The sequence below is a fragment of the Capra hircus genome, chromosome 15 (assembly GCF_001704415.2).
Source record: "Capra hircus breed San Clemente chromosome 15, ASM170441v1, whole genome shotgun sequence".
In the NCBI taxonomy this organism is placed as follows: Eukaryota; Metazoa; Chordata; class Mammalia; order Artiodactyla; family Bovidae; genus Capra; species Capra hircus.
In genome coordinates this window covers 3542476-3614564 of record NC_030822.1, presented here as the reverse complement: position 1 = coordinate 3614564, position 72089 = coordinate 3542476, and the positions used below count along the sequence as shown (strand labels likewise).

Genomic DNA, 72089 nt, shown 5'->3' with positions numbered 1-72089 from the left:
CTTTCAGTCTGTATGTGTCCCTTGTTTTGAGGTGGGTCTCTTGTAAGCAGCATATAGAGGGGTCTTCTTTTTGTATCCATTCGGCCAGTCTTTGCCTTTTGGTTGGGGCGTTCAACCCATTTACGTTTAAGGTAATTATTGATAAGTATGATCCTGTTACCATTTACTTTATTGTTTTGGGTTCGGGTTTATACACCCTTTTCCTGTTTCCTGTCTAGAGAATATCCTTTAGTATTTGTTGGAGAGCTGGTTTGGTGGTGCTGAATTCTCTCAGCTTTTGCTTGTCTGTAAAGCTTTTGATTTCTCCTTCATATTTGAATGAGATCCTTTTTGGGTACCGTAATCTGGGCTGTAGGTTATTGTCTTTCATCACTTTAAGTATGTCTTGCCATTCCCTCCTGGCCTGAAGAGTTTCTATTGAAAGATCAGCTGTTCTCCTTATGGGAATCCCCTTGTGTGTTATTTGTTGTTTTTCCCTTGCTGCTTTTAATATTTGTTCTTTGTTTTTGGTCTTTGTTAATTTGATTAATATGTGTCTTTGGGTGTTTCGCCTTGAGTTTATCCTATTTGGAACTCTCTGGGTTTCTTGGCCTTGGGTGATTATTTCCTTCCCCATTTTAGGGAAGTTTTCAACTATTATCTCCTCAAGGATTTTCTCATGATCTTTCTTTCTGTCTTCTTCTTCTGGGATTCCTATAATTCGAATGTTGGAGCGTTTCATATTGTCCTGGAGGTCTCTGAGATTGTCCTCATTTCTTTTAACTCGTTTTTCTTGTTTCCTCTCTGATTCATTTATTTCTACCATTCTATCTTCTATTTCACTAATCCTATCTTCTGCCTCCGTTATTCTACTATTTGTTGCCTTCAGAGTGTTTCTGATCTCATTTATTGCATTATTCATTATATTTTGACTCTTTTTTAATTTCTTCTAGGTCCTTGTTAAACCTTTCTTGCATCTTCTCAATCCTTGTCTCTAGGCTATTTATCTGTGATTCCATTTTGATTTCAAGATTTTGGATCATTTTCACTATCAATATTCGGAATTCCTTCTCCGGTAGATTCCCTACTTCTTCCTCTTTTGTTTGGTTTGGTGGGAAACTCTCCTGTTCCTTTACCTGCTGAGTATTCCTCTGTCTCTTCATCTTGGTTATATTGCTGTGTTTGGGGTGGCCTTTTTATATTCTGGTAATTTGTGGAGTTCTCTTTATTATGGAGCTTCCTCACTGTGGGTGGTGTTGTATCAGTGGCTTGTCAAGGTTTCCTGGTTAGGGAGGCTTGTGTTGGAGTTCTGGTGGGTGGAGCTGGGTTTCTTCTCTCTGGAGTGCAGTGGAGTGACCAGTAATGGGTTATGAGACATCAAAGGTTTTGGAATAATTTTGAGCTGCCTGTATATTGAAGCTCAGGGGAGTGTTCCTGTGTTGCTGGAGAATTTGAGTGGTATGTCTTGTCTTGGAACTTGTTGGCCCTTGGGTGGAGCTTGGTTTCAGTGTAGGTATGAAGGCATTTGATGAGCTCCTATTGCTTAATGTTCCCTGAATTCAAGAGTTCTCTAATGTTTTCAGGCTTTGGATTTAAGCCTCCTGCTTCTGGTTTTCAGTTTTATTTTTATAGTTGCCTCTAGACTTCTCCATCTATATAGCACTGATGATAAAACATCTAGGTTAAAGATGAAAAGTTTCTCCACATTGAGGGACACTCAGAGAGGGTCACTGAGTTACCTGGAGAAGAGAAGATCGAGGGGGTAGTTAGAGGTGACTGGAATGAGATGCAGTGAGATCAAAAGAGGAGAGAGCAAGCTAGCCAGTAGTCACTTCCTTATGTGCACTCTATAGTCTGGACCGCTCAGAGGTATTTACGGAGTTATACAGGGAAGAGGAGAGGGAGGAAGTAGACAGAGGTGACAAGGAGGATAAGAGAGAGGAATGAGAAGGAGAGAGACAAATCCTGTCAGTAACTAGTTCCTTAGGTGTTCTCCACCGTCTGGAACACACAGAGATTCACAGAGTTGGATAGAGAAGAGATGGGGGAGAAAAGAGACAGAGGCCACCTGGTGGAGAAAAAGGAGAGTCCAAAGGAGGAGAGAGTTGTCAAGCCAGTAATCTCACTCTCAGGTAGACTTGGGTAGTGAAGTTTGGGTTTTTACATGTACAAAATTGACAACAAAAACCTAAGAGCAAAGATTAAAAATCTAGAGTAGAGGTTGGATTTTCAAAAATACAATATTAAAGAAAAGAAGCAGAAGGAAAAAGGAAGAAAGAAAAAAAACAAGAATTATTAAAAACAAACAAACAAAAAAAACCCACCAACAACCATCCAAAGACTATATATGGTATTTGCCTTAAAAAAAAAAAAAGTCTTTTTTTTTAAATAGTAATAGTAGGTTATAGAAATAAAAATTAGAGGAGAAATAGAAGACTTAACAATTTAAAAAAAAAGTTAGAAAAAAGGAAAAAATAAAACAAACAAACAAAAAAAAGAAATGATTTTAAAAATAGTAAAAATATATCTAGCCCTTCTCTGATGTTGTGGGCCATGTGCGATCACTTCCAAGGTGGTTCCCTCTGTTTAACTTCTTCTGTTTGCTGGTTTTTTAGGCTCACTAATTCAGTCACGCTGTGGGGAGGGTGGATGCTGCAAACAAATAGCACTGTCGTGTGCACACAGTGTCTCAGCCCCGCTTGACCTGTCCCTTCTCGTGGCGCACAAACCGCTTCGGCTCTACGATGCTCAGCCGGGAACCGTCTGGGGCCGGCCTTAGGCTGCATGCACTTCCCCGGTCCAAGCCGCTCAGGTTCGGTGCTCAGGCAGCCCTCAGAGGCACAGATTCAGCTGGGACTGTGCTTTGTGCCCTTCCCAGGTCTGAGTGGCTCAGGAGTTTGGCGAGCGCGATTGCCGCAGCTTGTCACCTTTTCTGCCGCTGCTGCTCAGCTTTCTGGGTGGACCGCTGGCGCCCCCCGTGAGGCAGATTGTGACTGTCCAGCACCCCCAGAAGTCTTAGCAAAGAAGCCTGCTTGCAGTTAGGTAAATAAAGTCTCTCCGGGTCTGCAATTGCCCCTTTCCAGTCCTTACGGCTCTGGCTGCCTGTCCCCGGCGGGGGATGGTCTGCAGCCGGCTTTTTCCACTCCGTCCTTTGTTCTGTGCTCGGTCCTAGCGGTGTCTTATGTTTGAGCTTTTCTCGTGGTAGCTATCCCACAGTCTGGTTTGCTAGCCCAAGTTAGATCGTTCTGGTTGCGCGTGGGGCGTTCCTGCCCGATTCTTACAAAGCTCTGCAGCCCGCGCCTCCCGCGCGTCCCTGCCCTGCCCCCACTTCCCAATGGCGGATGCAGGCGTCTGTGCTGCTTTTCCGCTGGGGGAGTTACTGGTGGGCTTGTAATCTCTTGGTTTTAATTATTTCTTTATTTGTCCTTTCTGTCCTGTTGCCCTCTGTGTTTCCAAGGCTCGCCACAGACTCGGCAGGGAGAGTGTTTCCTGGTGTTTGGAAACCTCTCTTCTTAAAATTCCCTTCCCCGGACGGGCTTCCCTTCCCAGGATGGAGCTCCCTCCCCACCTCCTTTGTCTCCTTTTTTATCTTTTATATTTTTTCCTACCTGTTTTTGAAGACAATGGTCTGCTTTTCTGGTTGCCTGATGTCCTCTGCCAGCCTACAGAAGTTGTTTTGTGGAGTTTGCTTGGCGTTGAAATGTTCTTTTGAGGAATTTGTGAGGGAGAAAGTGGTCTTCCCGTCCTATTCCTCCGCCATCTTTACAGTTCTCCTAAAGTGATTTTCAAACCCCCCAAAATAAAGTCCGCCACTGTTTCCCCATCTATTTGCCAATAAAAATACTAGAGTAACTAGAAAAATACATTAAAATTTTATATGTGAATATTAACATAAATATGAGCTATATGTTAAAGGAATGTAAAGACAAGATAGGAAATGCTGACAGATAATTGTTTGGGGTTGCAAACTAGCCCGCATGCATGGAGTGCAAATAGACAGCAGAAAGAGTCTGACCACTCCAGATGGAAGGTGGCAGGTTTAATAAACAAGGGAAATTAACAAATGAGCTTGTCTTGGGAGACCAAATTTTTGTAAATTGCAACCCCTGTCTGCCAGAATCTTAAAATTTTATGGAGAGACCTTAACTGGATTCAGTCATATATTCAGTCCAGATTATCTCAACAGCATCTTAATCTCTCAGGGGAGTGTCCCTAAACAATGCCTGTTATAGGAATGCTGGGCAGAACATATATTCCCAGGATGGGGGGGTGGTGAGGAACATCTGCTATCTGGGTCCAGCTCACTGTCAACGCACAATCATATCTTCTGGAATGACTCCTCAAACAAGCTGGAACCTATAAACATCTCTTTAAATGAAATTTCTGCTTCTGTATAGGTAAAGATAAGTTAGTGTCTTTATGGTAGAAAGGTAGAAAATGCTAAATTGTTATGGGGCAATTGTCCAACTAACAAACTTCAATGTTATGTAATTTTTAGAATCTTAATTTAAGGCTTCTGTGACTATAAAAAAAACTTATTTTTATATGAACTCTAATTTCTACTGGAGATTTTTTTTTTTCAAAACAATTGAGAAACTCCAGTCATTTCCCCCACCACCACCCCCCCGGGGAGTATTTGCCTAATCTGACATATATTACAGGGTCAATCTATCCCAATTGGGAATCTCTGATGGGAAAGTGAAAAACTGTAAAGAATGTGTTGACCAACACTAATATGAAAAATGTGAAATTAAAAGAAATTCAAAACTGCGTCAGATTCTTTCCATGAAGCATTTTTGATACTGTAAATGGTTTAGAGGCATAGAGTAAACCTGTGAAAGACAAAGTTATTATATTTCAGTTGTATCTGTGCCTTAGAAATAAAAGAATTCCATCAATATGTATTGATTATAAAACTTAAATGAAAAGTATAAAGAGTCAGTCAAGAGTAGCTAAATCCTTCTGAAAAAGAAGACCAAGGTACATGTTCCAGTTCACACAGATACTAAGACACAGTGGCTAGAGTGTTTGATAAACTGTAATATTGGCACAGGAATAGATCAATAGAATACCGGAGTAACACTGAATGAGAATTGTTTTCCAGATATGTATGAATCCCTAAAACTAGGAAGAATTGATACAAAACAGAAAATAGCTGCTCTTTTTGATATATGGTGCTGAATATTTGTGTATTTGTATATAAACACAAGGTAAAACACAACATTTTTAGATGATAATATATCTCATTAGACTCAGGGTAGAAAATTCTAATGGTAAAATATATAAATATTTATATATATATATATTTATATATAAATATATAAAAATATAAATTTATCCTATGCTGAAAGTCTACATGTTTTTTGTTGTCAAAATGGGCTTCCCTCATAGCTCAGTTGGTAAAGAATCCTTCTTCAGTGCAAGAGACCCTGGTTCCATTCCTGGGTCAGGAAAATCCCCTGGAGAAGGGAAAGTCTACGCAGTCCAGTATTCTGGCCTGGAGAACTCCATGGACTGTATCGTCCATGGGATCGCAAAGAGTCAGACACAACTGAGCGATTGTGCAACTTTCACCGGTTGTCAGAAGAGGAAATTAAGACAAGACAAACCTTGATAGGAGAATATATTTCTGATAGATGCAACTAACAAGAAGTTGGGGTCCGATAACATCACTCCATGGCAAATAGATTTGGCAAAAAGTAGAAACAATGGCAGATTTGTTTTTCTTGGGCTCCAAAATCACTGTGGTATGGGACTGCAGCCACCAAATTAAAAGACACTTGACCCTTGAAAGAAAATCTGTGACAAACCTAGACAGCATATGAACAAGCATGTAGTTGTATCGCAAAACCAATACAATATTGTAAAGTAATTAGCCTCCAATTAAAATAAGTAAATTTATATTAAAAATTTAAATATGAAAAAAATAAAAAAGGAAAAGCAGAGATATTACTTTGCCAACAAACGTCCATATAGTCAAAGTTACAGTTTTTCCAGTAGTCATGTACAGATGTGAGAGTTGGACCATAAAGAAGGCTGGGTGCTGAATAACTGACCCTTTCGAAATGTGGTGCTGGAAAAGACTCTTGAGTGTTCCTTGGATAGCAAGGAGATCAAACCAGTGAATCCTAAAAGAAATCAATCCAGATGTGAAGTGCTGACTCATTTTAAAAGACCCTGATATTGGAAGGATGGCATGCGCCTTGCAAAATGTATGTGCAAAGACAACCACTTTTACAATATTTTGTTATTATTTTTCATAGGAAAGGTAAAAATTGCTTTTCCTGCTTTAAATCCTGTCATTCTTGCTAGCACATTGACAATGTCTTCATTGTCAAATATGAACTAGTGAATGTAAGCTTGTTTAACTATTTTAAACATTTTCTCATTTGTTTTAAAAATCCCAATCTGTATCTTTCTGGTATCAGTAGTTAATAAAGACTCTAAAAATACAGAAAACTGTCCATAGTATAACTAATTTTTATTTTAAAAATTTATTACAATATTATTCACAGGAACTTTGGTAACAGATAACATTTCTAAAATGATGGGGAGTTTTGAAGTTACATAATCAAGTAAACCATCATTACAGAATAGAAACTCTCATCCAGCAGTAACACCCATCATGTGATTTTTAAATTGCTAGAGATTTTTGTTTGTTTGTTTTTTCTTTCTTTTTTTTTAATCTTGGAAGAATATGAAGTAGATTCTAAGAATCAGAGTTGAATGGGAAGGGTGCTGAAAGGGTGCTGAATTATATTTACTCTCAAATTCCAAATAAGTATCTATCTTTATACTAGGCTTTTTTTTTTTTTTTTTTTAGGAAGAGAACATTACTGCAAACTGAAAATTACAACAGTGTCATTTTCCAACAACTCAACTTTTTTGTTGAGGTCATGGATGTCCAAGAACAGGAAGAAAAGTAAGAAAATCACTACTAGTTAGAAAATCTCATTTGGAATCATAGTCTCCTTTTTTGCTAATATAGGGATTTACCAATATTTAAAATTTAAATACAAGCTTTAAGAGGAAAATAAAGTGCCATGTATAAAATTATCTTAATTTTCTGAGTCAATACATTTAAGTATTTTATAAAAATATTTAATTCTTTATATCTCCAATAGTATACACACATCCGCAAACTTTATTTTCTGAATTTCAGAGAAGATGCATGTAATTCTATGAATTGATAAAATAAATTTATTAAAATCATTTTATTAAAAATGATTAATACAGATATTAATAATCTGAGTTTTTAGTTTGACTTTTTAAAAATTGACTTATGCATAAAATTACTTCTGATTTCTAGTCTCAGCTTCTCATGTGAAAAGGACTATCTAGAATGAAATAATTCGCCCTATACTTAGAAGCTCTAGAATTCATTGAATTCGTGTGGATGTTGGTAAGGGAAGAGCTGACCAACTGACTGCTATAGGGCTAAATGCTGTGAAGTTAGCATGACAAATGTTCTATCCTATGGCCCTTCTCACAGCGCCCTTTACCTCTTTGTTTCTCAGACTGTGAATCAGTGGGTTCAACACGGGAATCACCAGCATACAGAACACTGAAACCACCTTTTCTTGTTTTACAGAATACTGGGAACTTGGCTGAATGTAATTAAAACTCAAGGTGCTGTAGAATATGGTCACAGTGGTCAGGTGAGAGGCACAGGTGGAGAAGGCTGTCTGTCTGCCTGCTGCTGAGCGGACCCTCAGGATAGCAACAGCAACGAAGGTGTAGGAAATGGTCACAATCGAGAAGGTGGCCAAGGCAATGACTCCAGAGAAGGTTAGGAGCAATAGCTCGTTCATGGAGGTATCAGAACATGACAACTTCAGCAGTGGAGGGACATCACAGAAGAAGTGACTGATGACATTGGACCTGCAGAAAGACAATCTCCCAAAGCTTATGGTGTGGGTCAGTGAGTTGATCATTCCACCAACGAGTGATCCAGTGACCAGTCCCACAGACTTCCTCTTAGACATGGCTGCAGCGTAAGGCAAAGGGTTGACAATGGCCACATTACGGTCATAAGCCATTACGGACAGCAAGAAGCCTTCTGTGGTGATGAACACCCCGAAAAACAAATGCTGCACTATGCAGGCAGAGAAGGAGATGGTTTGCCTCACAACTAGGAAGCTGATCAGCAATTTTGGTGCAATAACAGATGAATAACAGGCATCCACAAGTGAAAGGCAGCTGAGGAAAAAGTACATGGGTGTGTGGAGCTTGGGGGTGATTTGGATTAAGAAGATCATGCCCAGACTCCCCACCAAAGTAATAACATAAATCACCAGAAACAATACAAAAAGAATAACTTTCAGCTCAGCATTGTCTGTCAGTCCCAAAAGAATAAATTCAGTAACAACCGTAAAATTCTTTGCAGCCATTTAATTCCTTAATCTTGAAATCTGTAAGTAAAACAGATGTGGGGATTAGAATGTACACAGGAGAATCTGGTGTTTAATATTAAAGACTCAGAGAAATATATGTAGGCTTCTGTCCTTGGAAAAATAAATTATTTTGCCAAACCAAGCTTGATTAGACTGTTATTTATTTATTTTTTTCATTTAGTGCTAATTATAATTCTACTCCATAAACAAATATATGAAAATTCATTTTGGCTCTCAAAAATCTAATTCTGTCTCCAAGTGTCTGCCTCTATGAGAAAGTGATACTAGCTTGAGGGATACTGATGGAAAATATAAGGAATTCACAAAATTAAACTTAATCCTTCTTTAAAAGTCTTCATTTTTAAAGGAGTAAATTACAAGAAGATCTTTAGTCGGCTGTACTATTATCTCCATTGTTAACCTATAAAAGCACTATGATATAGCCAGATAAAAGCAAAGCTGTGAGATGGAGTCCTGACCTCCAAAGATGCCATGATGCTCTTTAAGGTGCATAAATCTCTGGCCTTTTATGACACTTCCTTATAAGCATCACAGAGAGAGACCTTCAGTGAAATCACACAAGAGTGAGACTCAGAACATAGAAAATGAGGCCTTGTCTAAATGGAGCAGTTAAAAGATGTTATATATTACATGGGGCTTTTTAGCTACACCTGTTGTTATATAAATTTCTATACAGAATATTTAACTATTTATTATAAACATTCACATATAAACTTATAAATATATATATGCATAGAAAAGATAAAATGTAAAATGTGGAATAACACAATCATTTATTGTTCTGGAATGTTTTTTGTTCATTTGATGTTCTGGAATGCCTTTATATAAGTCTATATATAAAATTGAAGTGTGGCTCAGTTGTGCCTGACTCTTTGCGACCCCATGGACTGTAGCCTACCATGTTCTTCCATCCATGGGATTTTTCCAGGCAAGAGTACTGGAGTGGGTTGCCATTTTCTTCTCCAGAGGATCTTCCCGACTCAGGGATCGAACCTGGGTCTCCCACATTGTAGGCAGATGTATGTATTTATATTTATATATGTGTATGTTGTGCTGTTTTTAGTCTTTCAGTTGTACCCAACTCTTTGAGAGCTCAGGGACTGTTGCCCACCAGTCTCCTCTGTTCTTGGCATTCTCCGAGCAAGAATACTTGAGTGGGTAGCCATTCTCTTCTCAACCCAGGGATTGAATCCGGGTCTCTCTCTCTCTCTCTCTCTCTCTCTATATATATATATATATATATATGTATATATATATATATATATATATATATATATATATTAGTAAAACAGCGCTTTGAAATGAAAGTCACTCAGTCAAGCCTGACTCTTTGCAAGCCCAGGGAATGTATCCTGCCAGTCTCCTCTGTCCTTGGAATTCTCCAGGCAGGAATACTGGGGGAGGGGGTACCCCATTTTCTTCTTGACCAGGGATTGAATCCGGGTCTCCTGCACTGCAGGCAGAGTCTTCACAGTTTGAGCCACTAGGGAACACTGTGGTTTTCTCAATAAAGTTTCTGTTTTTTAGGTAATTTGGTTACTTAGGCTTTTTAGTCTATTGTGCCAGGCTTCTATGCTATGTGAGTGCTCTGCCATTTCTGACACTTTTCAACCCCATGGACCCACCCAGGCTTCTCTGTCCATGGAATTTTCCAGACAAGAATACTGGAGGGAGTTGTCATTTCCTCCTCCAAGGACTCTTATGGATTCAGGGATGGAACCTGTGTTTCTTTTGCCTTCTATAGTGACAGGCAGATTCTTTACCACTGTACCACCTAGGAAGCCCAACTATGCTTATATAAGAATCAATACATCCATAAAAGCGTAGGGCTCTCCATATATTTTTAGATATAAAGAAATAAATACAATGATAAAATTTGGTTTATCTATATCAATTCTATTAATTTATTTTAATAAATATTTCAACTGCCACAAAAGCGAAATAGTTGGCATCAGCCCAACCTACAATTAAAATATGTTGCTATCATTTATTGATTTATTGACTTTGGGAAAGTCATTTATCTTCTTTTATACTAGTATAATCACACCTACATCACATGATTACTGAAAATAAGAGATACTATGGGAAAAATGCTAGGTTTTGCTTTGAGTTAATAATAAGTGCACAAATTATAAGATAGATAAATAGGAAGGTGGGGAGATAAGTTAGTAGATAAGCAATATATTGACAGAGAATTGTAATGTGAACAAATTTAATGGTCATGCAGATGAGTATAAATCATGAAAAAAGGTACAACACTGAATCTATTAACATTTCCCAAATTTGAAATCTTTAGTTCATTCTGTTTAAAAACACAATGAAATAGAAATGGATGTTTTAATATTTTCTTTCATAAATATGTAGCCTAGAAGTTTTCACAATTGCTAATACATTACTCAGAAACTATCAAAACATTTGCCAAAATGCATGAGTTCTTCAAACTGTAATGTTAAATCTAGACATTTCAAAACAAAATATAACATTAGTTCATCACATCTGAGCTATCTAATTCAGTAATTAGTAACTTCATGTGAATGTTTAAATAGAAATTAAACATAACAAAAATAGGTAAAATTCTACAGTCTGATTTAGTCTCAAGCGCTCAATAGTCATACATGACTATATAGCCACTATATTGATCAGTGCTAATTACAGAACATTTCAGTCACTGCAGAAAGACTTGTATTGATTAGAGCTCTCATCTAACTCTCTAACTCATCTTTCTAAAGTATCTATTAAGTAGCATTGTCTCAAGGAAAGATACTTTACAGATAGTTTTCATTGTAAGCATAATTAAAAAGGATTTTAAATGGAATTTAGAAATTAAATTATATTACTCATCAGGCATGCCTATCCCTGTAAAACATAAGACAATATTGTGAATAAAACTAGATGATACAGGTGGAGTGGATAGAGTGAAGTTGGTTTAAATGACCTCTAATATTCTTAACATTCATGATTCTATCAGATTTAAAACAATCTAAGTGATCTATTAAAATATGGGAAAAATTTAAAAACAAAAGAGTCAATTATTGTAAAATAAATTCAACTTACCGAAAGAAAATATTTTAAAATTTCAGCTTTAGAAACTTCATGTTGTTTTCCATGTTTTCTTTTTTACAAAACTTTATTAAAAACAATAATTAAAAGTATATGATGAAGATGATATCTCCAAGTAAAACAATGGAAGGCAAATCATTAATACACAATAAATAAAGTAACAAAGTAACAAATTTTTAACATTTTTTATTTTTGCTCTAAAGGAACAAATTTGAATAGAAGGTACAACTAAATATATATATACAGGCACTTTTTACATCAGCTTCTAATGAGTTCTATTACAGCTTAAATGTTACAAAGTTAACAAATGAAACCTTGGGAAACACAGTTCTTAAGGGACTTTACATTTTCCCCTGATTCATAGATGTCCCTAAAGTGTGTAATTAACTAAAACACTATAAAGAATTTTTAAATCATCAAGCTTGGAGGATTCTTAAATTCAGTAAAATTTGAAAAGAAAAATAATGGAAAGAATTTGCTCCACAGAACAGAGATTTACCTAAATGATAAATGGTCAGGTGTCACTAGGCTTGTTATGCAGATACGCAAGATAAGGAAATTGAAAACACAGTTAATTTTAAAGAATCTTTAAAAGCGTCATACACAGAGAGAGAATAAAAAAGTGAATTTTTGGTGGTTAGATTGCCAATCTCTATTTTCAGTTTAACTTGGAAACTGAATTCAAAAGAATCCTTCTAGAACTCTGGTGAAAATTCAAGGCTTACAGTCATCAAACTATTTACTGAAGAACAACATATTCTAGGCATCACTTACAAACAGAGATAAATGGGTTATCAAAAATGGTTCAGTCTTCATTTTTAGAAAGATTGGAGAATAAATATACTCCCAAAGACACTTAGATTATATAAAAATATATAATTAAAATAGAACGTTGAGTTTAAAATCGATAATTTAAATAAAGAAATGGATAATCACCATGGGGAGAAATGAGAGAATACTCAAATTAGACAAGTAGGAAAATTGGTAGGATGCATTTCCCAAGGGCTTTTATCAATCTCTGTAACAAGAATATTGGATTTTAATAAATCTGTTGCTAAAAATAACTGGAAAATTAGAGGCAGACATGTAACAAAAGTTTTCAGATATTTGACAACTGGTGGCCCATGACAGAAGGATCGTGATTACTGGCCCCTGGTATGGAATGATGGTGCGGCACAGGAAGAACATAACAGCCGTGTAGAGAGGAAGACACTGAGTCAGGTCAGGAAGGCTACAGTGCCTGGAATATGCAGGGCTGAGCACTGGAGTGGAGACACCGAAGCAAAATGATTTCACATCAGCATGAAGTTGGCTGGCGACATTTCCAATGGCTTCTAAATTGCAGCTATTGAGACTGTATAAAGCCAAGCCAAGAATGGGCTTCCCTCATAGCGCAGTTGGTAAAGAATTGGCCTACAATGCAGGAGACCCAGGTTCGATTCCTGGGTAGGGAAGATCCCCTGAAGAAGAAAACAGCAACCCACTCCAGTATTCTTGCCTGGAGAATCCCATGGGCAGAGGAGCTTGATGGGCTACAGTCCATGGGGTCACAAGAGTAGGATATGATTTAGCGGCTAAAGAGAAATCTAGAACAGCTGCTAAGAAAAAAAGGAACTGCAAGGAATTTGTACCTTGAAAACTACCAGTTCTCATGGGGTTAGGATACATTCAAATTTGTCAAATCTTATTGAAGAATGTCATTGACCATCTAGGGCTTTCCATAAAGACAGCTGAAGAGAGAACTTGCCCCAAAGGAAATAATCCACTAAATTCCATCTAACAGAACTCAACATTAAATCTCAAAAGGATTATGCAGTTGAGCAAGCAAATAAACTGACTGGCAAAACAAATCCCAACACTTTGAAGATTAAAAAAAAAAAAAAAAAAAAACAACTATGGACTCACCTGAAAAATGTACTCAATGTCCAGCATCCAAAGAAATATCTGCAAGTTGAAGAGAAAATGTTATCCATAACCATGAGAAATATGTCATCATTTCTAGATCCTGTAATAACAGATGAGAGAATAAGTGGTGAAAGGGTTAGTCACTCAGTCGTGTCCAACTCTTTGCAAGCCCATAGACTGTAGCCCTCCAGGCTCCTCTGTCCATGGAAGTTTTCAGGCAAGAATACTGGAGTGGGTGGCCATTTCCTTCTTCAGGAGACCTTCCCAGCCCAGGGATCATGTGTCTCCTGCGCTGCAGGGAGATTCTTTACTATCCGAGCCACCAGGGAAGCCCCAGAATAGGTAAAAAAGGACTTTAAAAGCAGTAGCAAATATTTTAAGAATTTGAAGGCAAATATAAATATGAAAATTAGAACTGAGAGTTATAATAGAAAAACAAATTGAGTCACTAGGATTCAGTAGAGTATCAAGAATGAACATTTTACTCTGTATTTGTTAAAAGCAGATTAGACATCGAAGAAATAACTTAGTGAAAAAGACACAAAACAACAGAACTCTCTACATTTAAGTACCAAGAGATAAATGGAAATCGCTAAAAAGTTAGACACTTGACAAGCCCAAGTAAAATACATTATATATATTAAAAAAAGAATAATAAACACTGACTTTGTGAAAAATAATGCACACTAAAAGAAAATGAACAAACATTTAACAACACTGGAAAAATAGCAAACAATAATTTTATATCAGACAAAAACATAACCTAGAAATTTAAAGAAAGACACATTTTCCCTATCTGCTTCTGGCAATCACCAGGTAAAATTTGATAAGATATCACATCACAGTTAAAAACTTTGAGAAAAAAAGAAATAGCCAACCTTGAAAGTACTGGAGACAGAAAATTAAGCAAGTTACGAAAGGCATTAGACATTCATTAATGGAACAAGTGATGTTCTCCTTTTACAAATTATATTTTGAGAAGGGCTTGATCTTGCAACAAATGATTACCTTGTAAATAGCCCACAGTCTTTCTGAGCTGAACAACAAAAGAGACAGAATTGGGACAAACAATAGTCAAAGGGAAGAAATGAGAGAGAGATGAAATCTAGGAAGGAGAAAGCCAGGGAAGGGGAGATTAATATCCTGTGTAAAAACATCGTCCAGTTCACTGATCCTGAGCCAAGAACATGTGGTGCAGACTCCATATGCTAGACAGAGCTAAAAATATGAAGTAATATTTGTATTACAACCCATGAGACAGAGTTTGAGTTAAAGCCTGTCAGTTTTCTGCTAAAAGAAAAAGGAACAAATAAAATCAACTCTCTTAAGATAAGGACAACAATATTCAGACACAGCAGGATATTACAATATCCAAGATAAAGTCAAAAATTTCTTGACACGCAAATGTGCAAGAAAATTAGGACAAGCCTTGAAAGGGCAGCAGAAATTGGTTCTTTGCTCTTTTTCTCCCTTCTCAGTCTTTAGATAGTTCTGTATAGTTTGAGTGGTGGCTTTCACTTTCCCATCTCCCCTTCCCATTTCATTCCCAAATCTCTTTTATATCTGAGTGGCTTCCCTGGTAGCTCAGGGGTAAGGAATCTCACCTGCAAGGCAGAAGACACAGGAAATTCAGGGCTTTGGGAAGATCCCCTGGAGGAGGGCATGGCCGGCCCACTCCAGTATTCTTGCCTGGAGAATCCCATGAACAGAGGAGGCTGGCCACTACAGTCCATGGGTTGCAAAGAGTCCGAGAGGGATGAAGCCACTGAGCACACAGGAGCAAAGGTGGGAGAGGGTTTTCTGCCCTCCCTGGTGGGAGCACAGTTCTTCTTTGTGTCACTGCAGGACCCTGGCCAAATAACTAATAAAACAGTAAAACATATAGAGGAAAACCTGAATAAGCAGTTTTATTTAGCACAGATATAAAAGTTCAAAAAAATGTATTGATCAGAAAGAAAAACAACCAAATTAAAATGAACCAAAGGGTAGATGCTTCAAAAGGAAGTGTATGAAAGACTCATATTTTATACAGAAAAGTGTTTATTATTATTAGTCTTCAAGCAAAAAAGATCACAATGAAATAATTTTCACTAATTTCTATTTCAAAAATTTAAAACTTCTACATGAAATATTGGCACAGATTCTCAGAAAATGGGACTCTCATGGATATTTGTTGGTAACGTAAAAGGCTGCAATAAGCTTGGAAGGCTTCAAATTTCTTATAAGCTTAAATATTCATTTATCCTGTGATCCAGTAATTTCACCCTTAGATCTAACCATGAGAAATTAACTCATCCATCCACAAACATATTTAAATGGAAATGTTTATACTAAGCTTTTTATAATAACCCAAATCACTAATATTCATCAATGACTAAAGAATGGTGGCACATGCATGTACTGGTATATAATCTAGCTATAAAAATCACAACATAGATAAATGTCAAAATCACTATATGAAGTGAAAGATACCATATTAACAGTATGTATTGCATTACTCTACTTACATGAAACTCAGGAACAGGGAAAATAAGTTTATGGAAACAAGCCAGAGCAGCAGTTGCTGGAGGTGGGAGGATTTTGTTCGAGGTGTAAAGGGGAGAGGAACATTTCTACATTGGAAATGGTCTAGATAAAGGATATAAAGCATCATAAAAATTTATTTGGGACTGAAAGTGTTCTTTGTATTGTTTTAGGTATTAGGAACAAATAAAACAGTTTTCAGAACTTATCCATTTGTACAATTTAGATCCATCTTTAACTGTATATGAGTTTCCCTCAATTATTGTATGTACAGAAGTCATAGAGGAAGATGGCATGGGTAAAATATTATGAGAGGGAATATAATATTTTATGCTAGATTTTATTCTTAATGAGGTTGTCCTGAACATTATCCAAGCATGGTTGAATCTCAGCTCATGCAACACTATGGTTGAGATGATCATCACAGTAAGATACTGCATCTCAGTTTGTTATTGTTGGTCATATGGAAGGACAAGACAAGAATATATTATCCACTTAAAGATGAGGGTTTAATTTCAAATCGTCTAGTTATCAATTATATGGCCTTGGTCTAATTATCTGGTTCTCCAAAACTTGATGTCCTCTGAATATGAAAATAATATCTATCTAAAATAGATTAAATGATATATTTTTAACCCAGTGTTCACTGCATATTTTTACTTGACTAACACATTTAAAGAAAAACAAAGTATGTGACGATGATAATGCATTTAGAATTTATCATGGGCTTTGTAATTGTACCAGTTTTACTGGAATAAAGCTGATTGAAGAATCTTTCGTTGCTACTTCAATCATTGACTCTGTGTGAGGGGATACGTATTTTTACAGAGCTCTCCGAGAACTGTACAGATCCTTTATGCTGTTTGCTTTCTTTCCTTGAATTATCCCTTACACTTTTGTTTTTCTTTCAATTGGGAATATGCAGAACATTCTGAATAATTAGCAGTCACCACAGGCAGTTTTTAATAAATGCTCAGATGATTTAGGTGTAATCATCTGAATAAATCATACTATTTCCTCTGGGATCATCACAGAGGAAGAGAAAAGTCATATATTCTCCTTACCCAAACAAAAAGTAATTTTGGAGAAGAAAATCCAATTCTTCATTAAAGGTAAGTGGATAGAAGTGGTCGATTTTGCTTAGCACCTGGGTGTTGGTCATTTCCTAAGTTTTCTGGCCTCTGACCATGGACTCTTAGGACTCTTAATGGTCACTGAGCGCTAATTCTTTACATGACAAAAACATTATTATCTCCCTTTTTATCTGGAGTAGTATGAAATTTTTAGAGTATTAGATCCTATGAATTGACTAGAAGTAATATATCCACTGATTTCTGAAATGTGAAGGTGCATTTGGATAGTTCATGGGATGAAAAAGTTAGAAATATCTGAAAAAATCATCACTGATTGAATCTCTTAATAGATTCTTGTTAGAATCTGTTAAGATTAAGATTTATCTAGATAAGATATAGGATGCCCAGTTACATCTGATTTTTAGATAAAATATTTTTTAGTAGATGTCTTTTGTACTATTTGATCATTATTATTCATATAAACATATACAATGCAATATTTAAAAAGAATATATTAAATTATGTATTATATATTATAATATATATTTTTAAAATTTGTAATATTTTAAGTGAAAACAATGTTAATATAATGATATAAGTCTTTACGGCACTTCCCTGGTGGTTCATATGGTAAAGAATCTGCCTACAATGCAGGAGGGTTTGATCTCAGAGTTGGGAAGATCCTCTGGAGAAGGGAATGGCTACCCACTCCAGTATTCTTTCCTGGAGAATTCCACAGACAAAGGAGCCTGGCAGCCTATAGTCCTTGGGCTTGCAAAAAATCGGACACAACTAAGTGACTAAGAGTTTCAAGTCTTTATATATAAAGATAAAACATAAGTATCTTACATTTTTTAGTTGTCTGCTTTTTCCCCCTACTGGTTGCTTACTACTTGATTTGTGTTTTTTGTTTGCTTCTTTGTTTTCAGGAAAGGCTTTACAAACTGGAAAAAAAAAAAAAAAAGACTGGCAAATAAATAGAACGATTTAAGAGTTACTGAGAAAGCCCTGACCCTCAGATAGCTCCTAACTTCTATCATTATGTCTGAAGATTGAAAAGTCAGTTATTCTTTTGCATAATTTTTGCATTTTGTATGCCTTAATTCCCTAAATGGAAGTGTATGAAATGCTGCATCAAAATGACTGGAGATATTCTTTCCTGAAATAGAAGAATGGACAGGTTATCAAAGCCTCTTTAAGATTCTAGCAACTGCTATTTCTATAGAAGTGAGGTTGTTGGATCATATGGGGAACTTTTAATCAACAAGTATAAAATTACAATTTTGCAAGATGAATAGGATAAAGATATGCTGTACACCATTGTGTACACAGTTAATAATACTGTATTGTACACTTCAAAGTATTTTAATGGGGTAAATTCTAATACTAGAATGAGCAGGGTAAAAGAATCAAGACATCTTCAGAGGGAGGTAATCGCTGACTCTGAAAACGGAGATCAACTCAGTAAACACTAAAATAATTTTTGGCAAACACTGAAGACTTCAAAGCAGTACTGGAATTTTGGATTGTCTTAACTTAGTTATGACCAACCTAGACAGCATATTAAAAACCAGAGATATTTTGCCAACAAAGGTCCATCTAGTCAAGGCTATGGTTTTTCAAGTAGTCATGTATGGATGTGAGAGTTGGACTATAAAGAAAGCTGAACACCGAAGAGTTGATGCTTTTGAACTGTGGTGTTGGAGAAGACTCTTGAGAGTCCCTTGGACTGCAAGGAGATCCAACCAGTCCATCCTAAAGGAGACCAGTCCTAAGTGTTCATTGGAAGGACTGATGCTGAAGCTGAAACTCCAATACTTTGGCCACCTGTTGTGAAGAGCTGACTCATTTGAAAAGACCCTGATGCTGGGAAAGATAGAAGGCAGGAGGAGAAAGGGTTGACAGAGGATGAGATGGTTGGATGGCATTCACCGACTCAATGGACATGAGTTTGAGTAAACTCCGGGAGTTGGTAATGTACAGGGAGGCCTGGTGAGCTGCAGTCCATGGTATCACAGAGTTGGACAAGACTGAGCGACAGAACTGAACTGAACTCAATGTGTCTCCCATTCTGCAGGAAAGCCTTGAGAGTAGAGTCTGAAATATTGGGTTCTTACTTGTAAAATGAGAAGGGGCCTGAAAGCAGAATGGGATTCAATGGGGAATCCACAGACGACAATCTAGGATAAAGGGATAGAAATGGCTCAGCAATCTCCAGTATGCCGTCCCTAGTCTTTGAATCAAATTGGCTAAATCAATACTAAAAACTACAAAGTGCCACTGAGTGGCTTCAGACTCCAGCTAACCTTCTGGTCAGCTTTGTAGGGGAGCAATATTTAACCCCCCAGCCCCCCAGAATGTCTCTTTGGCATGTGGATTATTTCCAGCTGAAAACAATCAAGATCCAGAAGACTCCAGAATAATTTTTAATCTTCCTCCTGATTGTCTAAAAAATACTAGATAAAGGGCTTGTTGATATCTGCAGAGAAAGTCGGCTAGGTGTAGTCAGGGAAATGCAGGCAGAGCCTAGAGATCCAAGTCCATTCTGTACCACTCTCTCTATCAGACCCAGCAGATATCAGTTTATCAAGCATTTGTTTTTCCATCTCCATACGAATTCCCGCCTGCTCCTTGGAAGTCCCAAACCACTACCCTCAACATCCTCTTTTGTCTCTAGCTGAAGACAGTATTTAAGGTAAAGACTTTGGCCATTTTGAAGAGCTACTCAGTTTTCCCGAGTTGCTTCCATGTATACACGTTATACAACTTGTATTTGATTTCTTCCTGCAAATGTGTCTGATGGCAATTTAATTCTCAGACTCACCAACCAGCCAAAGGGACTTAGGAAGATGGTAGAAGAGAATTCATTCCTCTCCGACAGCTCTGATGAAATAAAAATGCGCATTCTAAGGCAAGTCAGAGAAATGTGTACATAATTTTCTTTCTCTTCCTTTGGCATCCTCTCTCCCCTCTGCTGTTCACTGTGTATCTCTATTATGCCTCAACCAAACTTCCCATCAGCAGAAATGTCTACTGAAAAACAAAGAGACAAATTCTCCTAGCATCAGCAACATAAATCCTTAGGAAATAACCTTCCTTCTTGTAAGGGGCTCGCCATGATGACCCCTGACCCACCACTAACTGTACTTGTAGATCTGGTCTGTTTACACTGTCAAAAATACATCATTCAATGAACAGCTCTTCGTCTCAGAAAATTACTTAACTGTGCTTTGACCTTTTAAAGATAGAACAATTCCAGAACTTTCTGAGAGGCTGTTTCTGGGTTATAATCCTTAGTTTTGTTCAAATAAGATCTATTTAATTCTTAGATCAACTGATTAATTTTTTCATCAACGGATTCCAGAATTTTCACCTGGTACAAGTTTCCATCTTGGCCCATTTGGATTTCTAAGGCAAAAGTTGAGCATTCTGTTACTATTAATAATTCTAGCCTTTATTTTGTCTGATTGAGGTTTTCGAACTCAAATTACTCCTCCAATTAAAAGTCATGCTTACAGAGTTCCAGATTTTGTTGAAGGAGAAACTGAAAGAAAGGGAATCCAGATGGATTAAGCTAAGAGAAGTTCTAATTCTTTTTACTGATGGGTGATTTAGTCACTAAGTATCTGATTCTTTGTGACCCCATGGACTGTAGCCCACCAGGCTCCTCTGCCCATGGGATTTTCCAGGCTAGAATACTGGCGTGGGTTGCCATTTCCTCCTCCAGAGCATCTCCTCCTCCAGAGCATCTCCTCCACCCAGGGATAGAACCTGGGTCTTCTGCATTGCAGGTAGATTATTTACCAATTGAGCCACCAGGGAAGCCCATGTAAATTTTATGAAATGGAGGAGGCAGTGCTTAACACTGAGACATTTTAAAAATCATGGCGCTGTGCTTTGTATTCTACAAGTGTACAATATATGCTGTGCTGTGCAATTTGAGAAGTCCGAAAGAATTCTCAGATGAAAGTGGAAGTGTACTAAAGGAAAATGTGATATCCTTGTACAGATGAAATAAAGTCTATATTTCTATGTTAATACCTATATGGTAATTTAAATCAATGGATATTTTCCAAATATCACTGACTATTTAATCTGTAGTAACAGTGCATGTGATTTCTCAGGATTTCCTCTTTTTGGAAAGTAGAAGATTCTGTCCTTTATTTTAGTTTCAAAATAAGATATGGAAATTATTTTTCTATCTCTTGTCATGAAATAAAATATCTACTCTCTCTAAAAATATCATACTTAATTGAATGACATTACGGGAAAACTCACATTTCTTTCCAGAAAAGCTAACTGGACTAAATGGACCAACAGAATCGATCATCACTGACTGAATTCATTCTGATGGGGGTCACAAAGCAGCCTGAGCTTCAGATTCCCCTTTTTTGGGTCTTCCTCATCATCTACACAATCACAGTGGTGGGAAATCTGGGCATGATTATCTTAACTCAAGTGGATTCCCGGCTACACAAACCTATGTACTTTTTTATCAAACACCTGGCTTTCATTGATCTTGGTAATTCTACTGTCATTTGTCCCAAGATGCTGATGAATTTTGTTGTGGATCAAAATACCATTTCCTATCATGCCTGTGCCACACAGTTGGCTTTCTTCCTTATGTTCATTATCAGTGAATTTTTTATCTTGTCAGCCATGGCCTATGACCGCTACTTGGCTATCTGCAACCCTCTGCTGTACAATGTTATCATGTCCCAGAGACTTTGTCTTATGCTGGTAGGCATTCCCTACCTCTACAGTACCTTTCAGGCACTCATGTTTACTATTAAGATTTTTACATTGACTTTTTGTGGCTCTAATGTCATTGGTCATTTCTACTGTGATGATGTTCCCTTGTTACTTATGCTCTGCTCAAATGCACAAGAAATAGAGTTGTTGATCATACTGTTTTCAGCATTTAATTTGATCTCTTCCCTCCTGGTCATCCTAATGTCCTACATACTGATCCTGATAGCCGTATTTCAAATGCGTTCTGCAGAGAGCAGGAAAAAAGCTTTCTCCACATGTGGTTCTCATCTGATGGTGGTGGTTGTGTTCTATGGGTCTCTACTATTTATGTATATGCAGCCCAACTCCACTCACTCTTTTGATACAGATAAAATGGCCTCTGTGTTTTATACTTTAGTGATTCCCATGCTTAACCCCTTCATCTACAGCTTAAGGAACAAAGAAGTAAAAAGTGCCTTCCAAATGGTCTTAAAGAATAACTGCAAACTTTGTATCTAATAGCCAATAATGAAATAAGAAATAATATTTTAATAAACTATGATTAAGGCATATGTCACTTGATGTTTCTAAAAATATATATATCATTCTTCTTGGCTCCAGAACAAAAGCTCATTAAAATACACAGAGAAATAGATTGTTTCCTTTGTATTCAGTCCAGTTAATTTTCACACTTTAAATCTCAATGGAATCTCACTCCCTTCCCCACATTGCTTGCTGTTGATTCTGTTTCTTTTAACGATTCCACAGAACCCTGAATCTATCCCAAAGGAAGCTCTTATTAAACTCTACTTTGTAAACTATGTGTTTGTTTCTGCCAAGCTTTTTGTTTGCTTTCTAGGAAGATGTCCTTTCAATCATTTTATTTCCTGAACATCAACAACTGTGTGTAGATTGAGTGAGTCTCTTACATTCAGCAGACATTTGGATCACAATTTAAAAAAAAAAATCATTCTACTTATCTCAACCTTTGGGAAATTTAATCCATTTTCCTTTTTTTAAGACCTATTTATTAATTAAACTATTAATAATAAGAATAACAAATCGATTACACAAGGTAATTACATTACAAGATTTTCTTGCGTTTGTGACTGAAACTAATTTGGGCATGCCTTCAGTGAAAGGCCACAAGTCTGTTAAAATAATGATCATGAGATTGTGAGATAAACAATCCAAGAGATCATACAGAACAGAAAGATATCAGTGTTCCAAAAAGCCAGACAGTGGAATCCTCATTCCACACCTGGGCATCCAGTAGAGATCTCAAAGGTATAATAAAAGCTACTTTAGACTCACATAGTTTGAAAACAAGTCTCAAAAGAAGCTAGTTGATCCTTGTTTAAAACATTTAAATAAATCCAACATTTAAATAAAATAAAACATTAAAAATAAATCCAAAAGTCTACAAGCAATAAATGGTGGAGAGGATGTGGAGAAAAGGGAACCCTCTTACACTGTTGGTGGGAATGCAAACTAGTACAGCCACTATGGAGAACAGTGTTGAGATTCCTTAAAAAACTGGAAATAGAACTGTCATATGACCCAGCAATCTCACTGCTGGGCATACACACCGAGGAAACCAGAATTGAAAGAGACACGTGTACCCCAATGTTCATCGCAGCACTGTTTATAATAGCCAGGACATGGAAGCAACCTAGATGTCCATCAGGAGATGAATGGATAAGAAAGCTGTGGTACATATACACAATGGAGTATTACTCAGCCATTAAAAAGGATACATTTGAATCAGTTCTAATGAGGTGGATGAAACTAGAGCCTATTATACAGAGTGAAGTAAGCCAGAAAGAAAAACACCAATACAGTATACTAACACATATATATGGAATTTAGAAAGATGGCAATGACAACCCTGTATGCAAGACAGCAAAAGACACAAAGATGTAAAGAACAGTCTTTTCGACTCTGTGGGAGAGGGCGAGGGTGGGATGATTTGGGAGAATGGCTTTCAAACATGTATAATATCATATAAGAAACGAATTTCCAACCTAGGTTCCATGCAGGGTGCAGGATGCTTGGGGCTGGTGCACTGGGATGACCTGGAGGATGGTGGGGGTGGGGAAGCGAAGGTGGGAGTGGGGGTTCAGGATTGGGAACACGTGTACACCCGTGGTGGATTCATGTTGATGTGTGGCAAAACCAATACAATATTGTAAAGTAAAAAACAAAAACAAAAACAGTTGACATTCTTTTAGGAAGACAACAGGAAATTGCAGCACTCGTTATTCTGTATTTCTTCCCAGTATTTAGCATCTAGTCACAAATACTAGACAAATGTGAAAGAAGGAACATGTGACCCCCACCCAGGAGATAATTAAACAGATCCTGAAATGTCAGTGAAGATATAATTAACAGGCAAGGACGTTAAAACGTATTATAAATATGTTCCATATACAGAATCATTTAATAAAAACACTAAATTTAGGAACAAAATATTTATTGAATTAGTGTAACAGCACATTGTGTATTAAAAAAGAAATGATGGCTACACTGAAACAAATCACAATAATGGTACTCAAAGAGAAAAGCTAAAATACTGGATAAACACCACGAAAATAGTTTCAGTGATCTGTAGTACAATAGCAACCTAAATACTGTATATTCAAGTGTAGAAAAGTGGAAAGAAGAAATTACATATGATTGAAAAATCAATAAGAGAAATATTGGCCAGAATTTTTTCCAAACATTAAAAAAGATAATCCTAAGATATAAAGAGCTAAAACAATTCTAAGCAGGATAAACAGAAAGGAAATTACACCAAAGCATGTCATGTTAAGTTTCTGAAAACTGAAGATGAAAGCATTAATAAAGTAGAAATGAAAGATATAGATGAAGATGAACAGATAAATAAAAGAGTTATCACTGATCGTTTTGCAGAAACAATGTATCATAAAACATTGTTTTGTGTCAACTACAATTTTATATCCTTCAAAAACATTCTTGGTTAACGAATGCTATGTTATCAAATATTGCATAATCTTTTCCTACAGTCATTTTTCATTTACTCATACACTGTGTGCATGTGTGACATATCTAATATGTGCATTAAATTGTGTAACTGAGATACTGACAAAAGTATATTTATGTTTTCCAATCTTTAGTGATATTGCCTAGTTTGTTCAATTAGACCAGGCAATGAAATACTTTTGATTTTTCCTAATGAGACATATGGAGAATAACTAACAGATATCCAGGGCACTCTCCCTAAGGTAATTATGTTCAATGTTTGTGTGTTTTTTTTTTAAATCTTTGAATCAGATCAAAATTTTAACAAAATGAGTCTCAAAGGGAGAAAAACACTTAAAAACATTCTGCAATAGACAAGGAGGATTGAAACAGTAGCAAGTCGATGCAAATTCTTCAGTAAGGTAAGTAGAAAACACTGGCCTGCAGGTTTCTGAGGGCATACAGCTCAAACCCAATCAGCACCAAAGATCTTGAAGGCATTATGCTCTGCAAAACTGTTTCTTCCCTTTCAGTATACTTTTCTGATCAACAAGATTAATGTATGGGACAGACCTTTTGTATGGTCTCTGATGCAATGCTTTTAGACTATCTTAGCTTTCCAAATGAACTTAAAGCTCTCCCATCTATTTTAACAAGCATCTTCCTCTATCCTTGCTTGCCGGGTGCCTCCCCTTCTCCATTCTTCATTGGCTGTGTATTCAGGATGACCATGATAGAACAGAAGAATGCCATGTTTTTGAGGGTATATTCTGAAGAAAGTTAATTTTATTTGAATCCTAATTATGCCAGTTATTGTCTGGGTGATCTTGATTAAGCTATTTTATTCTTGACATGTAAATGGATTATGCTCATATAGTTGACCCTTGAACAACATGTTTTGGACTATATGGGTACACTTATATGCAGATCTTTTTTATTTTTTTCCTTAGCAATTATACCACTATGTTTGCCAGTGATGGCTGGCCAGATCTACAGATAGAGTACCCCCAGTGGATAAGGGAAGTGGACTAGGGGATTTTAGTATCTGTAGATTTTATCTTCAGTGGATGCTGGAACCAATTCCCCACAAGTACCAGGGACAACTGTGCTATTTATTTTCTAGAGCTATTGTGTGGATCATGCGAATTAATACATGCAAAGTCCCTGGCAAATTATCAGTTCCATATTAGTGCTTGGTATTCATTTGCATTCTTCTTTCCAGTGGATCTATTTACATGGATCTCCATAAATAACCAGATTAATAAATAATTAGAATGATCAACCTTTTTTTTTTTTTTTCCAGAAGATGGATGTGTGATTGGGAGACCATTAGAGGTGATTCAATTATCAGAAATAATCAATATGGCAAATGAGGATTAAGATATTAATAGCAAAATTTGAAAATAAAGACATTATAACATTGGATTTTGTATTGAATAAACAAGCTGAACTTCTAGTAAATGAGGAACATTGAAATTTATGTTTAATTATCAGTTTTTCTACTCACATCATTCATCAAGCTACCAACAGAGAATCTTTTTATTATTCCTTGCAACTTTGAACAGATAAGATGATTGTCAATAATATATGCTTTATTGTTTGAGTGTAGATATTTGTTTTAAAAATTATCTGAACATTTTTAAAAAGTTCCAATATAATAGACAGATCTTTTGATATATTTAAAAAGACCATGTGAAAACAAGTAGGCCATAGAAGCTGTATCAAAGCAATCATTTCAAAATGTCTTGTCCCTTTAAAGCAAAATTTCCCAAAGTTTCAATGAATGTGCTTTGTGTTGGTCTCAGCCTGTTGATAGTGATTCTATAAATGAGGACTGCCTGTGGGCACTCAAGTGGGCCCTATTATTTGTGGTGAACTGCACAGACATTTCCCCGGTCAGAGCCGTGCTGTGGCTGGAAGAGCACTTGTGATTCTTTATGATTGCAAGATGCATCTCGGCAACAACTATCAGGTAACTCTGAAAAACAAGTCTTGTTATATTCTGGAGGGTACATGGCACACCCAAGGACACACAGAGAGGTTAAGGAGAGAAAGAGACAAAGAAGGAGAGTAAGAGAGGACAGCATGGTTCTGCCTTTGTTATGAACAAGGATGAGGTGCCTATGTTAAATTTTTATTGGTTAATTTAAAACATGAAGGAGGGTTCAGGATTGGGAACACATGTACGCCCATGGCGGATTCATGTTGATGTATGGCAAAATCAATACAGTATTGTAAAGTAAAATAAAGTAAAAATTTTAAAAAATAAAATAAAAGTAAAGCTAAAAAGAAATAAAACATAAGATAATAAGAGTAGGAGTTATAAAATTCAGAAAGGGAAAAGTAGGGTCAATCAAGCTAGCAGTTACTTATATCATTCAGGGCTTTCTAAAAGGGAAATTTCATGGATAGGACAGCCCAGCTATTTATCTAAGTGTTTAGCTAGAAATCTGTTTATTGGAGATGTATGTCTTTGAAATCTATTGTCTCAGCAATTAAAAGGTTAATATCAGAACTTATATAACAATTTAAAAAGCTGATCATTATGCACTTATACTGCAATGTGAATATAGGTATAGTCTTGACCTGAAGGGAAGATGAATCTGTATTTATAATTTTAGACAAGGAAAATGACTCACATATCATATATTAAATTCTCCTAGATGATCGCATTGCAAATACAAAGTACTGATTTTATACCCAGGTAACCAGAATAGACCTCATGGAGAAACACAACCATACTGCGATGCACAAGGTGACTGAATTTGTTCTTACGGGGATCACAGACAGTCCTGAGCTGCAGGCGCCTCTCTTTGGAATCTTCCTGGTCATCTACTTGGTCACAGTGACAGGAAATCTGGGAATGGTTATCTTGACCCATTTGGACTCCAAGCTACATACTCCCATGTACTTTTTCCTTAGACATTTGTCAATTACTGATCTTGGTTACTCCACTGTCATTGGCCCAAAAATGATGGTCAACTTTGTGGTGCACAAAAATACTATTTCCTACAATTGGTGTGCCACCCAACTGGCGTTCTTTGAGACTTTTATTATCACTGAACTCTTCATTCTATCAGCAATGGCCTATGACCGCTATGTAGCCATCTGCAAACCTCTGCTCTATGTAGTCATCATGGCACAGAAAGTGCGTTGGGGGCTGGTGCTCACTCCCTACCTCTACAGCACCTTCGTGTCTCTATTTCTCACCATCAAGTTATTTAAATTGTCCTTCTGTGGCTCTAATGTCATCAGATATTTTTACTGTGACTCTGTCCCTCTGATATCTCTGCTCTGTTCGGACACACATGAGTTAGAATTGATCATCTTGATCTTTTCAGGCTGCAATTTGCTCTGTTCCCTCTTGATTGTTCTTGTATCCTATATGTTCATTCTTGTGGCCGTTCTCAGAATGAACTCAAGCAAGGGGAGATACAAAGCCTTCTCCACCTGTAGTTCCCATCTGACAGCAGTGGTCGTGTTCTATGGAACATTATTGTTTATGTACCTGCAACCCAAGTCCAGCCACACTTTTGCTGTTGATAAAATGGCCTCTGTGTTTTACACTCTGGTGATCCCTATGCTCAATCCATTGATCTATGGTCTAAGGAACAAAGAAGTAAAAGATGCTCTGAGGAGAACTTTAATCGATGCAAAATTCTCAACTAATATCTTAATACAATTTGCAAATAGAGGTCCAAAATCTTTGTAGAATTCTCTATCAGTCCAATGAAAGCTTCAAAAATAAAAATGTTCTACCACATTGTTTCATCTTTTTCAGGATAAAATGCTTCCTTTCACTCCCAGTACTCTTCTCCACTTCACCTGAATAAACATGGTGCCAGATGATTAAGTCTCAAGTGATTTTCAAGATCATATTGGAACCTATGTTATCTAGAAATAAGGCAAATCATGCCAAATTTTTGGTCAAATTCAGACTTGCAGCGATTTAAAAAGCGTTTATTAGTAAAAATGGAGTACAATGGACTAAAAATTAGGATATGTATGTTAAAGCAGGCACCGTACTAAAGGTAAAGAATATTAAACCATGAATAATGTGTAAAGTAGACAAGAGGCAAGAAAGTGAATAAGTTTATGATTATAACTGAACAAGTTATTTCAAGAACATAAACAATATAGAAAATAAAGTATGCCTCTCAGAATTAAATTTTCAGTCAGATTGAGTTAATATTTCCCATCTCAGGGATACAGTGGGGATTTTAGAAGATATTTAAATTAAGAAACATGAGAAGACTACTGGCTAACTCTGAGCCTCCCTTGACAGAGACACATGCTATCGTTAGTTTTGGTTTATGCTAGCTTCCTGATAAATAAGTTTATTTAAGATTGCAGATTCAAGAAAAATGAGTTATCTGGTCACTTTCTTGTTGTTGTTGTTTTTCAGTCACTAAGTTGTGTCTGACTCTTTGACACTTCATGGACCACAACACACCATACCACCCTATCCCTCACTATCTCCCAGAGTTTGCCCAAGTTCATGTCCATTGAGTCAGTAATGCTATCCTACCATCTTATCCTCTGCCACCCTCTTCTCTTTTTTGCCCTCAATCTTTCCCAGCATCAGGGTCTTTTCCATTGAGTCTGCTCTTCACATCAGGTGCCCAAAGTATTGGAGCTTCAGCCTCAGCATCAGTTCTTCCATTGAATATTCAGGGTTGATTTCCTTTAGGATTGACTGGTTTGATCTCCTTGCAGACCAAGGGACACTCAAAAGTCTTTTCCAGCACTACAATCTGAAAGAATCAACTCTTTGGTGCTCATCCTTCTTTATGGTCCAACTCTCACATCCATATATGACTACTAGAAAAACCACAGCTTTGACTATACAGGCTTTTATCAGTAAAGCGACATCTATGATTTTTAATACACTATCTAGGTTTGTCATAGTTTTTCTTCCAAGGAGCAAACATCTTTTAATTTCGTGGCTGAAGTCACTGTCTGCAGTGATTCTGGAGCCCAACAAGAGAAAAATCTGTCACTGTTTCTACTTTTTCCTCTAGTTGCCATGAAGTGATGGGACTGGATGTCATGATCTTTGTTTTTTGAATATTGAGTTTTAAACCAGCATATTCACTCTCCTCTTTCACCTTCATCAAGAAGCTCTTTAATTCTTCTTTGCTTTCTGCCATTAGAGTGATGTCATCTGCTTATCTTATCTGAGGTTGTTGATATTTCTCCCAGCAATCTTGATTCCAGCTTGTAACAATCCAGCTTGGCATTTCACGTGATGTGCTCTGCATATAAGTTAAATAAAGAGGATGACAATATGCAGCTTTGTCGTACTTCTTCCCCAACATTGATCCAGTCAGTTGTTCCATGTAAGGTTCTAACTGTTGCTTGTTAAATCTTATACAGGTTTCTAAGGAGACTGGTCAGGTGGTCTGGCTTTATCATCTCTTTTTTCAAGGTATTCAATAAAAATATGGGCATTGGTTATAAAAAATAAAAAAATAGATCATTTCTAAAATAAATAAATAAATAAAAAAGCTCCACAGTTAGTTGCTATCCACACAAAGGCTCTATTATTTATTATTTCTTCCAATCTGTTGTGGGCAGAATTGCGTCCCACCAAAATTGGTATGTTGAAGGCTCAATCCACAATATCTCAGAATCTAAGTGTATTCAGAGATAAGGCTTTTTAAAGAAGTAATTAGTTAAAACAAGTTATTAAAATGAGCCATAATCCAATATCATAGGTGTCCTTATAAGAAGAAGCTAAAGCACATAGAAAGACACCAGACACTTTGATGTACCCAAACCGAGTGACAATCACATGAAGATACAGCAAGAAGGGGGCCATCTATATGCAAGCCAAGGAGAAAGGCCCCAGAAGAAATCAAATCTGCTAACCTCTTTTTCATAGACTTTACTTATTTGTTTAAGATTTTTTGATATGCGTGCTTATTTGCTCAGTTGTGTCTGACTCTTTGTGACCCTTTGGACAGTAGCCCTCCAGGCTCTTCTGTCCGTGGGATGTTTTAGGCAAGAATTCTGCAGTGAGTTGCTGTTTTCCTCCTCCAAGAATCTTCTGACTCAGAGAATGAACTCATATTGGTAAGAGATTCTTTGCCTGCTGAGCCACCGTGGAAGCCCCTTTCGATAGGAACTGCTTTTCAAGTCTTCACTGAATTCCTTACAGCAGTGCTTCTGCTTCATGTTTTGCTTTCTTTGGACCATAGGCATGTGCGATCTCAGCTCTCTGACCATGCACCAAACCCACACCCCCGTGTGAAGCCTTAACCAGTGGACCACTAGGGAAGTCCCTTGATCATGGGCAGACTCCAGAACTGAGAACACATATTTCTTTTATTTAAACAAACCTGTTTTGGGTATTTCTGTTATAGCTGCTCAAGCAAATGAATACATTTTTCATCTTTATTCATTTACCCCACTAGGTGGGCTTCCCAGTGGCTCAATTGTAAAGAATCCGCCTGTAATACAGGAGACACAAGTTTGATCCTTAGGTTGGGAAGATCCCCTGGAGAGGAAATGGCAACCCAACCCACTCCAGTATTCTTTCTTGGGAAACCCCATGGATAGAGGAGCCTGGCAGGTTACAGTCCATGGGGTCACAAAAAAGGTGGACATGACTTAGTAACTAAGCAACAACAAAACCTTACTAGATAACCATCCCAAAGTATTTAATGTGAATCTACTCCAACTTCCAGCTTTAAATTTAAGCCCTAAAGGGGAAAATAATATGACCAAAACAAACAAAAATAATGTTGTTGCAAAGAGAACTTAAGCCCTAAAGCTGACAATTTCTCCAGGGCACTTTTCTTTTTGCATGATTCTCTTAGTCTTTAAATGCATGAAAATATATGTCAAAAATATTTAGTGTTTAAAAAAATTGTGTGATAGGGAATTTATATTAAAGCTTTAAATAAAAGCTTTAGTTTCAAATACTATATTTGATCCTTGCCTAGAATTTATCTTCTACATTTTTTTCACCTGAAATACAATTATAAAGAAAGGATTAAAATAATATTTTTAATATAGACTATTTTTTGGAGGACATAGCTTCACCTTTAATATGCAATTTATCCTATTCTTGAAATAATGACTGTGCTAAATTGCATTATTTGAAGTAAAAGTAGGAAACAGAAATAGTGTCATATAAAAACAAAATATGTAGATGGAATTTGTTTTTATTTCATTGTTAGTCCATTGGTTTCTAGCTCTTCGGTTTGCATTTTTTCGGTAATGAGTCGCTGAATGCAACAAAGTTACTTTGATAGATACACTTTAATCAGACATCATGGAATTGAACTCATTTCAATAATATAGGTCATACTGCCACCAAAGAAAAAAAAAGAGAGAGAGAGAGAGAGAAAGACTGGAGAGATGTCTGGTTGAACTCCTAGGGGGAGATCTTATTAAAGAGAAAATCCCAAATGGCATCTTCCCAAAGGATGCAAAAGACAGTTTGTGGATATTAGAATCACCTGGGTTTTAGTTAGGTTCTCAAAGGTTTATAGAGCCCCACCAACTCTTACTGACACAGCCACGTAGAAATTCTCACTAAGAGGCTGAAACAGATGTGCCTTAGAGGTGGGTAGAAAATATTTATCTTATTTTGGTATAATGGCCTTCAAAGGATTGAAAGCTACACCTCAAAGTGCATCACTTCACTTTCATTTTGGAAGGCATCAGACATCATGTATGATCAAATAATACAATGCTCAAGTAAAGGCTATTTCCAAGATTTACAACATTTTTGGAGAAAACAAGTCATTAAAAACTATCTAGCTATTATATTTCAAACTTACAACTGGTATCATTAGATATTATATACTTATACCACTTCTGAAACAATGGATTTTTGCTCACTGAGGTTATTTATATCATAGTTTTGTTTCTGTAATACTAACTAGAATGAAAAATTCATCTTTCACACAAATACGCAAAAACACTTGTGAAGGAAAACTGAGTACAGAACCACCCCAATTTTTTTTTTTTTTAGAACCACCCAAATTTTAAATGAGGATTCTTTTTGAGAATACAATGATATACCATCAATTTTCTCAAGAAAATCCCTGGTAATATATTCAATACAATGGAGGTGAACATATATATATACACGTATACATATATATACACATATATATATAAACATAATATATAACCAATGCTATAATAACATATATTTAGATAAATCATCTATGTACAATAAAATTAATCTGACAACATTTTACTCAAGAAGTTTTCAGAAAGAAGTCTTCAGTTTGAAGAGACAGTGCGTAAACAGGATCGAGACATTAAGAACTGCAGACCCTGAATTTCTGGTTTGATAGGACAAGGCTTTCTGTAACATTCTCAAGGAGGAAATGAAACCCAGAAGAAAGAGAATGCTCATTTACTGGGATGCTTTTAGTTAAAGTAACCCAAAATAAAATATCTGAAATAAATTTACTTAAAAATATATATATACATATATATATGTATAATTACTCCTCCTTATTCATAAGGATCTTTGCTAATTTAAAGATAATTCTTTTAGCCTTCCTGTTACTCATTGGTGATCGTATGAAGATTGAAAATGCCTAGAGTATGATCAGGAATGACATTTTTCAATACTATAAGTTCAAGTTTTGTAGCCTCATTTGAGGTTACATTCATTTGCAGTTTCTGGTAGCATAAGACAACTGTTGCAAGATGAGCAATCTTCTTTTCAGATAATAAGGTACCTCTCACCAATCTATGTATTTGAAGAATCAATATGAATATGGACACAAAAGGCCAGAGATACTAATAAAATCCAAATTCCCTACTTTGATGCATTCTCTTCAGACAGAAATACTGTAACACTGCTTAACTTATTCTCAAAATGTTACTCCTCCCTTCCAATTTCTACCCCTTCCAATCAATTTCTATCCTTTCCCATCATATAATTCATTATCTTTATAACAGCAAGAATAATCTTCATTTTTAAATTTAAAGCTGATGTTATTATTCACCTACATTAAAACCTATCTGTTTTACAATTTACTAGAAAAAAATTCAAATATTTTTATTGTGACTTAAATTATCTGATTTTATTTCCAGATTTAAAATGTATCCTGGTATAAGGTAGTAAGACAAGAAAAATAACATGAACCTGATTGTGAAATATATTGAAAATGAAGCTAAAGATACTTCAATTATTCTAAAAAGCAAAGCTTAGATTGCATTAATTAATAAATCAAAAAGCTGTGATACTGCCATTTGCCTACCAGCTAATCTGAGAATCACAACACAGCGACCATTAAGGATACCAGTCAATGATTGTGTTACTGACCCAGGGAAGTCTAGACCTAAGAAAGAAAAAGAGGGGGTGCTTAGGATCGAAAGTATTACATAAATTGCCAAAAACTTCAATGTGGAACCTTGAATAAGAAAATTAGAGGATAAATAGAATGTTTGTGATCTAAAATAGTTGGTTTTAAAAATGTAATTTTACAATTTAAGATAAAGTATATAACCAGTGAGGCATTAGACTTCAGCAGAAACACAGGAGCTGATATAACTTGGAAGTTTGGTTTGGGCTGATAGTTGATATGTTTGCCAAGGGAGATGATGGAGAAACTGACAATTTCAGACAAAACATTAAAAATTGTAAACATGGAGAAGACAAGACAAAAAAAAAAAAAAGAGGCATGGTAGGGACAGGGGGAACACAGAAGCAATATTCTGTAGCTCAGTGTCTGAGGGCAAAAAAAGCTGGAATCTTAAAATAGAGGGTTGTCTGCAGTGTAAAAGAACGGAGGTTGATTGAGGAACATATTAGGAATCTTTCTTACAACCTTTAACAAATAATTTTGAAATAAATGAAAAAAATATAGTATATCTATTAAGGTTGGCATTTTCTTAAGAGCCTGTAAGACTAATCACACGAAATGTGTCCCAGACTTAAATATTAAATTGCCTGAATGTTTTATAAGTGTTTCATAAGTACCTAAAACTTAATATGTTGAAAATATCACTTTGATCACTTCATTTTAAATCATATCTTTTAATATTTGAAAAATGTCATGGCCAACGGCCTGTGAAAAGATCACAAAAGTCTTTCCTATTCCTTCAGTTCAGTTCAGTTCAGTCACTCAGTCGTGTCTGACTCTTTGTGATCCCAAGGACTGCAGCGCACCAGGCCTCCCTGTCCATCACCAACTCCCGGAGTTTAGCCAAACTCATGTGCATTGAGTCAGTGATGCCATCCAACCATCTCATGCTCTGCCGTCCCCTTCTCCGGCTTTCCCAGCATCAGGGTCTTTTCCAGTGAGTCAATTCTTCCCATCAGATGGCTAAAGTATTGGAGTTTCAGTTTCAGCCCCAGTCCTTCCAATGAATATTCAGGACTGATTTCCTTTAGGATGGATTGGTTGGATCTCCTTGCAGTACTAGGAACTCTCAAGCGTCTTCTCCAAAACCACAGTTCAAAAGCATCAGTTCTTTGGCACTCAGCTTTCTTTATAGTCCAACTCTCACATCCATACATGACTACTGGAAAAACCGTAGCCTTGACTAGATGGACCTTTGTTGGCAAAGTAATGTCTCTGCTTTTGAATATGCTGTCTAGGTTGGTCATAACTTTCCTTCCAAGGAGTAAGCGTCTTTTATTTCATGGCTGCAGTCACCATCTGCAGTGATTTTGGAGCCCAAAAAAGTAAAGTCAGCCACTGTTTCCACAAGTTTCACATCTATTTGCCATGAAGTGATGGGACCAGATGCCATGATCTTCGTTTTCTGAATGTTGAGCTTTAAGCAAACTTTTTCATTCTCCTCTTTGAATTTATCAAGAGTCTCTTTAGTTCTTCACTTTCTGCCATAAGGGTGGTGTCATCTGCATACCTGAGGTTATTGATATTTCTCTTGGCAATCATGATTCCAGCTTGTGCTTCATCCAGCCCAGTGTTTCTCATGATGTATTCTGTATCTAAGTTAAATAAACAGGGTGACAATATGCAACTTTGACGTACTCCTTTTCCTATTCGGAACCAGTCTGTTGTTCCATGTCCAGTTCTAACTGTTTCTTTCTGACATGCATACAAATTTCTCAAGAGGCAGGTCAGGTGGTCTGGTATTCCCATCTCTCAGAATTTTCCACAGTTTGTTGTGATCCACACAGTAAAAGGTTTTGGCATAGGCAATAAAGCAGAAGTAAATATTTTTCTTGACCTCTCTTGCTTTTTCGATGATCCAGGGGATGTTGGTAATGTGATCTCTGGTTTCTGTGTTTACTAAAACCAGCTTGAACATCTGGAAGTACACTGTTCTGGTAGTGTTGAACTTTCCAGCTGCAGCATTGGAATGGCAGCTGCATGGCATGGAGCAGCCGTGAGGACATGCCCCACATCGAAGGTCAGAGAAACTCCAGAAAGATGGTAGGAGGGGCGAATTCATGTTTGGAATCAAACTCCATTCCCTCCAGAGATTCTCAGAACGCTTAAACAAACCTTGTGAGCACCAGGACTCAGAGACCCCACAGAGACTGATACAGAACTTTGTTTGAGCATCTCCTATGGAGGTACGGATTGGCAGTGGACTGCCGCAGAGACAAGGGCTCTGGGTGCAGTAGACTTAGGTATGGCATAAACCCTCTTGGAGGAAGTCACCAGTAATCCTATCAGAGAGCTGCCAGAACTTACACAGGGCTGGGAAAAAGACTCATGGTGGGCACAAACAGAACCTTGCCCACCAGGACCCAGGAGAAAGGAGCAGTGACCCCACAAGAGGCTGACCCTAACTTGCCTGTGAGTCATCAGGAGTCTCCAGCAGAGGTGTGGGTCAGTGGTGGCCAGCTGAAGGGTTGGGGGCACTGAGTGTAGCAGTGTCTGCATGGTATCTTTTGAAGGAGGTAAATGTTATATTCATTACCTACAGTATAGTTTGGCCCTACGTAAATAGCGGGGAGGGAACACAGCTCTACCCATCAACAGAAAATTGGATTAAAGATTTACTGAGCATGGCCCCACCCAGTTTCCACCTCAGTCATTCTCTCCCATCAGGAAGCTTCCATAAGCCTCTTTTTTTTTTTTTTTAAATTTTAAAATCTTTAATTCTTACAGGCGTTCCCAAACATGAACCCCCCTCCCACCTCCCTCCCCATAACATCTCTCTGGGTCATCCCCATGCACCAGCCCCAAGCAGACATAGACTGGCAATTCAATTCTTACATGATAGTCTACATGTTAGAATGCCATTCTCCCAAATCATCCCACCCTCTCCCTCTCCCTCTCCCTCTGAGTCCAAAGTCCATTATACACATCTGTGACTTTTTTCCTGTCTTGCATACAGGGTCGTCATTGCCATCTTTCTAAATTCCATATATATGTGTTAGTATACTGTATTGGTGTTTTTCTTTCTGGCTTACTTCACTCTGTATAATCGGCTCCAGTTTCATCCATCTCATCAGAACTGATACAAATGAATTCTTTTTAACGGCTGAGTAATACTCCATTGTGTATATGTACCACTGCTTTCTTATCCATTCATCTGCTGATGGACATCTAGGTTGTTTCCATGTCCTAGCTATTATAAACAGTGCTGTGATGAACATTGGGGTACATGTGTCTCTTTCGATTCTGGTTTTCTCGGTGTGCATGCCCAGCAGTGGGATTGCTGGGTCATAAGGTAGTTCTATTTGCAATTTTTTAAGGAATCTCCACACTGTTCTCCATAGTGGCTGTACTAGTTTGCATTCCCACCAACAGTGTAGAAGGGTTCCCTTTTCTCCACACCCTCTCCAGCATTTATTGCTTGCAGAGTTTTGGATCGTAGCCATTCTGAGTGGTGTGAAGTGGTACCTCATAGTGGTTTTGATTTGCATTTCTCTAATAATGAGTGACGTTGAGCATCTTTTCATGTGTTTGTTAGCCATCCGTATGTCTTCTTTGGAGAAATGTCTATTTAGTTCTTCCCATTTTTTGATTGGGTCGTTTATTTTTCTGGAATTGAGCTGCATAAGTTGCTTGTATATTTTTGAGATTAGTTGTTTGTCAGTTGCTTCATTTGATATTATTTTCTCCCATTCAGAAGGCTGTCTTTTCACCTTGCTTATATTTTCCTTTGTTGTGCAGAAGCTTTTAATTTTAATTAGATCCCATTTGTTTATTTTTGCTTTTATTTCCAGAATTCTGGGAGGTGGATCATAGAGGATCCTGCTGTGATTTATGTCGGAGAGTGTTTTGCCTATGTTCTCCTCTAGGAGTTTTATAGTTTCTGATCTTACATTTAGATCTTTAATCCATTTTGAGTTTATTTTTGTGTGCGGTGTTAGAAAGTGATCTAGTTTCATTCTTTTACAAGTGGTTGACCAGTTTTCCCAGCACCACTTGTTAAAGAGATTGTCTTTACTCCATTGTATTCTTGCCTCCTTTGTCAAAGATAAGGTGTCCATAGGTGTGTGGATTTATCTCTGGGCTTTCTATTTTGTTCCACTGATCTATATGTCTGTCTTTGTGCCAGTACCATATTGTTTTGATGACTGTGGCTTTGTAGTAGAGCCTGAAGTCAGGCAAGTTGATTCCTCCAGTTCCATTCTTCTTTCTCAAGATTGCTTTGGCTATTCGAGGTTTTTTGTATTTCCACACAAATCTTGAAATTATTTGTTCTAGTTCTGTGAAAAATGTGGCTGGTAGCTTGATAGGGATTGCATTGAATTTGTAAATTGCTTTGGGTAGTATACTCATTTTCACTATATTGATTCTTCCTATCCATGAACATGGTATATTTCTCCATCTATTAGTGTCCTCTTTGATTTCTTTCATCAGTGTTTTATAGTTTTCGATATATAGGTCTTTAGTTTCTTTAGGTAGATATATTCCTAAGTATTTTATTCTTTTCGTTGCAATGGTGAATGGAATTGTTTCCTTAATATCTTGTTCTACTTTCTCATTATTTGTGTATAGGAATGCAAGGGATTTCTGTGTGCTGATTTTATATCCTGCAAATTTACTATATTCATTGATGAGCTCTAGTAATTTTCTGGTGGAGTCTTTAGGGTTTTCCATGTAGAGGATCATGTCATCTGCAAACAGTGAGAGTTTTACTTCTTCTTTTCCAATTTGGATTCCTTTTATTTCTTTTTCTGCTCTGATTGCTGTGGCCAAAACTTCCAGAACTATGTTGAATAGTAGTGGTGAAAGTGGACATCCTTGTCTTGTTCCTGACTTTAGGGGAAATGCTTTCAATTTTTCACCACTGAGGATAATGTTTGCTGTGGGTTTGTCATATATAGGTTTTATTATGTTGAGATATGTTCCTTCTATTCCATAAGCCTCTTATCCTTCTCCATCAGAGGGAAGACAGGCTGAAAACCACAATCACAGAAAACTAACCAATATAATCACGTGGACCACAGCCTTGTCTAACTCAATGAAACTATGAGCCACGCCTTGTAGGGCCACTCAAGACTGATGAGTCATGGTGAAGAGTTCTGACAAAACGTGGTCCACTGGAGAAAGTGAAAGAAAGAAAGTGAAGAAGCTCAGTCATGCCCGACTCTTTGTGACCCCTTGGGCAGTAGCCTGTACCAAGCTCCTCTGTCCATGGGATTTTCTAGGCAAGAGTACTGAAGTGCGTTGCCATTTCTTTCTCCGGGAATGGTAAACCACTTCATTATTCTTGCCTTGAGAACCCCATGAACAGTATGAAAAGGCAAAATGGTAGGACACTGAAAGATGAACACCCCAAGTCAGTAGGTGCCCAATATGCTACTGGAGATCAGTGGAGAAATAACTCCAGAAAGAATGAAGGGATGGAGCCAAAGCAAAAACAATATGCAGTTGTGGATGTGATGGGTGATGGAAGTAAACCCTGATGCTGTAAAGAGCAATATTACATAGAAATCTAAAATTTTAGGTCCATGAATCTTGGCAAATTGGAAGTGGTCAAACAGGAGATGACAAGAGTGAACATCGACATTGTAGGAATGAGTGAAGTGAAATGGACTGGAATGGGGGAATTTAACTTAGATGACCATTATATCTACTGTCTACTACTGTGGGCAAGAATCCCTTAGAAGAAATGGAGTAGGCATCATAGTCAACAAAAGAGTCTGAAATGCAGTACCTGGATGCAATCTCAAAAACGACAGCATGATCTCTTCATTTCTAAGGCAAACCATTCAATATAAATGTAATCCAAGTCTATGCCCCAACCAGTAATGCTGAAGAAGCTGAATTTGAATGGTTCTATTTAGACCTACAAAAACTTTTATAACTAACACCCAAAAAAGATGTCTTTTTCATTATAGGGGACTGGAATGCAAAAGTAGGAAGTCAAGAAACACCTGGAGTAACAGGCAAATTTGGCCTTGGAGTACAAAATGAAGCAAGGCAAAGGCTAATAGAGTTTTGCCAAGAGAATGCACTGGTCATAGCAAACATCCTCTGCCAAAAACACAAGAGAAGACTCTACACATGGACATCACCAGATGGCCAACACTGAAATCAGATTGATTATATTCTTTGTAGCCAAAGATGGAGAACCTCTATACAGTCAGCAAAAAGAACCGCGGAGCTGACTGTGCCTCAGATCATGAACTACTTATTGCCAAATTCAGACTTAAGTTGAAGAAAGTAGGGAAAACCACTAGACCATTCAGGTATGACCTAAATCAAATCCCTTTCCTGTTCCTAATGTAACACAAATTATGTCTCAGATATTATCTTTTTTCTTCTTCCAATTGTTAAATTTACCTCTGCTTTCTATTTCCAAGTTTTCTACTTTGGCTCATTGTCTTCTGCCAGAAATCCTGTAACACTGCTTAGCTCATTGTTAAAATTTACGCCCCTCTTTGATTTTCTACTCCCTTCCCACATATATTTTCTACCTGCTTTCAACCTATAATTTCTACCCCTTTCCAATCACATAGTTCATTATCTTTGAAACTGCAAGAGTAAACTTTTTCTATAAATGCAAAGCTGACCTTGTTACCCACCTACCCAAAAACCTATTATTTTTTTACAGTTTACTTAGAAAAAAATCCAAATATTTATTGTGACCTACGTTATCTGATTTTACTAATACCCACTGTTATTCAGTGACTCTGGCATTAAAGGAAACACTAGCCTCTATTAAGTTCCCATGATACAAACAAACAAAAACAAAAAAGTTTTTCTCTCTCAGGACAGCATCTTTAGGAAATACATTCTTTATTATAATTATGAATGTATCTCTTAAAGATGCCTGGAATCCTGGGATATTCTTCTTGTGATTTATTCAGTACTTGATTACTTCTCATTCTTTAGGTTTTAGTTGAAATTTCACCTTCAGAAAGGAATTCTCTTAACAACATCTAAGAAGCAATTCTCCCAGGTTATCTTGATACATCATTTTTGTGTAATTCACTTATGGTACTTAATCTACAGTTATCTTGTTTATGTGTTTTATTCTAGCCCTTTTGTTTTGTTTTGTCCTCATTATTTGTTTTGTTTTGTCCTCATTATTGGAATAGTAGGTTGGAGAAGGCAATGGCACCCACTCCAGTACTCTTGCCTGGAAAATCCTATGGGTGGAGGAGCCTGGTAGGCTGCAGTCCATGGGGTCGCTAAGAGTCGAATACGACTGAGAGACTTGACTTTCTCTTTTCACTTTCATGCATTGGAGAAGGAAATGGCAACCCACTCCAGTGTTCTTGCCTGAAGAATCCCAGGGACGGGAGAGCCTGGTGGGCTGCTGTCTATGGGATCACACAGAGTTGGACATGATTGAAGCGACTTAGCAGCAGCAGCAGCAGGTCCAGAGGTACACAGGCCTTCAGACTGGGACTGAATTATACCACTGGCTTTCCTGGCTTTATACATTGTAGGCAGAAAATTGTGGAATTTCTCAGCCTCCATAAACTCCTCAAGATAAACCTCCTTTATATATATATAGGTTTGATTTCTGGGTCAGGAAGATCCCCTGGAGAAGAAAATGGCAACCCACTCTAATATTCTTGCCTGGAGAATCCCATGGGCAAAGGAGCCTGGCAGGCTAAAGTCCATGGGGTCACAAGAGTCGGACATGATGTAGTGACTAAACCAACCAACCAACCAGGTCCAGAGGTAAGGGGCAAATAAAGTAACTGAAACTTTAATATCTGTTGGAACAAGTAGGAAACAAATAAGATTATATTGCTGTTGTCCAGCTCTTTGTGACCCCATGAACTGCAGCGTGCCAGGCTTCCCTCTCCTTCTCTATCACCCGGAATTTGCTTAAACCCATGTCCACTGAGTCAGTGATGTCATCCAACCATCTCATCCTCTGTCACCCCCTCCTCTTCCTTCCCTCAATCTTTCCCAGCATCAGGTTCTTTGCATCATATGGCCAAAGTATTGGAGCTTCAGCCTGAGACCTTTCAATGAACATTCAGAGTTGATTTCTTTTAAGATCAATTGGTTTGATCTCCTTGCTGTCCAAAGGACTCTTACAAGTCTTCTCTAGCACCACAGTTTGAAAGTGTCAATTCTTGGAAACTCAGCCTTCTAGTATGACTCAAAGTGTTAAGAGAAAGAATGATTTGGAGTCAAAACCAACTAATATCAAATACTCAAAATTGTTTGGTGTTATTACCACCTTATTTCTTCAATTGTTTTATATCACTGCTTCATTTTTCATTTCATTGCAGAATTTTTTTTAAATCTTCTTTAGGAGAAGAGATATCAAATCTCTTCTTTAGGAGAAGAGATATCAAATCTCTTCTTTAGGAGAAGAGATATCAAATCTCTTCTTTAGGAGAAGAGATATCAAATCTCTTCTTTAGGAGAAGAGATATCAAATCTCTTCTTTAGGAGAAGAGATATCAAATCTCTTCTTTAGGAGAAGAGATATCAATAACTTTTACTGGTCAGGAAATTATGATACATATCTTTTAAAAATCACTTTACTGAGTTATTTTTGACATAAAAGAGCTGTATGTGGTTAATGTATACAATTTGATGAATTTGAAGATAAGTATATATTAGTGATACAGTTACCAAAAATCTATGCTGTAAACATACCCACCATTCCCCGAAGTATCTTCTTGCCCATTTTATCATTATGATTATTTTATACATATACATAATTAACTTTTCATTAAAGGGTAGATCTTATATTAAATGATGAAATAGTGTTGATTCTCTGGATCTAAATTTTACCTTTTCATATAAGAGACTGAGATAGAATATTTAAGGCCACAGACCATTACTGAGATCAATTAAAAGTGAGAAGGGACTATAATTGGCTTAGTTAGTAACAGGAAGCCATCCTTCAAGCATGTATTTCTAGGAAAACATTATAATTCAATGCTGATTCTTTGGCAAATATATACAATGTAATTTTCAGAAAAGCCTTATGAAAATGAAATGTTTAGCATTATTACATCAATAAAAATTATCAAAAGTGTAAAAATGACAGAATTTGCAATTTCAGTCTACACTGAATAAATGTTAGTACAAGGATGGAATAAAGAAAAGAGGGCAGAATAGTGACTGGATCAGTGGTACAGTGGTGAAGAATCCACCTGCCAATGCAAGAGACGCTGGTTTGATCCGTGGATCAGGAAGATCCTCTGGAGGAGGAAATAGCAACCCACTCTAGTATTCTTGCCTGGAAAATGACAGGGACAGAGTAGCCTGACAATCTACAGCCCATGGGGTCACTAAAAAAGAGTTGGACGTGATTTAGCAACTAAATAATATTTAAAAATGACTAGATCATGCATTATTCAGAAGAAGCAAATATTTTCAAATTAGAGATCACAAGGAATATTGAATTATTTGGAGGCATACAATTACTCAAGAGTTTCTCACACTCAGTGCAGAAGATATCAATATGTTGCCACGATATGAATCATGGCTTTAAATGTTTTCAAGCTAATAAGACATCCATAACTTAATAAAATTCAATGGATTGGATCTTTGAAATATTCATAATGTTGGATCATCTATTTTTTTGCTGCACTTGAATATTATCTTTAAGAGATTATTTCAAATTTGATTTAATAGACCAAAAACATGAGTTCAATAAATTCTTAGAGGAAATCTCATCCAAGGGATGCTTTTGCCATCTATTGACAGTCCTAGAAGATAATTCCTTAATTTCTAACCAAGTAACTTTTTCTTCCATATAGATGACTTTCCAGACTGTTACATGGCTAATGGAAATTTCACTCAGGTCACTGAGTTTATTCTCACAGGAGTCTCAGAACGCCCAGGCCTCCAGATCCCTCTCTTCTTTGTCTTCCTGGTCATCTATGGACTGACCGTGACAGGGAACCTAAGCATCATCACCCTCACCAGTGTGGACTCTCGGCTTCAGACCCCCATGTATTTCTTCCTCCGACACTTGGCCATCATCAATCTTGGCAATTCAACTGTCATTGCCCCTAAAATGCTGGTCAACTTTTTAGTAAAAAAGCATACCACCTCCTATGAATGTGCCACTCAACTGGGGGGGTTCTTGGTTTTCATTGTAGCTGAAATTTTCATTTTAGCTGTGATGGCCTATGACCGCTATGTGGCCATTTGTAACCCCCTGCTCTACATGATTGTGGTGTCTCGACAGGCCTGCTTTCTGCTAGTTTCCCTCACATACCTCTATAGCTTTTTCACAGCTGTTGTGGTTTCATGTTGTGTATTTTCTGTGTCTTATTGCTCTTCTAATGTAATCAATCATTTTTACTGTGATACCGTCCCTCTGTTAGCCTTGTCTTGCTCTGATACTTCCTTTCCAGAAGCAATAGTCTTCATATCTGCATCTACAAACTTGATGTTTTCCATAACTGTAGTTGTAGCATCTTATTTCAACATCGTTTTGTCCATTCTAAGGATACGTTCATCAGAAGGAAGGAAAAGAGCCTTCTCCACATGCGCCTCACATGTGACAGCTGTGTCAATCTTCTATGGAACTCTGCTTTTCATGTATTTGCAGCCTCGAAATAACCATTCACTGGATACTGATAAAATGGCTTCTGTGTTTTATACACTGGTGATTCCCATGCTGAATCCCTTGATTTACAGCCTGAGGAACAAGGACGTGAAGGCTGCCTTGAGGAAATTTCTGACCAATTAGTAATGTAGTGTTAGAACTCTATAGGTCACTACAGAGATGGTTAAGATAGGCTACCACTGTGTGGGATATAGTCTGGACAACATTAGAAGCTAAAGGAATGGATGATTTTCCGATTTTACAATTTTTGTTTTGAGAAAAGGTCCCAGTCCACATCTTCCAAACAGAAATCTTAAATACAAGCCCTTTTTTTCTAATCTAAAAAGTGAAACATGTGAGACAACAGCCACAGAAATTTGGGGGATAAACAGCTAGTGAAAGTCAGATCCATATTTTTTGTACAAAATCTGTGCAGGTCACTGGTCTCGAGGCACGTAGGTGTGGAGATTTCAGTATCCCAGGAAGGTTGTGTGTGTATGTGCGCGTGCATGTGTGTATGCACGTGCCCAGTCACGTCTGACACTGAGACCCCTTGGACTGTAGCCCGCCAGGCTCCTCTGTCTATTGAATTTTCCAGGCAAGAATATTCAAATGGGTTGCCATTTCTTCCTCCAGGAGATCTCCCCGATCCAGGGATAAAACTCACGTCCCCTGAGTCTCCTGCAGGTGCATGCTTTGCCACTGAACTGCCTGGAACTCCCAGACAAGGCTAAAAACATAAAGAAATATTTATATAACCACTCATGAGACAGAGCCTATAGTCTGACACAACCTTGTTAATTTTTTCTAAAATAAAAGGAAAAGAACAAATAAATCAACTCTCTTAAGATTATAACAATATTTAGAAATCCTCACAGTACGATGTCCCCATGTCCAACATGGACTCCAAGTCCGCTGAACATCACTGTTTTCAAGAAAATTAGCATAATCCTCGAAGTGACAACAGAGAGGGACTCTTCTCCTGCTCCCTTCCCAGCCTTCAGTGTCCGTCTGTGTACCTTATGTTGGGAATTTTCCAGCTTTATGTCCTCTCCTACCCAGTTCCTCTTCTTCATCCCAATCTGTTTTGTACACATGCAACTGTTTGGTGGGAGAAACTGTTCTGTCTTCTTCAGTGGTAGCAAAACTCTTCTTTGTAAAACTGCAAGATCATGGGTCAAAGTGCTAAAGAGAAAAATCAAAAAATAAAACTTCTCAAATAAAATTTGAGAAAGTAATTTTATCTATCACACTTATAAAAACTAAAAATCAATGAAAAGAAAAGTCTCAATTAAAATGTAAAAAATTTAGAAATTTAAGATGGAGATATATGAATGAATATAGTATATAGAAAAGTGTTCAATATTATTAATCATCAAGTAAGTGAAAATCAAACTCACAATATTATTTTTATCCCAGTTTCAATTTATGTCTTTTTTTTTTAAATTTTGACTTCAAACATTGGCAAGTATGTGGGGAAAATATGAATTCTCATACATGGTTTTGGGTAATGAAAATGCAACAGTTAGCTTAGAAATCTGCAGTTTGTTATAAAGTTAAATATATAGTTTTCTATATTCCAGTAATTTCCGTCATAGATCTATTGCTAGGGAAATTAATATGTCTATACACATGCATGTTAAGTCACTTTAGTTGCACCCGACTCTTTCAAACACTTTGGACTCCCCTGTCCATGGAATTCACTAGGCAAGAATACTGGAGGGGTTGGCATGCCCTCTGCCAGAGGATCTTTCCAACCTAGGGATGGAAACTGCCTCTCATCTCTTATGTCTCCTTCATTGGCAGGCAGGTTCTTTACCGCCTGGGAAGCCCCACATATGTGCACATATACAGTTATATAGGAGTGTTAACACTAAACTTATTACAACAAGTGAAAATTCAAATGCCCATCAATAAGAGGATGGTTAAAGATGGGATATATGCATGTAGTCAGTTATTATGTATCTGTATAAGTGCAGCACAGACAAATTTCAATATCACTATGCTGAGCGAAAGACTGCTCATTTGAGACTGTTTATTGTGTGATTCCACTTACATGAAATTCAGAAACAGGGAAAATAAGCTTAGAGCAGCAGTAACTGGAAGTTGGAGGATGTTGTTCATTATTATAATGGGAGTAGCCTAGGATGTAGGGATATTTTGGGGGCATTTAAAGTATCAGGGGCCATTTTTGGTGTTGATGATGTTCTATATCTAGATTTAGGTATTAGGAACAAATGGCACATTTATTAAAACATACCCATTTTTACATTTTAGATCCATTTTTAACTATATAGAATTCACCTCGATTCTACATGAGGAAGTAACAGAGGAAGAGAGCATGGGTAAATGTTATGAAGGGGAATATATTATCCTCTGTTATATTTTAGTGTCTATGAAGTTGTGCTGAACATTATGCAAGAATGATGAGAGAGCTCAGAAAACATTACCATTTAGACTGTTATTATTGTAACACATTTCACTGCAAGAATTATGTGTTTGTCATATTAAAGGCCAATGTATGTATGTCACTCAGAGATGAAGTTTTAATTTCAAATCTTCTAGTCATCAGTTACATGTTTTTGATCAAATGAAATAGTCTGTCTTAGTTCGGTGTCCTCTGGGTGTGGGGATAGTGATATCTATGTCATAGAGGTCAAATGCCTGATTTTTAACCCAGAGCCTACTACTTATTTTACTGGGGGGAAAACTAAATAAATAAATAAAACTCTATGCAGTGATGATGATTCATTTACAGTTTTATCATGACTTTTCAAACTGTTCCAGTTTTGCTGAAATAGAACTCGTACAGTAATGCTTTTATTGTTATTTAAGTCATTGACTCCGTGAGTAAGTCCTCTATGACATGTAGGTCTCCATGGAACTCTGCAGATCATTTATGCTGCTTTCTTCCTTTCCTTAAATTATTGCTTACAATTTTTCCGCTAGAGAATATGCAAAATATCCTGGAGAATTAGCAGGCACCGTAGGTAATTTCTTTTTTAAATCTCGCAAATGATTTAAATTCCATACTACTTCCTCAGGGACATTACAAAGAAAGAGGAAAAGCATATATTCTCTCTACCCAAAGAAATATCAGGAGAACATAAGAGCAGAAAATACAGTTCTTCATAAAGGTGAGTACATAAAAAATATTGATTTTGATAACAACTCTGGTGTTGGTAATTTCCCTTGATTCTTAGATTCTGACTAAGGACACTATCATGGTCACTGACTGCTTATTTTTACACCATAAAAATTTCATTATTTCCTTTGCTAACTGATTTCCCTGGAATAGGATGGTAGTTTTAAGACGTTAATCACATGACTTGACTACATGTAATATATCCTTTGATTTGTGAAAGTCAAAAGTGGTATTCTGATATTGCAAGTGAAGAAGTTACAGGTACCTGAAAATAATTATCACCAATTTAATCTAAGAGAATCCATTTATGTTAGGATTTCCAGATAAAATACAGGCTGCTCAGTGGCATTTAAATTTCAGATCAATAACAAATACTTTTTAGTATTTGTTTAATATAATATTTATTTTTTGTAAATATACCCAATGCAATATTTGAAAAATAATAATTCATGTATTATTCATTAAACATTGTACATTCCTAAAATAATTTTATTTATTTTAAAATTGACTCTGAAGTTAAGTGAAGTGAAAGTTGCTCAGTCATGTCTGACTCTTTGTGACCCCATGGACTGAATTCTCCAGGCCAAAATATTGAGGGTATAAAGGAGTGAGTAGCTGTTCCCATTTCCAGGGAATCTTCCCAACCCAGGGATCGAACCCAGGTCTCCCACATTGCAGGGGAATTCTCTACCAGCTGAACCACCAGGGAAACCCCCAAATAATTTTGATATATAGATATGCATACTCTTCAGTATGAAAATAACTCCCATACATAAACTTGGATAATTTTTACTTGTTTGTTTTTCTTGCTGGTTTCTTAGCACTTGTTTGTTTGTTTTTCAGAAAAGATTTAACAAGCTTAGTGAGTAGACTGGTAAAAAAAAGTATAATGATTTATTAAGAGCTATAAGAAAGCCATGAGCCCCACATAACTCCTAATTGCTATCACCAGGACTGAAGATTGAAAAATCAGTCTTCCCACTGCATACTTTCTGTATTCTGTCTACTCTAAATATTAGTCCTCAATGGAAGGACATAAAATGTTGCACTGGGATATTAAAAAATGACCAGAGATACCTTTTCCCAAAGAAGAAGAATCGGCAGGGTATTCCTATCTTTTTAAGATACTGAAGCAGTTATTTTGGATAAATAACCAGAAGTAATAAGTTGAATCACATGGGGAATTGCTAATCAACAAATATAGTTTCATTTACATAAGATTGAATAAGATATAGAGATCCACTGTACAATATAGTAACTTTAATTAACAATACTGTACAATTAACCCAAAAATCATTTAATGTGGCAGATGCTATATATTCTTAAAGCAGAAAATTAAAATCAAAATTAAGAAAAGAATGGGCAGGTAAAAGAGTCTGGAATTTCAGAAAGAGATAATTACTGACACTGAACATGGAGGTACCCTCAGTAAGCATTTGAATAATCCTAGCACAGCTGAAGACTTCAGAGTTGTACGACTGATATTAGAAATCTGAATTCCTGTGCTTAATCCAGTGGGTCTCACTTTGCACAATGAAAGCCGAGAGCAGGCCAGGCAACACCTGGTCCTTGTCTGTGCGTGAGGACAGAGCCTGAAAGTAGAGTGGGGCTCCATAGAGAAGCAGCCATCTCCTCCTCCAGGGGATCTTCCAGGGATCGAACCTGGGCCTCCTGCATTGCATGCAGATTCTTTACCAGCTGGGCCACCATGGAAGCCCAGAGAAACAGCGGAAAATACTATCTAGGAAAGAGGAAAAGAACTGGCTCCCCAATCTTTACTACTGCCTTTCTTTCTCAACCCCACTCCTTGGATTGGGCTAGATTCCTGGTTTGATAAATCAGAACTTCTGCAGCATAAGAGAAAATAACAGCTAAGAATAAAAGTTTTATATTCAAGGTTGTCTGCTCTTGGTTCAACTGGTACTTTTGAATGTCAGTAGGGAAACAGAAAGACTGAGATGAAAATTTAGAGTTCAAAAAGCCTGGTCCGATGTGATATGAATAGAAAAAATGATATGTCTCTGATTGTGGAATGCATTGAAAACAAGGCTAAAGATTTTTTCAATTATTCTAAAAATATCTCAGATTACATGCTATCCAAAAGTTTTAATGAATGCTATCTGCCTATCAGCTAACATGAATCATGACGTGCAGACCCGAAGGCTACAACAGTCCATGACAGTGTTAATACAAGCTTGACCTCAGGAGGTAGGTGAGGGGATGCTTAGGAAGGCAAATATTATGAAACTTGAAATTACAAAAAAAAAAATACAATGTGGAACTCTGACAGAGAAAATTAGAGGATGGATACAATGTTTGTGCTTTACAGTGGTTGCTTTTTCACATTTATTTTTTTTCCATTTAGGCGAAGTACATAAGCTGGAATACACTAGATTTCAGCAGAAGTAGAGGACCTGATGTAATTTGGAAACATGATTTCAGGAAACCCCACCCCAAGAATAGCCCTTGTTATCTAATGACAGTCCATGAAAATAATTACTTGAAAGTTTGTGACCATATTTTCTTTTCTTCCCCAAATAGCTTAATTTCCAAACTGTTACATGGCTCATGAAAATTTCACCCAAGTCACTGAATTTATTCTCACAGGAGTCTCAGAACGCCCAGACCTCCAGATCCCTCTCTTCTTTGTCTTCCTGATCATCTATGGACTGACCGTGACAGGGAACCTAAGCATCATCACCCTCACCAGTGCGGACTCTCAGCTTCAGACCCCCATGTATTTCTTCCTCCGGCACTTGGCCATCATCAATCTTGGCAATTCAACTGTCATTGCCCCTAAAATGTTGATCAACTTCTTAGTAAAGAAACACACCACCTCCTTCTATGAATGTGCCGTTCAGCTAGGCGGGTTCTTGGTTTTCATTGTAGCTGAAATTTTCATTTTAGCTGTGATGGCCTATGACCGCTATGTGGCCATTTGTAACCCCCTGCTCTACATGGTGGTGGTGTCTCGACAGGCTTGCTTTCTGCTAGTTTCCCTCACATACCTCTATAGCTTTTCCACATCGATTGTGACTTCCTTTTCTGTATTTTCAATGGCTTATTGCTCTTTCAATGTAATCAATCATTTTTACTGCGATATTGTTCCTCTCTTAGCATTGTCCTGCTCCGATACTTCCTTTCCAGAAACAGTAGTCTTTATATCTGCATCTACAAACTTGATGTTTTCCATAACTGTAGTTGTAGCATCTTATTTCAACATCATTTTGTCCATTCTAAGGATACGTTCATCAGAAGGACGGAAAAGAGCCTTCTCCACATGCGCCTCACATGTGACGGCAGTGTCAGTCTTCTACGGAACTCTGCTTTTCATGTATTTACAGCCTCGAAATAACCATTTATTAGAAACTGATAAAATGGCTTCCGTGTTTTATACGCTGGTGATTCCCATGCTGAACCCCATGATCTACAGCCTGAGGAACAAGGACGTGAAGGCTGCCTTGAAGAGATTTCTGACAAATTTGTGCTGTTGATGTCTTTTTGAACTCTACAGGTCAATGAAGAGATGGTTAAGATAGGCTGCCGTTGTGTGGAGGAGATTCTTACAAAATTAGAAGCCAAAGGAATGGGTTATTTTCCCATTTTGCAATTTCTGTTTTCAGAAAAGGTCCTAGTTTGCACCATTCAAATAGAAATCTTGAATACAACCCAGGTTTTCTGATCTAAAGAATAAAAATGTTTGAGTCATTAGTCACAGAATTTGGGGGCTGAATTCAAGAAAGAAAAAAAAAAAGCCAGTGAAAGTCAGATCTTTATTCTTTGTATGAATTTTCCAGTTCACTTATTCTGATGCATGTGGCTGTGGGGGACAATTCCAGTACCCCAGACAAGGCTAAAATATGAACTAGTATTCATGAAATCACCCATGAGGCAGAGTCCGTAGTTTAGTTAATATTTAGTTAATATTAAAAAAGAAAAGGAACAAATAAAATCAACTCACTTAAGAAGATGACAATATTCAGATATCTGCAGAGCAGAGTGTCACCATGTCCAAAGTAGACTGCAGATTTCCTAACACACCAGTATATTCAATGCAACAAAATTAGAGTAATGTTAGAAGTGATAGGACTTCCCTGGTGGCTCAGATGGTAAAGAATCTGCCTGCAGTGTGACAGATCTGAGTATGATCCCTGGGTTGGGAAGATCCCTTGGAGGAGGGCAGGGCAATCCATTCCAGTATTCTTGGGGCTTTCCTGGTATATCAGAGGGTAAAGTGTCTGCCTGCAATGTGGGAGACCCGGGTTCGATCTCTGGGTCGGGAAGATCCCCTGGAGATGGAAATGGAGACCCACTCCAGTCCTCTTGCCTGGAGAATCCCATGGACAGAAGAGCCTGAAAGGCTGCAGTCCACAGGATCGCAAAGAGTTGGACACGACTGAGCGACTTCACTTTCTTTTCTTTCTTTCTTTTGAAGTGATAACAGAGAGAGATTCTCAGTTTCCGGCTTCCTTTCCTGTCTTCCGAATGTTCCCCTATGTGCCTTGGCTTGCAGTTTTGTCAGTTTTATGGCCTCTCCTACCCACTTCATCTCCTGGGTCCCAAACTGCTTTGTTTGGAACTTTTTGGTGGGCGAGGGTTTTCTGCCCTTCCTACTGGCCGCACAACTCTGTGCTGTATCACTGCAGCAATTTGAGACAGAACTAAACAGAAGCATCAAAAGCAAGAGAGTCTAGGAAAAAATCATCTGAAAAAGTAGATTTATCTAGCAAACTTTTAGTATTCAAAAAATCAATGTAAAGAAGAAAACAATTAAAATGGGCAAATTTTAGAACTGTAAGAGGTGAGTATATGAATAACCAAGTACATAGGAAGCTGTCCACTTTCACTAGCCACCAAGTAAATGAAAATTCAACTCACAATGAGATTATTTTATCCCAATTCCATTTATAAGTTATTTTTAAAATGTCTACATCAAATATTGCCAAGGAGATGGGGCAAATAGAATTCTCATACATGGCTTTTGGTAATGTAAAATGTTACCATAAGTTCATAAAGTTAGCAGGTTCTTATAAAGTAAAAATGCAGATGTTTATGTTAAAGTAATTACCTCTTAGATCTATAACTAGTAAAATAATACATATATACACACATATGCTTTTATAAGGGTGTTTATACAAGATATTTTATAATAAACTGAAACTCAAATATCTATTGATAAGAGAATGAGTAAGATGGGATAGATGTGGCAGAGGGCTGTATGCATCCATATAAACTCAGCACAGCCGAATTTCAAAACAATTAAGCTGAGTGCAAGATACAGACTAAGAACATTTATTGTGTGGTTTCACTTATGTGAAATTCAGAAATAGGGAAAATGAGATTAGGGATAGAAACCAGAGCAGCGTTTCCTCTAGGTGAGAGCGAGCTCTTTGGGAAGTTAAGGTCTGAGGGAAATTGCCTTTATGATGGGAGTAGCCAAGAAGCGGGGGTTATAAAGTATCAGGGAAATGTCTGTGGTGTTGAAATGTTATCTTGATTCAGGTATTAGGAACAAATGGCACATTTTCCAAATTTACCCATTTGTACAATTTAATGCCATCTTTTACTGTATGCAAATTTTCCTCAGTTCTAAAGCAAAAGGAATTCATAGAAGAAGAGATCATAGGTTAAATGTTATGCGAGGGACTGTATTTCCTTGTATTAGGTTTTATCTTCTGTGAGACTATGTGAACATCATGCAAAACCGGTAGATTGCAGCTCAGGAAACACTATGATTCAGACAACTGCTATTGCAACACATTGCATTACAGTAATTGTCATGTGTCTGTCATATGAAGGGAAAATGCATGCATATCACTCGTTTAAAGACAAGGCTTTAATTTCAAATCTTCTAGTCATCAATTACACACCTTTGGTCAAATCACATAGTTTATCCGAGCTTAGTGTCCTCTGAATCTGGGAATAGTAATATCCACCTCATTTTGGTTAAATGGTATATTTTTAATGCAGCACCTATGACATATTTTTACTGGAATAATAAACTTAAATAAAAAATTGCATGCAATGGTGGTGATTAATTCGCAATTTTATCATGACTATTGAAACTGTTCCAATTTTGCTGCAATAAAGCACTTTAGTGTTTTTCGTTGTTGTTCTGATCGTTGACTCTGTGTCAGTGATTGAGTACTTTCATGCCATGTGGGTCTCCATGGAACTGTAAAGATCATTATGCTGTTTTCTTCCTTTCTTTAAATTATTCCTACAACTGTTCACTAGAGTCTAGGCCAGATATCCCGGAGGATAGGTAGACGCACAGGCAATCATTTTTAAATCTCTCAGAAGATTTAAGAGAAATGATCTGAATAACTCACATGCTATTCATACTTTCTCAGGAAACATCACAAACATCACAAAGCATAAATTCTCCCTACTCAAAGAAAAGTCAGAGAAATTTGAGAGGAGGAAATCCAATTCTTCATTAACGTGAGTAGACAGAAATTGTAGATTTTGATTATCACCTTGACATTGGTAATTTCCTTTGTTTCTTAGATTCTGACTATGAACACTTTTATGGACACTGACAGATATTCTTTAACCACAAAAACTCCATTATTATTATTTTCTGGTGTTGTTAACTTGTTTCCCTGGAATACTGTGGTAGTGTCAGGGCAGTACCTATGAATTGACTAAATGTCATACATCTATTTTATTTATGAAACTTGAAAGTCAGATGTGGATATTGTAAGTGCAGAGGGAGCTAGATATATCTGAAAAACTCATGAGCAATCTAATCTATTAAAATCCAGTAAGATTAGAATTTCCAGATAAAATATAAGATGTTCAGTTGCATTTAAATTTCAGATCAATGACAAATACTTTTTAGTACCTGCCTCATATAACATTTGAATTTTCCATAAATATATCCAATGCAATATTTGAAAAAGACTTTAAGATATGTATTACCCATGAAACATTTTATAAACTGAAAATGATCTTAATATAAGGATATGTATATTCTTCTATATGAGAATCAATTCCCACACATGAACTTGGAGAGTTTTTAGTTGTTTGTTTTCCCTAACGGTTGCTTACTTTTTTTCTTTTTTTTTCAGGAATGACTTTACTAACTGATTGAGTAAACTAGTAAATGAATAGAATACTTTTTTAAGAGTTAAGGAGAAAGCCATGAACCTCAAGTAGTTCCTAATGCTTATCACCAGGTTTGAAGATTGAAATATCAGTTATATCTTTGCATACTTTTTTTATCCTCTGTGCTCTAATGGTTAGCCCTAAATAGAAGCATATAAATGTTGCATCAGAATGGTCAAAAATGACCAAAGATATCCTTTGCAAAATAAGAAGAATGGGCGGAGTATTACTATCTCTTTAAGATTCTTATAGCAATTCTTTTTGATAAGTACCCAGAAGTTGTAAATTGGACCATATGAGGAATTGCTAATCAACAGATATCAAATTTCAGTAATGGAAGATGAATAAGTTCTAGAGAGGAGCAGCATTGTGCCTATAATTAAGAATGCTAGTCTATTCAACCTTAAATCTTTTAATGGAACAGATCTTATGTTATATATTCTTAAGGAGAAAAGTAAAATTAAAAATGAATGGGTAGGGTAAAATAATCTGGAAATTTAGAAGAAAATAATAAAAGACACTGAAAACGAAGATGCAGTCAATAAACACTAGACTAACCCTTAACAGAACTGAAGGCTTCAAAATGGTGAGATTGGTAGCGGATGTCTGAATTCCTTTGCCTAATTCAGTGTGTCTCACATTCTACAAGAAAACCCATGATGGCAGGCCAGGCAACACTTGGTTCTTCTCTGTGAAAGAGGAAAGGGCCTGAAAGCCGAATGGGACACAATAGAGAAACAGCAGACAGTGTCATCTAAGAAAGAGCAATGGAGCTGGCTCCACAAGCCCAGCATCACGTTCCACCCTTAAACCCATTTTTGGATCAGACTAGTTTCTTGATTTAACAAGACAGAAACTCTGTAGTATCTTAATAAGGAAGTAAAACCTAAGAAGAAATGTTTATATTCTAGGTTGCTCTTAGTTCAACTGGTATTTCTGAATATCAGCAGGGACACAGAGGACAGGAGAAAAAAATGTAGGGCTGAGTGTATGCTGAGTGAGGTGATGTAAGTAGAAAGGCTATACAGAGCTGAATGTCAAATGCATTGAATATGAGGCTGAAGTTTATTCTTCAATTATTCTAAAAATAATCTCAGATTACAAATTTGACTACTCAAAAAGTATTAAAGACTGCTATTTGTCTATCAGCCAAACTGAGAGAATCATGACATGGAGGTCAAAATGATACAGTCGTCAATGACAGCATTAATTAAAGCTTGACCTAAGGAAGTAGGAGTGGGTAGAATGGCAAAATATTATTGGCACTGGCAAATAATAGAATGTGGAACTTTGAAAGAGAAATTTAGAGGATGGGTACAATATTTGTGATTTAAAGTGCTCCCTTTAAAATTTTTATGTTTGCCATTTAAAAAGTGTATGTAGCCAGCAACACACTAAATTTCAGCAGAAATAGAGGAGCTGGTATAATTTGGAAGCATGATTCCAGGAAATCTCACTCTAGTCATTGCCTGTGCCATCTAATGGCAATCCTAGGAAATACAACTTTTAAAAACTGTAACCATTTCTCCTTTCTTGCTCAAACAGATGACTCTTCAAACTCTACCATGGCTCATGAAAATTTCACCCGAGTCACTGAGTTTATTCTCACAGGAGTCTCAGAACGCCCAGACCTCCAGATCCCTCTCTTCTTTGTCTTCCTGCTCATCTATGGACTGACCGTGACAGGTAACCTAAGCATCATCACCCTCACCAGCGTGGACTCTCACCTTCAGACCCCCATGTATTTCTTCCTCCGGCACTTGGCCATCATCAATCTTGGCAATTCAACTGTCATTGCTCCTAAAATGCTGGTCAATTTCTTAGTAAAGAAACACACCACCTCCTTCTATGAATGTGCCACCCAACTAGGCATGTTCTTGGTTTTCATTGTAGCTGAAATTTTCATTTTAGCTGTGATGGCCTATGACCGCTATGTGGCCATTTGTAACCCCCTGCTCTACATGGCGGTGGTGTCTCAGAGGACCTGCTTTCTGCTAGTTTCCCTCACATACCTCTATAGCCTTTCCACAGCTATTGTGGCTTCATCTTCTGTATTCTCTATGTCTTATTGCTCTTCCAATGTAATCAATCATTTTTACTGTGATATTGTCCCTCTGATAGCATTGTCTTGCTCTGATACTTCCTTTCCAGAAACAGTAGTATTTGTATCTGCATCTACAAATTTGGTGTTTTCCATAATTACCGTTGTAGCATCTTATTTCAACATTGTTCTGTCCATTCTAAGGATACGTTCATCAGAAGGAAGAAAAAGAGCCTTCTCCACATGTGCCTCACATATGACAGCAGTGTCAGTCTTCTATGGAACTCTGCTTTTCATGTATTTGCAGCCTCAGACTAACCATTCTATGGGTGTTGATAAAATGGCTTCAGTGTTTTATACGCTGGTGATTCCCATGCTGAACCCCATGATCTACAGCCTGAGGAACAAGGACGTGAAGGCTGCCTTGAAGAGATTTCTGACAAATTCATGCGGTTCTTTTAAACTGATGTAATTTTTAACTCTAAGGTAAATGAGGAGATGGTTAAGAAAGGCGCATTGTGTGAAGGAGACTCTGAACAGCATTAGAAGCTAACGGAATGGGTGTTTTTCCCATTTTATTTATTTTGAGGCGAGGCTCTAGTCTGCATTATACAAATAGAAATCTTAAAAATAACCATTTTTTTTCTGATCTAAAGAAAAAAAGTCAGAATTTGAGACAATAGTGTCAGAAATTTTGGCAATGAATTGCAGAAAGGAAACAGTGTATGAAAATGAGATCCCCATTCTTTGTAAAAGCTGTCCAGTTCGCTTATCCTGAGCCAACTTCATTTATCCTACTGAGCCACGTAGGTTACTGGAAGATTTCACTTGTCCCAGACACTCCCCCCACCAAAAAAAAAACAAAAACCACCAAAAAATGAACTAATATTTATGAAATCACCCATGAGGCAGAGTTTGTAGTTTGCCACAAACCTTGTTAATATCCTATTCTAATTAATAAAGAACAAACAAATCAACCCTCTTAAGAAGAAGATAACAATATTTACATGTCTTCACAGCACAATATAACCATGTTCAAGACAGATTCTAAGTTCCTGACAAATTAATATAGTCAATAGAAGAAAATTAAAGTAATCCTTGAAGTGACAGCAAAGAGTGGCTCTCAGTTCTCTTGCTCCCTTCTCAGCCTTCAGATCTTCAGAACATTAGCCTGTACCTTAGTTTGAGACTTTGTCAACTTCACGGCCTCTTCTACCCACTTGATCTCCTGCATTCCAATCTGTTTTGTACTTGTGGAATTTTTCTGGTGGGAGATAACTTTTTGCTCTTCCTAGTGATTGCCTGGAAAATCCCATGGACAGAGGAGCCTGGTAGGCTGTAGTCCATGGGGTCGCTAAGAGTCGGACACGACTAAGCAACTTCACTTTCAATTTTCACTTTCATACATTGGGGAAGGAAACGGCAACCCACTCCAGTGTTCTTGCCTGGAGAATCCCAGGGACGGGGGAGCCTGGTGGGCTGCCGTCTATGGGGTCACACAGAGTCGGACATGACTGAAGTGTCTTAGCAGCAGCAGCAGCAGCAGTGATAGCAAAAATCTCTTTGGTAATACAGTAAGATATTGGGTCATAGAACAAAACAGAAATATCAAAATATAAAACATCAGGGAGAAAATATGCAAAAATTGTTTTATCTAGCACATGTAAAAATTCAAAAAATCAAGTAAAGATTAAATTTCAATAGGCAAAATTTAGACGTAAGATGTAGATTTGAACACAGACTGGTTCCAAATAGGGAAAGCAGTACATCAAGGCTGTACATTGTCACCCTGCTTATTTAACTTATATGCAGAGTACATCATGAGAAACACTGGGCTGGAAGAAGCACAATCTGTAATCAAGATTGCCAGGAGAAATATCAATAACCTCAGATATGCAGATGATACCACCCTTATGGCAGAAAGTGAAGAGCTAAAGAGCCTCTTGATGAAAGTGAAAGAGGAGAGTGAAAGAGTTGACTTAAAACTCAGTACTCAGAAAACTAAGGTCATGGCATCCAGTCCCATCACTTCATGGCAAATAGATGGGAAAGAACGGAAACAGAGACAGACTTTATTTTTGGGGCTCCAAAATCACTGCAGATGGTGACTGCAGCTATGAAATTAAAATATGCTTGCTCCTTGGATTGAACCCAGGTCTCCCACATTGCAGGCAGATTCTTTACTGTCTGAGCCACCAGGGAATATAATTATTTTATCCCAATGTCCATTTATATATAAGTGTGTGTGTGTGTATTAATTTTTACATCAAATATTGGTAAGAATATGGTGAAAATGAAATTCTCATGTACAGCTTTTGCTAATGTAAAATGCTACAGTAAGTTTGGTAATCTTGCAGTTTCTTGTAAAGTTAAATATACAGTGACCTATGTCCTAGTTATTCTAAGATCCCTAGCTAGGAGAAAGTAATGTATATATACTCACACATACACTTATATAGGACTCTTTATGCTGGACATTTTAATAGAACAAACACAATATCCATCAATATTTGAAGAGTTGTGGTACTCAAATGCAGTGGGATATCATATAGTTATAAAATCACACATGGATAAATTTCAAAATCACTATGCTGAGTAAAAGATACCAGACTGAGATTATTGTGTGATTCACTTACATGAAATTTAAAAACAGGATAATAAGTTTAGGGATAGAAAACAGAGTAGTAGTCGCTAGAGTTGTGAAAGTGTTTGTGGAGTTAAATGAGGGAAATTTCCATTATTCCTGGAGAGGTGAGGGGTAGAGGGGTTATAAAGCACTGGAGAAGTTTCTGTGGTGCTGAAAATATTCTATATCTTGATTTAGGTATTAGGAACAAACGACACATTTTCCAAAACTTACCCGTCTATGCAATTTAGATCCATCTTTAGCTGTTTATGATTTTTCCTCAATTCTAATACATAAGGATGAGGGTATAGGTAAAATGGTACGAGAGAGCATGTACGGTCTTATATTAAATTTTACTTTCTATGGGGTTGTACTGAACATTATCCAAGTGTGCTGGTGTCTCAGTTCAGGAAGCACTATAGTTTAGACACACACTGCATTTCAATAATTGTTATAGATTTGTCATATTAAAGGTCAGGGTATGTATACTACTCACTTAAAGATGAGGCTTTAATTTCATCATGGCTTTGGTCAAATTACATAATTTATCTGAGCTTGGTTTTCCTCTGTTTATTGTTATATCATATAGGTTAAATGATATATTTTCACACCAGTGCCAACTACATATTTTTTTTACTGGAATTATAAATTTAAAAAATTCTATACAATGATGATGATTCATTTACAATTACGTCATGAGGTTTGGAGCTGTTTCAGTTTTGCTGAGTTAAAGCCCATACAGTAGCATTTTCACTATTACTATAATCACTGAGTCTGTGTAAATGAATGAACACGTAAAACAGGCTGTAAGCCTCAACAGAGCTGTACAGACCATTTATGCCATTTCTTCCTTTCCTTAAATTGCCCCTCACACTTTTTCACTAGGGGATATGCAGAATATCTTGGATAATTAGCAGAAACTACAGGCAATTTTTCAATCTCTCAGATGATTTAAACAAAAATGTCTTAATAAATACCATACTACTTCCTCAAGGAACATCAGAAAGATAGAAGAAAAGCGTAAATTCTCATTACTCAGAGAAAAGTCAGAGGAACTTGAGAGCAGAAAACTGCAATTATTGTTTAAATGTGAGTAGATAAACATTGCTGTTGATTTTCATGATCACCTAATGTTGGTAATTCACCTTGATTCTTAGATTCTGACTAAAGACACTTTTATGGTCGCTGACAGATCATTCTTTATGTCACAGAAATTTCATTATTTCCTTTTTTAACTGGTTTCTCTGGAATAGTATGGTATTTAAGGTGTTAAAATCCCATGAATTGACAACATGTTCTATATCTGTTTCAACTTGTGAAAGTTGAAAGCTGCATTTGGATATTACAATTGCAGAAAGAGTGCACAGATCATCACCAATCTAACTATTAAAATCCAGTAAGGCTAGAATTTGCAAATAAAATACAAGATATTCAGCTGCATTTAAATTTCAGATCACTAACAAATACTTTTTAGTATCTGCCTCATGCAACATTTGGCATTTTTATTAATGTAACCAATTCAATATTTTAAAAAGGATATTTAAAAATATTGTGTCACCCATTAAATATTTTATAAATTGAAAATAATTTAATTTAAAGATATGCATATTCTTATATATAAGATCAACTCCCATGCATAAACTTGGAGATTTTTTATTCGTTTGTTTTCTCTCAGTTCAGTTCAGTTCAGTCACTCAGTAGTGTCCGACTCTTATTTTCTCTACCAGTTGCTAACTTGCTAACTACATGGTCCATTTTTTTCTTTTTCTATTTCTTTTTTAAAGAAAACACTTTACAAATTGAGCAATTAGACTTGTAAATATAGGATGATTTTTTAAGAGTTATGGAGAAAGACTTTAAGCCCAAATAATTCCTAACTGCCATCAGCAATTCTGAAGATTCAGAACGCAGTCATGCCTGCATGCATTCTGTATCTTGTCTGCTGTAATGAACACATGCATGCTCAGTTGTGTCCGACTCTTTGGGACCCCGTGAACTGTAGCCCCCTATGGGATTTGCCAGGCCAGAATACTGGAGTGGATTGTTATTTCCTCATCCAGGGTATCTTTCTGACCCTACAGGAATAGAAACTGCATCTATAAACAGACATATCCTTTCCAAAAAAATAAAAATACCAACTTGGCAGGGTATCAGTTCAGTCTAGTTGCTCAGTCATGTCTGACTATGTGCGACGCCATGAACTGCAGCACGCCAGGCCTCCCTGTCCATACCAAATCCGGAAGTCCACCCAAACCCATGTCCATTGAGTCAGTGATGCCATCCAACCATCTCATCCTCTGTTGTCCCCTTCGCGTCCTGCCCTCAATCCCTCCCAGCATCAGGGTCTTTTCAAATGAGTCAGCTCTTTGCAGCAGGTGGCCAAACTATTGGAGTTTCAGCTTCAACATCAGTCCTTCCAATGAACACCCAGGGCTGATCTCCTTTAGGATGGACTGATTGGAACTCCTTGCAGTTCAAGGGACACTCAAGAGTCTTCTCCAACACCACAGTTCAAAAGCATCAATTCTTCTGCACTCAGCTTTCTTCAGAGTCCAATTCTCTCATCCATACATGACTACTGGAAAACCCATAACCTTGAGTAGATGGACCTTTGTTGACAAAGTAATGTCTCTGCTTTTTAATATACTGTCTAGGTTGGTCATAACTTTCCTTCCACGGAGTAAGTGTCTTTTAATTTCATGGCTGCAATCACCATCTGCAGTGATTTTGGAGCCCCCAAAATAAAGGCTGAAACTGTTTCCACTGTTCCTCATCCATTTGCCATGAAGTAATGGGACCGGATGACATGATCTTAGTTTTTCGGATGTTAAGCTTTAAGCCAACTTTTTCACTCTCTTCTTTCACTTTCATCAACAGGCTTTTTAGTTCCTCTTCACTTTCTGCCATAAAGGTGGTGTCATCTGCATATCTGAGGTTATTGATATTTCTCTTGGCAATCTTGATTCCACCTTGTGTTTCTTCCAGCCCAGCGTTTCTCGTGATGTACTCTGCATATAAGTTAAATAAGCAAGGTGACAATATGCAGCCTTGATGTACTCCTTTTCCTATTTGGAATCAGTCTGTTGTTCCATGTCCAGTTCGAACTGTTGCTTCCTGAACTGCATACAGATTTCTCAAGAGGCAGGTCAGGTGGTCTGGTATTCCCACCTCTTTCAGAATTTTCCCCAGTTTATTGTGATCCACACAGTCAAAGGTTTTGGCTTGGTCAATGAAGCAGAAGTAGATGTTTTGCTGGAACTCTCTTACTTTGTCTATCATCCAGCAGATGTTGGCAATTTGATCTCTGGTTCCTCTGCCTTTTCTAAAACCAGCGTTAACATCTGGAAGTTTACAGTTCACGTATTGCTAAAGCCTGGCTTGGATAATTTTAAGCATCACTTTACTAGTGTGTGAGATGAGTGCAATTGTATGATAGTTTGAGCATTCTTTGGCATTGCCTTTCTTTGAGATTAGAATGAAAACTGACATTTTCCAGTCCTGTGGTCACTGCTGAGTTTTCCAAATTTGCTAGCATATTGATCGCAGCTCTTTCATAGCATCATCTTTTAGGATTTGAAATAGCTCAACTGGAATTCCATCACCTCCACTACCTTTGTTCATAGTGATGTTTCCTAAGGCCCACTTGACTTCACATCCAGGATGTCTGGCTCTAGGGGAATGATCATACCATCGTGATTATCTGGGTTGTGAGGATCTGTTTGGTACAGTTCTTCCGTGTATTCTTGCCACCTCTTCTTAATATCTTCTGCTTCTGTTAGGTCCATACCATTTCTGTCCTTTATTGAGCCCAATTTTGCATGAAATGTTCCCTTGGAATCTCTAGTGTTCTTGAAGAGATTTCTAGTCTTTCCCATTCTGTTGTTTTCCTCTATTTCTTTGCATTGATCGCTGAAAAAAGCTTTGTTATCTCTTCTTGCTAGTCTTTGGAATTCTGCATTCAAATTGGTATATCGCTCCTTTTCTCCTTTGCTTTTCACTTCCCTTCTTTTCAGAGCTATTTGTAAGGTCTCCCCATACAGCCATTTTGCTCTTTTAAATTTCTTTTTCTTGGGGATGGTCTTGATTCCTGTCTCTTGTACAATGTCACGTACCTCCATCCATAGTTCATCAGGCACTGTCTATCAGATCTAGTCCCTTAAAGCTATTTCTCACTTCCACTGTATAGTCATAAGGGATTTCATTAGGCCGTATCTGAATGGTCTAGTGGTTTTCTCCACTTTCTTCAATTTCAGTCTGAATTTGGAATTAAGGAGTTTTCATGATCTGAGCTACAGTCAGCTCCTGGTCTTGTTTTTTTGACTGTTTAGAGCTTCTCCATCTTTGGCTGCAAAGAATATAATCAATCTGATTTCAGTGTTGGCCACCTGGTGATGTCCATGTGTAGAGTCTTCTCTTGTGTTGTTGGAAGATGGTGTTTGCTATGACCAGTGCGTTCTCTTGGCAAAACTCTATTAGCCTTTGCCCTGCTTCATTCTGTATTCCAAGGCCAAATTTGCCTGTTACACCAGGTGTTTCTTGACTTCCTACTTTTGCATTCCAGTCCCCTATAATGAAAAGGACATCTCTTTTGGGTATTAGTTCTAGAAGGTCTTGTAGGTCTTCACAGAACTGTTCAACTTCAGCTTCAGCATTACTGTTCAGAGCATAGACTTGGATCACTGTGATATTGAATGGTTTGCCTTGGAAACAAACAGAGATCATTCTGTCGTTTTTGAGATTGCATCCAAGTACTGCATTTCAGACTTTTGTTGACTATGATGGCTACTCCATTTCTTTAAGGGATTCCTACCCACAGTAGTAGACATATTGGTCATTTGAGTTAAATTCACCCATTCCAGTCCATCTTAGTTTGCTGATTCCTAGAATGTCAATGTTCACTCTTGCCATCTCCTGTTTGACCGCTTCCAATTTGCCTTGATTCATGGATCTACCATTCCAGGTTCCTATGCAATATTCCTCTTTATAGCATCTAACCTTGCTTCTATCACCAGTCCCATCTACAACTGGATGGTGTTTTTGCTTTGGCTCCATCCCTTCATTCTTTCTGGAGTTATTTCTCCACTGATCTCCAGTAGCATATTGGGCACCTACCAACCTGGGGAGTTCATCTTTCAGTGTCCTATCATTTTGCCTTTTCATACTGTTCATGGGGTTCTCACAGCAAGAATAGTGAAGTTATTTGCCATTCCCTTCTCTAGTGGACCACATTCTGTCAGTCTTCTCCACCATGACCTTTCCATCTTGGGTGGAAATCATTTTCAATTAAATGCCCAGAAGTCGTATGTTGGGCCATACAGGGAGTTGCTAATCAACAGGTATAAAAAAAAATCAGTTAAGGAAGGTGAATAAAATCTAGAGATCCACTCTGTACATTTAACTATAATTTACTATACTGTACTGTTCACTCATAAATTGTATAATGGGGCAGATCTCATATTATGTATTTTATTACATAAAATCAAAATTTAAAAAGTAGACAAGGTCCATGGAATTTCATAAGCAAAAATACTAGAGTAGGTTGCCATTTCCTACTCCAGGGGATCTCCTCAATCCAGACATCAAACTCAAGTCTCCCACATTTGTAGGCAGATTCTTTACCACTGTGCCACCTGGGGAGCCCAAATCAACTAAACTTCAATAAAACTTTTTTTCTTGAGAAAAAAAAAAAAAGAGACATGAGAGACACAGAATCAACATCCTGTCGTGCAGTGTTACAGGACAAAAGAAAAACTAGAATCTGAAAAGAGAGGGTTGTCCTCAGTGGAAAAGAATGCAGGTAGATGGAGAAACCTATTGGGAAGTTATGCTACAATTAAAAAAAAAAAACTGGAAGCAGATGAAAAAATCTTGAAATAGATGAAAAAATATCATAGGATCATTAGGGCTCATTTCCTAAATATCCGCAAGTCTAACTTTATCAAACATGCTGCAGACTTACCTGGTAGCTTGCCTAACTTAATATTTAAATGTCTCATAAACACTTCAAGTTAATAAGTTCATAATATCACTTTCATCACTCCATCTTAAATCATAACCCCAAATATTTGAAAAACCATATCTGATCCAGTCACTAAAAAAAAAAAAAAAAACCCACAAAAGAATTTTTTGTTCCTAATCTCAGTGTCATTCCCTCATCTCTTTCTCATAGAGCCCACACAAGGAATTATGTTGCCGATGCTTTCTTGTTTCTGCTCTCAGCTGTTAACATACCATCTTCTCTCTATTTCCATTTCTCTACTTTGGCTCATTATCTTCCACCAGGAATCCTATAGCAACTGCTAAACTCACTTTTAAACTTTTATTCATGATTTCTGCTGCTGCTACTGAGTTGCTTCAGTCATGTCCAACTCTGTGTGACCCCATAGATGGCAGCCCACCAGGTTCCTCCGTCCCTGGGATTCTCCAGGCAAGAACACTGGAGTGGATTGCCATTTCCTTCTCCAATGCAGGAAAGTGAAAAGTGAAAGTCAAGTCTCTCAGTCGTGTCCGATTCTGTGCAACCCCATGGACTGCAGCCCACCAGGCTCCTCCGTCCATGGCGTTCTCCAGGCAAGAACACTGGAGTGGGTTGCCATTGCCTTCTACCTCTTTTCAAATATGTAATTATTATCTTCATAACAGCAAGAGTTATCTTTCTAAAGTTTAAAACTGGCCATGTTCCCTATCTACCTTCAAACTTATCAATGCTTTAGAATTCACTTAAAATAAAATCCAACTATTTACTGTGACCTATGTCATATGATTCTACTGTCCCCATTTCCTCATTATTATTTAGTCACACTGGCTCCATTAAGTTTTGCTGTAAAAACAGACAGGAAAAAGAAGTTATTTTCTACCCCAAAACAGCATCTTCAAGAAATCGGAATCCTGGAACGTTCTTCTGGTGAGTCATTCAAAAGTTGGTTCTGCCTCACTGTTCAGTTTTAGTTCAAATGTCATCTCTCAAAAAGGTCTTCTCTTAACATCTTGTGTGAAATAGTTCTCCAAGGTTATCCTAATGTATACGTTGTACTTGTTATTATTAAAATTAATATACTCTACAGCTATCTTGTGATTATATTTTGTTACCAGCCCTTTCTCTCTTCCCTATTATTGGAATAGAGTGTCTATGAGGTAAGGGACAAATAATTCAACTGAAGCTTGGCTATTTCCTGACAAAAGTAGAAAATCAACAAATACCTGGTAATTAAGTAAGAAAATGACTCAAGGAACCAAAGAGAATGTTTGGTGTCAGAAACAAACTAGTATAAAACATTCAACAATATTAGAAGTAATTTTGGTCTTATAGCTCTGATTCTTTTTCATTGTCACGTCTTTTTTTTTCTTACTGTAGAATTTTTGTTTTAATTTTGTTTAGAAGAGAAATGTCAACAGTTCTGGTCTTTTAAAAGTCACATATTTATGATATATAGATTTAAAAAACACTTTATTGAATTATGATTGACATGCAAAAACTCTACATGTTTAATGTATGCAACTTGATGAGAGTGGAGATATGTGTGTATCAGTGAAATAATCGCCGCAATCTATGCCATAAGCAGATTCACTGTCTACAAAAGTTTCTTCCTGCTCACTTTATTAATTATTATTAATATATTGTATATATATATACATGTTAATTGTTGCTAAAGGGTAAATCTTATGTTAATTGATCATGTAGCTTGGACCCTCTACAACTTCTCTCCAAGTCCTCGGATTAGAGACTATGAAGAGACTTCTTTTGTGTCAGATGCCCCCAACTAGATATCAATTGTTATTGAGAAAAAGCTCAACTTAGTGAGGTCAAATATCACCTTTCAAATATCTTTAGCAGAATATTCAGTTATATTATAATCTCATGTAGATCCTTTAGCAAATATATGTAATGAAATTGCCATAGAATTCTATAAAAGAATGTTTAATATTATGGCATTGATGAAAAAATAGTAAAAATTTGATAAAATATCAGTAAAATGATGAACTAAAATTGAGGTCAGAAGTATTTTACAATTCAAAAAATAACATTATAAAATTGTATAAATAAAAAATAATGGTTAAAAATAATAGCACATTGAAATAATATGAGGAATCACATCAACCTGTGGGCAAGAAGGAAAAGAGCTATGAAAGGGAGGAAAACACTTTCAAAGAGAAAAAAATTTTTAAGCTGAAAAGAGAATGCTACTGCTGCTGCTAAGTCGCTTCAGTCGTGTCCAACTCTGTGCGACCCCATAGACGGCAGCCCACCAGGCTCCCCTGTCCCTGGGATTCTCCAGGCAAGAACACTGGAGTGGGTTGCCACTTCCTTCTCCACTGCATGAAAGTGAAAAGTGAAAGTGAAGTTGCTCAGTTGCGTCCGACTTGTAGGGACCCCATGAACTGCATCCCACCAGGCTCTTCCATCCATGGGATTTTCCAGGCAAGAGCACCGGAGTGGGGTGCCATTGAAAAGAGAATAGTTGATGTAAAAAAATATATCTGAGAACATGTCTCCATATTTTTTTTTTCTGGTAATAAAGTGAAAAATGAGCAAAGAGGTTAACAGAAATAGATGGGTCAAATTTGCAAGTTCAATATACACTGAATAAAAGCTATAGAAATACAGTATAAATGAAAAGGGGTAGAGCATTGGCTAAACTATCTAAAGAGAAAGCAAGAAATCTCAGATTAAGAAATTAAGAATAGATGCCAAATTATTTGTATGCTTAGTCGCTCAGTCATGTCTGACTCTGTGACCTCCATCAGGACTGTCACCCTCCATGGTCTTCTGTCCATGGAATTTTCCAGGCAAGACTATTGGAACAGGTTTCCATTTCCTATTCCCAGGGATCTTCCCAACCCAGGGATAGAACCTCTGTCTCTTGCGTATCCTGCATTGGCAGGCAGATGTTTTTACCATTAAGCCACTTGGGAAATCTCGAATTATTAGGTAACTTGCAATTCCTCATGTCTTCCTCACACTCTGTGCAAGAGGCATCAGATTGGAATCTCTGCTCTACTTTTTAAGCTATTAAAACATTTATAATATAATAAGATTATGAGAAAATAAGTTTTCAAAATATATGTTACACTGGATCATCTGTTCAGTTTGCCATACCTGTTTCATCTCTTCAGTAAATGATTGCAAAGTTGGTTTACTAGACCTAGAACTTTGAGTTTAATAACTGAGACCAATAGGAAATCTCATCAATGGATTGCTTTTGACATCTAATAACAGTCCTGGAAAATAATTCCATAAAGTTTGTGACTATCTTCTTTTTTTCTTCAAACAGATGACTTTCCAAACTGTTACATGGCTAATGGAAATTTCACTCAGGTCACTGAGTTTATTCTCACAGGAGTCTCAGAACGTCCAGACCCCCAGATCCCACTCTTCTTTGTCTTCCTGGTCATCTATGGACTGACCGTGACAGGGAACCTAAGCATCATCACCCTCACCAGTGTGGACTCTCACCTTCAGACCCCCATGTATTTCTTCCTCTGGCACTTGGCTATCATCAGTCTTGGCAATTCAACTGTCATTGCCCCTAAAATGCTGATCAATTTCTTAGTAAAGAAAACACACCACCTCCTACTATGAATGTGCCACCCAACTGGGAGCATTCTTGGTTTTCATTGTAGCTGAGTTGCTCATGTTAGCCGTGATGGCCTATGACTGCTATGTGGCCATTTGTCACCCCCTGCTCTACATGGTGGTGGTGTCTCGGCGGACCTGCTTTCTGCTAGTTTCCCTCACATACCTCTATAGCTTTTGCACATCAATCGTGACTTCATCGTCTGTATTCTCTATGACTTATTGCTTTTCCAATGTAATCAATCACTTTTACTGTGATACCGTCCCTCTGTTAGCATTGTCTTGCTCTGATACTTCAGTTCCAGAAGCAGTAATACATATATCTGCATCTACAAATTTGATGTTTTCCTTAATTACTGTTGTAGCCTCTTATTTCAACATTTTTCTGTCCATTCTAAAGATAGGTTCAGCAGAAGGACAGAAAAGAGCCTTCTCCACATGTGCCTCACATATGACAGCAGTGTCAGCCTTCTATGGAACGCTACTTTTTATGTATTTGCAGCCTCAAACTAACCATTCTATGGGTGCTGATAAAATGGCTTCAGTGTTCTATACACTAGTGATTCCCATGCTGAACCCCATGATCTACAGCCTGAGGCACAAGGACGTGAAAGCTGCTTTGAAGAGATTTATTAGAAATCCATGCTGTTTTTTAAAATCATTCTAGTTTTAAAACTCTGTAGATAAATGAAGATAGGCTGCCATTGGTTAGAGACAGCTGAGATTAGATGTCTGGTTTATAGGTTCTCACGTAATCCTGGAAATTAAACAGGATTCTGTTTCTAGGAAATGGTGATTTAAAAAATAAACTGACTCTCCTGGAACTCTCAGATAAATACAGAAATGAAGCATATTCACTAACTTTACTAAGTGTTCAGTTATCTAGATTGACAGAAATGTTTCCAGGAGTCAGGATGTATATATTAAGAAATAAATAAACTAGAACAGAGTAATATCTATAAATCAAACAAGAAAGCTGCTCTTTCTTATTATTTTGTTTCTTTTTCTTTTTATCCTGGATATGTATGGGTATAGTAGATAACTACATCTTGAAGAATTGTAATTAGAGATGGCTAAAATCTTTTTGACTATTTTTAGCAAAATCATGCCAGTTATCTTTAAGTAAAACTCCCTACTCTTTCTTAATATTGTTTGTTTGATAAAACATATAGTAGGAGTGAATTTATATTCTGAATGTCAACCAAAATATGACTATTTTATTCTATTAATATACTGCATATATTTTGAATTTGTTATAAATGGATATAATTTATACATCAATGTAAAAACATAGTCAATTTTTTAATATGCTCTCATTTTATTCATGAGCTTAGTGGATACCATTAAGATTTTCCTTTCTCCTTACTGACTATAGTCCTCTTCATTGTGTTTAATACATGGACTTTATTGTGAGACAATGGACATTCAATAAACAATCTTTTTCAGAGTTCTATATACCATTACAAAAACAATTTGTTTTCCAAAAATATTCTGCTGTGTTTTCTGATAGTTTTTGATTGGCGAGCTTACACTAAAATCTGTTCTCCAACTCTGAATGGATATGGGTGACCAGACCATATCACAGACTTATTAAGTCAGATCACCAAGTAAAGATTACTAAAACCATATTTTAAGAAAAGCTGAAAGGAGTTGAGGTTACAAAAATATTCAGAGATAAGATTGTAAAGACTCACATTAACATATAAGCTTTCAAATACAATCCCTACTTTATTTTTAATGCAATATAAAATGGGTTTTATGTCCAAATATCAGAACTTTATGTTTTGAAAGAACTGAAAAGCAATTGAGAGGAAATGAAATTAGTAAAATAAGGGACATTTGGATATACTTTAGTTTTCACAAAGTGTTGATTTACAATATTAGTTTTAGGTGTAGTTGAACACTACATATGTGAAATTAAAAAAATAAATAAAACACGCTAATGACTAGAACAAAACAGAAATCGATTCATAGGAGCAAAGAGCAGACTAGTGGGGAAAGGGAAGAGGAGAGAGATAAGATGGGGGCAGAGAAAGAGGCACAACCCACTGTGTGCAAAATTCCTGGAAATTTGGCGAACAGAGAGGACACGTATGTAACGAGCGTTTTCAGATATCTGACAATTGGCAGCACAGGGCTGTGATGTCAGTAAGGGGTACAGTTAGCTGTCCTTCACGTGGGGTGACGGTGGGCACGTGGAGAACACAGTATTCAGGTAAAGATGGAGACATAGTCAGGCCAGCAGGGCCAAGGTGCTGGGATATGTGCATTGGAACTGGAGTGGAGACACCTAAGCAGACACAGTGACTAGCCATCAGCCTGAATGCTGCTTGAGAGGCCAGTGACTTCAGAACAAACCTATTAAGGTGAGATTCCATATGGCCAGGTCAAGAGCAGCTACAAGGGAGTGAGAAACGGCTGGAGATCTGGATGGTGCAGACTGCCACTTCACACAGGATTGAAACACATCAAAATTCTGTCCAACTTAGTGAGAAAACTCACTGACTGTCTAGCGCTCTGTCCAACCCAAACCTGAGCCGTGCGGGTGGGGGAAGGGTTGAAGACCCCAGACAAAGCTAAAAATGTGCAGGAACATTTATATAACCATCCAGAGGCAGAGTTTGCAGTTTGACACAAACTTTGTTAATTTCCTGCAGAAATAAGTAACTAGAAGAACAAGTAAACTCAGCCCACTTAAGAAGAATATAGCATATTTAGATATTGTCACAGCATCCTATCACAATCTCCAATTAGACTCCAAAGTTCTCTAACACAGCACAGTCCTCGAAGTGATAACAGAGTGGTTTCAAGTCTTCCTTCTCCCTTCTCAGTCTTCAGAGTGTTAGTCTGTGTACCTTGAGATGGGACTGTATCAGCTTTATGGCCTCTCCTACCCACTCCATCTCCTGCATCCCAAGCTGTTCTGTACATGAGACGCTGTCAGAGGGGAGATTTTCTGCCCTCCCTGCTGCTGCTGCTGCTGCTGCTAAGTCGCTTCAGTCATGTCCGACTCCATGCGACCCCATAGACAGC

At 37.2% G+C, this 72089-nt stretch overlaps 6 protein-coding genes and 1 pseudogene across 6 annotated transcripts; 6 read left to right on the top strand and 1 right to left on the bottom strand.

The window, feature by feature from the left end:
* LOC102187613 (olfactory receptor 1052) lies at window positions 7449-8369 on the bottom strand. The gene has a single exon (XM_013969916.2). It carries the CDS (start codon window positions 8367-8369, stop codon window positions 7449-7451), a length of 921 nt encoding a protein of 306 aa, XP_013825370.2.
* LOC102187881 (olfactory receptor 8K5-like) lies at window positions 21263-22204 on the top strand. The gene has a single exon (XM_005690268.2). It carries the CDS (start codon window positions 21263-21265, stop codon window positions 22202-22204), a length of 942 nt encoding a protein of 313 aa, XP_005690325.2.
* Window positions 27387-28379, top strand: LOC102188157 (olfactory receptor 8K1-like). The gene has a single exon (XM_005690269.2). It carries the CDS (start codon window positions 27390-27392, stop codon window positions 28377-28379), a length of 990 nt encoding a protein of 329 aa, XP_005690326.2. The 5' UTR covers window positions 27387-27389.
* On the top strand, window positions 43784-44704 carry LOC102179687 (olfactory receptor 8J3-like). Its single transcript, XM_005690249.2, has one exon. It carries the CDS (start codon window positions 43784-43786, stop codon window positions 44702-44704), a length of 921 nt encoding a protein of 306 aa, XP_005690306.2.
* LOC102188430 (olfactory receptor 8J1-like) lies at window positions 50267-51199 on the top strand. The gene has a single exon (XM_005690270.2). It carries the CDS (start codon window positions 50267-50269, stop codon window positions 51197-51199), a length of 933 nt encoding a protein of 310 aa, XP_005690327.2.
* LOC102179966 (olfactory receptor 8J3-like) lies at window positions 56381-57328 on the top strand. The gene has a single exon (XM_005690250.2). The coding sequence runs from the start codon at window positions 56381-56383 to the stop codon at window positions 57326-57328; it is 948 nt and encodes a 315-aa protein (XP_005690307.2).
* Window positions 68775-69723, top strand: LOC102188697 (annotated as a pseudogene).

Coding starts and splice junctions, on each gene's coding strand:
- LOC102188157 (XM_005690269.2), top strand. CDS start 27,390: ATGGAGAAACACAACCATACTGCGATGCACAAGGTGACTGAATTTGTT.
- LOC102179687 (XM_005690249.2), top strand. CDS start 43,784: ATGGCTAATGGAAATTTCACTCAGGTCACTGAGTTTATTCTCACAGGA.
- LOC102179966 (XM_005690250.2), top strand. CDS start 56,381: ATGGCTCATGAAAATTTCACCCGAGTCACTGAGTTTATTCTCACAGGA.
- LOC102188430 (XM_005690270.2), top strand. CDS start 50,267: ATGGCTCATGAAAATTTCACCCAAGTCACTGAATTTATTCTCACAGGA.
- LOC102187881 (XM_005690268.2), top strand. CDS start 21,263: ATGGACCAACAGAATCGATCATCACTGACTGAATTCATTCTGATGGGG.
- LOC102187613 (XM_013969916.2), bottom strand. CDS start 8,369: ATGGCTGCAAAGAATTTTACGGTTGTTACTGAATTTATTCTTTTGGGA.